General features: G+C 38.9%; 2 protein-coding genes and 2 long non-coding RNA genes across 11 annotated transcripts in view; 3 read left to right on the top strand and 1 right to left on the bottom strand.

The window, feature by feature from the left end:
* The first annotated feature begins 334 nt into the window (after positions 1-334).
* On the top strand, positions 335-32,084 carry GYG1 (glycogenin 1). Of its 3 annotated transcripts, XM_039240991.1 has the most exons (8): positions 335-465; positions 2,824-2,959; positions 4,773-4,947; positions 5,231-5,393; positions 16,398-16,524; positions 29,001-29,220; positions 31,361-31,411; positions 31,680-32,084. In XM_039240991.1, exons 1-8 carry the CDS (start codon positions 459-461, stop codon positions 31,851-31,853), a joined length of 1,053 nt encoding a protein of 350 aa, XP_039096922.1. In that variant the 5' UTR covers positions 335-458; the 3' UTR covers positions 31,854-32,084. The 3 variants fall into 3 exon arrangements, with proteins under 3 accessions (XP_039096922.1, XP_039096920.1, XP_039096921.1); XM_039240989.1 differs by lacking the exon at positions 31,361-31,411; XM_039240990.1 differs by lacking the exons at positions 29,001-29,220; positions 31,361-31,411.
* Positions 32,085-38,522: 6,438 nt separating this feature from the next.
* The window catches only part of HLTF (helicase like transcription factor), a 51,784-nt gene continuing 29,358 nt past the window's right edge, over positions 38,523-60,948 (bottom strand). For 2 of the 6 annotated variants that reach the window (XM_039241014.1, XM_039241017.1), the window contains exons 15-25: positions 56,868-57,011; positions 55,914-56,052; positions 55,133-55,268; positions 53,465-53,644; positions 50,223-50,347; positions 49,582-49,772; positions 47,528-47,653; positions 47,094-47,206; positions 46,597-46,777; positions 43,430-43,510; positions 38,523-40,739 (exon numbers count right to left, since the gene is read on the bottom strand). In XM_039241014.1, coding sequence (XP_039096945.1) covers positions 40,587-40,739; positions 43,430-43,510; positions 46,597-46,777; positions 47,094-47,206; positions 47,528-47,653; positions 49,582-49,772; positions 50,223-50,347; positions 53,465-53,644; positions 55,133-55,268; positions 55,914-56,052; positions 56,868-57,011 — 1,569 coding nt within the window. In that variant the 3' untranslated portion in view covers positions 38,523-40,586. The remainder of the gene's footprint in view (positions 40,740-43,429; positions 43,511-46,596; positions 46,778-47,093; positions 47,207-47,527; positions 47,654-49,581; positions 49,773-50,222; positions 50,348-53,464; positions 53,645-55,132; positions 55,269-55,913; positions 56,053-56,867; positions 57,012-60,948) is intronic. The other 4 variants (XM_039241018.1, XM_039241019.1, XM_039241015.1 and 1 more) reach the window with 3 other exon arrangements.
* Positions 54,611-56,012, top strand: LOC120237630. Its single transcript, XR_005530000.1, has 3 exons — positions 54,611-54,768; positions 55,164-55,387; positions 55,951-56,012. It is a non-coding gene; the product is annotated as an uncharacterized LOC120237630 (long non-coding RNA).
* Positions 59,104-60,948, top strand: part of LOC120237629 — a 5,761-nt gene continuing 3,916 nt past the window's right edge. Inside the window, exon 1 of the long non-coding RNA XR_005529999.1 lies at positions 59,104-59,222. This is a non-coding gene — a long non-coding RNA (uncharacterized LOC120237629). The remainder of the gene's footprint in view (positions 59,223-60,948) is intronic.

The raw sequence follows: 60,948 nt of genomic DNA, 5'->3' as shown, positions 1-60,948 counted from the left end.
TTAAACTTTGTTTATTTCAAACAGTTCAAGTGAATTACTATAACCACAGGGGTCCGAGGTTTTTGTGGTTTAGGGTTTTATAACCCAGGGCTGCTTCTTCGGGAGTTGGTCTTGCTGATGTAACGCTTCGTCCCAAAGTCTGGCTCCAAATCCCCGGTCTATGGGGGGATGCGGAGGCGCGAGGTCCCAGGCAGGTGCCCCTGGGGACCAGGACCAGAGGCGCCCGGAGGTGGAGGGGCTGGCCGGGGACCCGGGCCGGCCGGCCGCTCCGCTGGGAGGATGCGGGCGGGCGCGGGGAGCGTGCGCGGCCACGTGACGGCCGCTATAAGAGCGCTCCGGGCGGACGCTCGGCTCCCGCCGCGCCTCCTCGCTGGCTGCGCTCCCTCCCGGCGCCCGGCTTCTCCAGCCACCAACCTGCGGCTGCGGCGGCGGCCGCCCGCCCCTTACCCGGCAGCACCATGACAGGTACGCGCCTCGCCGCCCCCCGGACCTCCGGCTCCCGGTCCCGCGCCGCCTCCCCGTCCCTCAGCCCCGGGGGAGTTCCCGGCAGGACGAGGACCGCCGCAAAGTTGCAGGCTGGCTGCTGCCGGGCGTGCCGCTTCCTGCGTCAGCCGCTGCCCGGCCGTCCCCTGCGCTGGAGCTGCCGCCTGGAGCCCGGGGTGCTGTCATGGGGCGGGCGGGGGCAGCCTGGCGGGGCCTGGGCCCTCTGCCGAAGCCCCCGCTCCTGCTTCCGTCTCCGTGCCCTTCCTCTTGCTCTCGCCGTGAAGGGCGGCGGGCGGAGCAGCTGCGGCGGGGCTGGGTGGGGGTGGGGAGCCGGCTCCTGGAGGCTCCAGTCCCGAGCCCCCGAGCGCGGCGCGATCGCGGGCGGCCGCCCCCGCCTCGCACAAGCAGGAACACCTGGAAGGGCCAGCCGTGAGGCCCCGGCCCGGCTCCTCCGCCGCCCGCCGGGGCGCTGGCCGCCACGCTGAGCCTATTTTTAGGCCTCTGGGGCTGGGTTGCGGAAAGCCGGAGCCAGACGAGCGCCCCAGGGGAGCGGGCCCAGTGCGGTGGGCGTGCGCCGGCCCACTTGTTGCAGGGGTCGAATTTGTCCCGAGAAGGAGAAGCTCCGAGATATTCCGATATTGACGAGGCTAATAGCGCGGCTATTACAGCAATTGAACTGCCAAAAGATTGCAGATGTACCCAGAGTTCAATTAATATTCTACCCAACTGTTACTGGCCTTTGCTGTTCATTTGTAATGTTTGCTGGGTGTTCAAGCTTATGTTTTTAAGCATTTGTCTTGTCCTGGACTTCATTTTGGATATCATACATATATATCCTTGCTTCCTTAAATCTTGTTTTCCCTGGAATCTGGACTGCCTTTGAGTTAAACCATTGGTCATTATCCCTCCCAACCCTCTGCCCCCCCCCTCCCCCGATTAAATACTCTTGGATGGACTGCCTGAAACGCTCTTAGGATGGGTTTATGGAACAAGTGAAGGTAGACGTTGATGGGGATGTCAAGTGACAGGTGTCCTTGTTCTGAACTTTCCTGCAGCGTGCCTAAGTGGGAAGTCGGTGGCCCTTGAGGTGTCGGGGAGCACTAGTTTTCTACAATTTAATAGTGATCCTGTTTGGGAAGAGAGTCCAATAGGGTATGAAGATGCTGTCTGGTTAGAGGCTGGCGCATGTGCTAGCCCCTTTGATAACCTACAGCTTTCTCTCACTTCTCAGTAGAATTTACTCTGCTTCTAGCCTCCAGATTGGAAAACGGGTAAGGGGAGAATGAGAACGAGCATGACTTCATGACAGTATGTCCCAACTCCTTGGTTGGGCAGAGTGCCCCCAAGTGACCCCTGCCAGTGTTTGATCTTAAGTATCCTGTACATTTGGATGCCTACCAACTTGCTAAAATCCCCTCAGAAATAGTATGCGCCCCGGAATCTTCTCAGGGAAGAACTGGAGAAATCCTAAAGGCTGGGCTGGTGGTCTTGGGAGGGAGGGGCTTGTTCAGTAGGAAGAATAATCCGTATATTTGCCTTCCCTTCTGCAACTGAGTGATTATTGAGAGAGAGAGAGAGAGAGAGAGAGAGTGAGAGTGTGTGTGTGTGTGTGTGTGTGTTGGGGGGGTGGTCCCAGGGTGCAGGGTAAGGGGTGCTGCTTTCTTCTCCAAGGAAAAGGAGGCAGGTTTATTAGTGATTATGAAGTCGTCCTTAAATCCAGTTAACATTGGTTGGCCACTGCTTACATAGAAGCACCAAGGAGGCAAGGCCTCTGTGCAGGTGATATTTAAGCAGAGACTCAAAGTGACTGTTGAGATGTGGTGAGTGGGGGGCCTTTGCTCCAGGTTGAGGAAATGGTCTGTAAAGCCTGAGGCTTGGCAGAAGCCTAAGCATCAGAATGAAGAATATGGCCTCTTCTCTCAGATTCTATCAGTTGAGGTCATTAGTTGGTTTTGTGCTTGGCTGAAAATACTTTTAGGAGAAACAGAAAAGGTACTTCTTGATTTCTTCATTACTACCTCTTAATTGCCTGAGGTTCACCTTCTGGTGTTAAGCTACTGTTTAGTCTGAGAATTTTGCATGTTTGGACTCTAAATTGGATTTAATTTTTAAACCTTAATCAGCCTGTGCTTCTGCCAAAGAATGGTCTTGAATAATTCTTAAAATGGGCACTAAGGTTCTTCCCCCGTCCCAAAGAGGCTGCTCCTTCATTAATAGAGGAAATTGATCTCAGAGGAGCTGATTGTCCCAAATTAGTGATTGAAAAGGGGTCCTGGGGTAGCTTTTTCCACGTAGGATATTATAACGAGTGTGGTTTTTTTTTTTTCTCTTTGTATTAAGATCAGGCCTTTGTGACACTGACCACAAACGATGCCTATGCCAAAGGAGCCTTGGTCCTGGGCTCGTCTCTGAAACAGCACGGGACTACCAGGAAGCTGGCCGTGCTTGCCACCCCGCAGGTCTCCGACTCCATGAGGTGAGGACCTCCCTGCCTCGCTGTCGGTGGGCTCCAACATCCTTACTCCACTTCTGGCATCAAAGGGTATTGAGGCCATTCCCATTCCAGGGGCTGAGCAGTAGGCGGAGAAAGACCAGAGTTGCTGAGTGAAGGATTCCTGGATCTGAAACCTCTTCCTGGCTCTCGGGAGATATTCCAGCTGATCTCCCTTCTGGGAGGTGCTATTCTGACCCCTGCTTTTATTGGTTCCAGCTGGGAGAAGGCCTCTCCTGTAAGCAAGTTCTCTAGGATGACCTGAGTGAAGGTTTTAGTCCAGGCATTCCTTTCATATGGTCACACTTCACTTGCATTCCTTTCCCCAAATGCAGTAGGGCTACTTTGTTTTCCTGTTCCCAAAGAGGGAAATCTCCAGTGACTTAAAGTAAGGAGCAGTTTTTCTCCACGGTCACTTGACATTTGTAACCTAAAGATTTACGATTTAATAGACTAGAATATTTGCCATAGGGCTGTCTGAACTAAGGATTATGCTAAGAAAGCACCTTCGAGGTGGGGGGTGGGGGACATACACTGTTGTGATTGGGTTACTTCACTTTGATTTGTTATTAAATTTTGAAGTATTTGAATGAACTGCCTCGATCCTAATACTTCAAAGATATCTGGGCACGTTCACAGCTCTGTATGGTGTTTATTTGGTTTCTCTATTCGTCTTAGAAGTTGAAAATGCACTTTGCAACTTCTTACAAGAAATGTTAGCAAATGCCAAGGACCTCTGAAACGGCATTACGTACACACACATACATAAATCTCACATACTAACCTTATTTCTAAAGGGTAATTTAGGAAGATGCCAAAAAGACTGTTTCCAAATGTGGATGTTCTAGTTTGGACATGTGGGTTTCCTATTTAGTGAGGATGTGTGTAAGAAGAAAGATGAAGTCTTGGATCCCCCTTTTCTGTGGTAAATAGCTCCACTGACCGTTTATTTTGAAGAAGATCAAGCTTACTGTGTGAATTAGAACATATTTTTCTACAGCTTGGGGACAGAGGATGCAACATTGGTTTCGTTCAGCATGTTTCATATTGTTATAAACTTTCAATAATCTTATCATATGTGTTTCCTTGTGCTCAGCTTAGTGTTTCACGAAAGCATACCCCCCACTTGACCCACCTCAAGATTGCTTTCTAAAATAAATCTTGAGTTAATTTTGGGAATGGAGAAGGTGTTGCACATCACAAACCACAGTGAGTCTCTCACTGTGCTGGAAGTGCTAAGCATACTGTAAGTGTGGGTTATATTCGGGCCTAAAACTTGGCAACTGAATAACTGAGTCCTTTAACTTTTTAGGACACACAGTTCTCTGTCACCTGCTTTAGCAAAAAAGATTATAGGCTCATTGCATGTGTTATGTGCATTTAGCATCATTTATGAAAACATGCAGTAGTCAGCAAGAATCAGTTCTAATGAAATATCATTGTTAAATACATAGGCTGTTGTAAAGATGTGCTCTTTCCCAGTGGGAGTCACATTTTGACAGTTTCTACAATTCACCTGGCCTTCAGTGGTGTAATAAAAAGTAGGAACGTTCTGTTAAAATCATGGTTAAGACCAGTATTTCATCCTCACCAATGCAGTTCTTATTGGTGATGTTAACTACACATGCAAATTAATACAGTCTGGCCTGAAGTAAATTAAGACCTATTTAAGATAGAATATCAAAGTAACAGATTGCTTTAGTAACTGATGGATAGCCTAACAAGGCTGTAATGATGGATTGCTTGTTACTTGTCTGAAAAGACACTAAGTGCTGTTTTCCGGATTTTATCTTGACAGAAAAATTTTAGAGACCATCTTCGATGAAGTCATCACAGTAGATGTCTTAGACAGTGGCGATTCTGCTCATCTAACTTTAATGAGGAGGCCTGAATTGGGTGTCACATTAACTAAACTCCACTGCTGGTCACTTACACAGTATTCAAAATGTGTGTTCATGGATGCAGATACTCTGGTGAGTGTGGCTTTGACTGAAAAGATGTATATAGTAACTGAGAGCAGTTAGGCATTTGAGGAACGCTCTTAAGACTCGACAGTAAAGTTCAGATAAAGCCACTCATTAAAAGCATCAGGTGATGAAGGAGAGTTGGCCCAGGCTGCCTTACAGCTGTCATCTGAATGGTTAAGATCAGCAACAGATTGTATCTTTTGTGTGGGAGAACCTAGGGAGAACTTAGGCTCTGCCCCAGCATACTTCTTACCTGTACTGCTTTCCCTCCCACCCGCCTGTGAATTAGGTCCTAGCAAATATTGATGATCTTTTTGAGAGAGAGGAGTTGTCCGCAGCACCAGACCCAGGGTGGCCTGACTGCTTCAATTCTGGAGTCTTTGTTTATCAGCCTTCTGTTGAAACCTACAATCAGCTGTTACATCTTGCTTCTGAGCAGGGCAGCTTCGATGGTATGTATCTGTTCTCTTTATATATGATGAGCTGTTAGTAACTTTTAGGAGCTAATTGCTTTGATTCCTTATGCCTGGAAAACAACGCATGAGACGTAGTAAACATTTTCATTTGTGCTCTTGTTGAAAATACGTGTGTATGTACACACATTTTTCTTATATAAGTACATAAGATTAACCTAAGGTAGGAGAGGCAGTTTTACACACCTGCCTTTAACTGGTTTTCTTGTGTCTAAGTTAGAGTGTGATAAATGAACCATGGTTCTTTTAAGAATTCAAGACTGTTATGAAACAAATCAAAACTTTAACAACTATCTTGAAACCAGGGTAAACTTAATGGCAAGAGCTACCAGGAGGACCAAGCATTGTCTCCATAGAAATTAGAGGAATAAGCCTGATAATTTAGCTCTCCTTCTCTTGGGAAACAAGAAGATTGAAACTGTACATAATTAATCTTTGTCTCCAAATTCTCCTTCTCTATAAGGCTGCACATCAGAATGGTATTTGCAAGGACAAAGAATAGAATGTTGGCAAAGTCAGCATCCACTTTCCATAATATTTAAGTGTATCTGTAGTTAAATGTGTGTATATAGAAAGGTCATGACTATTTGTGGATTTAGGGCCCCACATCCTTTTGAGAAATTTAACCGAATGAATTCAGAGCTCTGTTTCCATTTGAGGCCAGTCTCTGAAATAATCTGTGTTTTTTTTGTTTTTTTGTTTTTTTTAAACAAACTATCCCAAGACAAAGCTAGTAGTTAATATGCAAGAGCAGGTCTTTCTAACATTAATGTTGATAGATCTTTTGAATAAAGAGGAAAGCCAGTTGTATCCAAGAAGGAGGATATGCTCCAAGAAGAAGCCTTCTCAGCAGTGACTTACTATCAGATACTTGACATTGTGGCAAAGAGCCCTGAGCTCTGAAGCAGAGCCTTGGCTCCAAAGGATTCTTTCTTCCCTCTATCCTCTCCAAGAACAGATGCGAGATCTAAGGGAGTAGATCTTTTAAATCTAGCAGAAACCACTTTCTTCATTTGACATCGGGTTTAGCCCTCAGTATAGATGTGAAGATTCATTTCATTAACTAGTTATAAAGTTAAAAAGTCATAATCTCCAGTTTGCAAGTTTTAAACTAAGATTAAAAGTTAGTCCGATTGCTGAAGTTAAAACATGTTAAGTTATACAAAGAACTGAAAGTGGGTTACTACTTGTTGCTATTCACAGAAAACAAATTGGTCACTTGAAGCTTTGGGAGATACAGCTTCTTAAATGTCAGTAAAAAGAATAAAGTTTAAGTCTCAACCTTAAGTCACTATTCGGCTAGTTTATGCTCTATGCCAGGAGCTCTCAACATGGGGTTGATGTGGCTTCCCAACGGACATTTGGAAACACCTGGAGACCTGTTGGGTTGTCACAGAAGAGAAGGGTGCTTCTGGCATCTAGTAAGTAGAGGCTAGGGGTGCTGTGCTGTTCGACATGCTACCATGCACAGGGCAGACCCACAACAAAGCATTATCACGCCTCAAATGTCAATAGTGCCCAGGCTCCAACTTTGCTCTAGGCCAAGACCTTGCATGCTCTAAAACCACGAGCAGGTGTATATGAACTGTAATGAATGGCAGCATCTGAGAAGAAGTGCAGTCTTCTGTTAAGGACCCTCAGTAAGAAATAACATGTTGAATGTTCACTGTGATCAAGGCCAAATGCAACTTCTTTACTGACTTATTTTTTTAGCTCTATGTAAGAAATGAAAGGTGTGTTAGTATTTGAGTTCAAAACACATATATATATATTTCCCTATTTCTGCTGCTTATACTAAAACCTTGACCTTTGCCAAAAAAGGAAGAAGATGAGTATTCTCAGCGGAAGTCCACTGTCAACCTTCCTGTCAAAATATATAGGTTTCTTCACCTCCTCTGCTCAGATTTGAAGGAAGTGGTGAAATATGCCAGAAACTTAGTGTAAATTCTCAACTCCAGTAAACACATCACATTATCCAGTAGATCCAGCAGCCAGAAATCCCAATGATGATAATAGTGTAAAGAGAATCCATCCAATTTCTAATCTAGAAGAGTACTACTAGATTTTGTTGTCAAGAGTTAAGAATTTGGGTACCAAACAGTAGTATGCCATGATAAATTTTCCAGATTACAGTTTTAGAATATAAAACTGATTGACTGGTAGAAACCAATCTGGCTCATCTACGTTGTTGGAGTTTTAAGAGGTACTAGAGGAGTTGATGAATTTGTTAAGAAGCCAAAATGTGTGAAAAGTGCTCAACTAGAAAGCACTTCAGCCAGATTCGGAGACCACTGAGAGATTCTCTGTGTGCCTGGTAGCACGTTTCAGTATTCAGCTGGATTCCCAAGAGCTGGTCTTTCTCTAAGGTGTTCTATTTACTGGCTCATTGGTGGCAAAGGGTTGAATTTTTCTGTTAACAGAAATGTTTAACCGAAGGAGTTGAAAATTCAGTTATGCAGATGACAACTTATTCTCACCTTATGATTATTATGTTTCACTTCAACAGAAGACTAGATTAGCAGCTCTTATATGAAAGATAGTTTTCACATTGTGTTGATAAGCTTTACTTCCCAAAGAAAGCTCACAACATACCTTGGAAGCCTGTTCCACTCTGGAGAAGTTTACTGTCCTATTGAATTAATATCTGTATGATATTAATATATCTAAAGATTTAGTAGACTTACATGTAACACTTCTTTGTGAGCTACATCTCTTTCTAATGGCAGTGGTGACCTTGGCTTTGCTGTAGATTTTGAGCGCTGTGCCCAATTTTGTTGGGACGCTGTGTCCTAGGCACAGAGATACGAACATTTTCAGATGTTTCCTTGCACATCTTCTAATATCCATGGGTATTCACCATCCACCCAGTTTTACTCCACAGGAGGCTTAGGACCCAGCATCTTTAGATTTGGTATTAAAGAAAATCCATTTGTAGATGATTGTATCTTAGTCTGAATATCTTGCAAGTCCTCCTTCATCTCTTGCATACGTTCAGCAAAAACTATGGGGCCTGGTGTCTGCTGACGATCCACACAGGCTGCTGATGGCTGAGTGTTGGCAGCTGCTTTCATAGCCCTTCTAATTCAGAGGAATGTGGCTGTCCAGCTTCTGATCACCAGCCCTCTAATTACTACCCATTCCCCCACCCCCCGGGCCTCTGGCCAAGAGAATAACCCCAAAGTGGCAAATCATGCTAGATACCTTGACTTTTCTTGCTTTCCAAATATAGAGAGCATTAGAATTTACAACTAGTGACTTGCACATGTCATTCATGACTGATGTCTGATTTTTCCATAGTGAAGTGTCTGTTCTATACTGTTTGTATTTGAAAACTGTCTTGGCACTTAAGTTAGAGCTGAAGTTACATGTTTCCTGAAAGCTGAATAATAGTTGTTGTGAAATATATATGCACTAACCTTTTCGAGACTGTGAAAGATCAGGTTAATTCAGCAATGAGAGGAAGAGAATGATCATATTAGATACTAAGCAACAGTTTTGTCTTCACATACTCCAGTACAGCAAAGGTGATGCACGTGGCTCTTGAAGAAACCAATCTTGAGTACAAGTTGAGGCGTATTTTCTTTTCCTGTGTTACTCTAACGCATCCAAAATTAAGCATACTTGTGCGGTTGAGGAGTTTAGTGCTTGAGAATTGCTATCTGTTAAGTTTTGTCTGTATGTTAGTTTCAAAAACCTAAGTCAAAAAGAGGAATTCATATTTCCCAATTTGGAATGTCCTTCTTGAAAAAAAATTGGGGATTATTTTATTGCAACTTAAATACACAAAACTTTTTATTGGAGTAATGAAATTTTGGTCTAATAGTAGAATTTTTGGAAAGAGTAGGAGACAGTAAATTGGCAGTAGAATATTAGCCATGATTTTACTTTAAATAGAATCCAAGATCTTTTGTGAGGTCCTTATACCTACATGTTCCAAATTCTGAGTGATCATTGAGACCCTTAAACTAGAAGATGTTTTTTTCTTTGCTTAGAGATGTAGTAAGCCAGGAGAGTGTGATAAGTTTTTAATTTTAACAGAAAAGATTTGTTGTTAAAATTCTTATAAACTGTAAAACGATCCCATTGCTATCTCCTTTAATCTTTGTCATTAGTTAGGCTTCAGATTGGACCTGCCCAAAAAAGGAATCAAGGTGAGAGGTATTTCCAGATAGCAGTTGTCTTGTCCAACCCAAATGAGCGCAAATTCAAGTGTGCCTCATTTGGTTTGCTGACATGATGGGTTCCACCTTGACAGCTGCCTGTAGGCTTGCCCCAGCTGCCCAAAAACTAAGCTGCTTGCAGCCTTTAGGGTATTTCATCAATTGCTTTGAAAATTACTCCATTCTCTTGCATTTATCATTTAATTGATCAAGTAATTGAAAATGAAAAGCAAAAGTCATGATGACATGTAGTATCAAGACAAATGAGCACCCATGTTTTTTCTCAAGAACTATTTTTATCTCCTTGTACCCATGAGTATTTCTCAAGTTAGCCATCTGTTTATCTCTAGCCTTGTAACCAGCAGAGATCCTGAATCCTGTGAGAAATCGAGGAGGAGGAAAGGACTAATGGGTTATGTATGTACAGGCTCTTATACCGGTCATACTCCTTTGTTACTTATTTCTTGACAGTCCTATGAGGGTGGTAGTCATTCACTCATTAAGGTATTCAGTTAACAGGTAATTATTGAGGGCCTGCTGTATAACTAGTACTAGGAAGCCCGTGTTGTGATGATTCAGTACAGCAACTTGCCCAGAGTTCCTTAGCTGGTTGTAGAGCCAGGTCTGAACCACCCAGTGTTCCTTGACTCTGTAGCTGGGCGTGTGTGTGTGTGTGTGCACCCTCTCTCCCAACTAGTCCATATTGCAGCATTCACAAAAATGCATCCTGTTAATGATACAGGATGGAGGAGAATCTCTATTACACAGGCCTTATTACAGATTAATTACTTAAAATTCCTTTCTCTGAGTGGTGAGCAACTGATACACTCCACAGTTAACAGATAAAGAAACAGAAGCTCAAGTCTACTATCTCTACAGCTTATTGTTCTTCTCTCCTGAACCTCAGTATCTAGAAGTACTTTTTTTTTAAATCAGCTGCACAGTTGATAGTCTTGCGTTGGTTTGTGAGTCAAAGTATTTTTGGAAGTATTACTCTCTACAGGTCTATAATCCATTTAGCATTTATATAATTTAGGGACTCATCTGGACAAGACACTGAGTTTAATAGACAGCAGTACACTGGTAAATAATTCAGATTTTTATCCTTGCTTCTAGAAAGCTTGTAGGAGACCTTAAAAGAATTTAATAACTAATTACATAACTCATGTAATTACTTGTGAGTCTGATAAATTCAGAGTGCTAAACAAATCTAGACTAGGAGGACATGCCTTAAATTGAGAAGGAAAATTTAAGCCAAGAATAAATGCTCCCTTTCATTTATATATTTAATAAACCCCTTGATTATTAAGAATCTTTCATTAAAAAGTAAAAAAAAAAAAACCAAACTATAACGTGAAGTGGTAAAACAAATCAGTTTTTCTTGGCTTAAATGGGTTGAGGCCAGTGAGATGCAGTGATAAACCCAGACTTCAAGTGCCTGAATTTCCATGAACTACCTGGGGTCAGTCCTCTCATCCTTGGTAAACCTCATAGAAATATCCCCAAGACCTGGGCCATTCATAAGCTATAATCCTTGGCATGCTTGCTCTAGGCAGAAATGATGACACTAGTATATTGTAGAAGTTAGTATTAACAAGTGAGTCACATTTTCATTTCAGCACTTCCCTGTATCTCTTATAATAAGCATATTGTACCTTTTTTGCTTGATATCTCCTCCTCTATTGGATTGGGAATGATTTGAGAGCTGAAACTTACTAAGCATCCTATCCATAATGCCTATACCTAATTTGTATAATTGCAGACATTTTCTATAGAAGTGGCACTGAGCATTGCATTCTCTGATAAGATTTAAAAAAAAAAAAAGTAGGAGGGAATCATTCCCTGGGGTACCTGTGTGGCTCAGTTGGTTGAGTGTCCAACTTTGGCTTGTGTCCTGATCTCTGGGTTCATGAGTTTGAGCCCCACATCTGACTCTCCGCTGTCAGTGCAGAGTCCACTTTGGATCCTCTGTCCCCCTCTGTACCTGCCCTACTTGGGCTTGCTCTCTCCCTCTCAAAAAAAAAATTGATGTTAAAAAAAATTTTTTTTTAAAAAGTGTGATTCTCTAAAAGATTCTAAACCAGTGCTTCACGTATTCTAATATGCAAAGAAATCACCTGGGGACTAAAATGTGAATTTTGACTCTGTGGGTCTGGGTTGGAGCTTAACATTCTGCATTTATGTCAAGCTCCCAGATGATGCTCCTAGTGGTGAGACCTGGGCCACTTTGAGTAGGATGATTCTAGGGGGAGCATTCCTATGGCTGATATACTGGTGTTCATATTTAAACCAGAATTGAGCCACCATCCCGGTTTTCCACAGTAGGCAAGCCAACTGCCAACAAACTATGGAAAAGCACAAAACCAAATGCACAAATTTGAAGGACAGCGCTTAACTCCATTTCTGTCTTATAAAATACTAGACTTAGATTCTAATAAATGCTGTGATGGGTCTATGGATACCAGGTTCGTGACCCTGCTCAAAAGATCTGGAAAATGCCAAGTGGTTGGAAGTTATTACTAGGGTAGCCAGGTGGAAGGATTATGTAGAATCTGATATTTGCTCTTGTTTGCAAAATAGGTGCCATGTGTCCCTTGTTCCATTTCCTTTCTCTCACCTGTGTTGTCCCGCCCTGGCCTGGTGGATCACAGCTGCTAATCATGTTTGTCGGTTCACAGATGATTGAGATTAAAAGTATCTTAACCTGTCAGAATAAATAATGTTGCCTTGGGAAGTCTGACTAAAATGTACTGGACTAAAAAGACCTGGGGGATTTTGTAGTGAAAATTCAGCCATCTTTATAGCCTCTCTTGTAGGTTTTGTAGCAGTCGAGCTCAGATTTGCATTCTGCCTTGAGTTGTGCCCTTAGGAACTTCTAAAAAGAAGGTATACATGTAGATTTTTCTGATGAAGTTAAAACATTTTCCTGACCTTGAAATGTGGAATTGTGTATGTGGCAAAAGAGGTTTGGAATGCTAAATTTAAAAATTATATGAGCAGCTACAAACTTCCAGGCAGAGTTTAATTCTCTTTTTAATCCCCAATTTTTGTCTAGAAGTTGATCCTTGGTAGTCACATGATGAAGTTGGTGGCAGTGACAGTTTCAAGGTCCGTGTTGTGTGTAAGGATTTGCTAATTGAACGAGCTCCACTGGTTCACAAGTCGTCTCTGCCTGTTCAGCGTCTCACTTGTTGCCTGTCCCACCAGTGTGTCTCAGCCCTGCCGTGGCACACGGCTGAGGGACTGATGATGTTTGTAGGATACCTGAGGGTAAACAGAAACAGCCTTTTGTGGCCAGAGGCAGCCATCCAGGGTTGATCTGAGGGATCAACAGCTCTGATTCCTTTTTCCCAGGATCATCCTGTCCGATCGGGAAGCTCTGCTTTACAACTACTATTTTGACCTTCATGGAATTAGATTTCTTCATTGTGCTGCATGTAGTCAGTAGTCCTTTTCAGTAGAATTGCTTAATTTTAAAAAGGTCTTATAATGAGACACTAAAAAAAAAACTGGTAGAAAAAAATATATAGCATGATCCTCAATTTTATGAACTTCAGAAACAAGCGAAATTACATTTGTTATGTGGGGATACATACATATGTGGTATAGTCCAGGAAATCAAGACAATTAGAAACAACTCATGATTAGTAGTTCTTTCTGGGGGAGAGAGGTAGTGGGATTGGATTAGGGAGCCCACACAGAATTTAAACAGCATTTGTAATGTAGGAGTTTTCAAATTGAGTATTGGGTAGAGTTTTACTAATGTGCTTTATGAGCTATACATATAATTTTCTTTTGATAGCATCATACTTCATAGTGAAAATAAATGAACAGGTAAAGAATATTTAGAAAGAAAAGGTCTTAGTATAGTTCTAATTCTCTCCCCTCATTGTATTATTTTAAAATTATAAACTTATAAAAGTAATAAAACTATACTAAGGAAAAGTCAGGGAGAGAGCATAGCTGTAATACCAATCCCCTTATACTAGTACTCTTTATTTCCAGCATGAGTGTTTATATTCTCAGTTATAACAATGTGTATCACTATGAATCATTATATTGTATGGTGGACTAATCATCTTTATAGCCATCAGTTTTAATGGCTGAATATTCCCATGAGTGGTTCGTATCCTAATATACTAACCATTCTGCTATAATGGAATATTCAGATTCTTTCATCTTTTCTGCTATTACAGAACATCTTCAAGTTACATTCATTCCACAAGTAATTTACATATATGTAAGGCATTTGCTAAGTGCTCTAATTACAGTAGTAAGCAAAAACAGCCATAGTCTCTGTCCTTGTGGATTTAGACTCTGATGATTAACAGTTCTTGATTATATTTTGCATTTTAAGCACATTAATCCTTAGACTTTCAAGAAAGCTTATTTTGAGAGAATCTATACACACGGTTCTAAGAACCAATACAGAAAGGCCCCATGTACCCTTCACCCACTTTCCCCAATGGTAACATCTTCTGTAATTCCACACACAGGAAATTGACATTGATATGATCCATCACCTTTCAGATTTCACCAGTTTTACATGGTATTTGGGTCTATGTATATGTTTTGTGTGCAATTTTATTATGTGTGTAGTTTGGTGTGACCACCACCACCACCACAGTTGAGGTAGAGCAGTTCCTTCATGGGGATCCTTCACTCTCCCCTTTCATAGCTATGGCCATTTCTCTTCATTCCTCACCCCCCTTAACTGCTGGCAACCACTAATCTGTTCTGTCTTTATAATTTTGTAATGTAAAGGGTGTTCTATAAATGGCACAATGTAGTATGTAAGTTTGCAGGACTAGAGTTTTTAATACAGAATAATTTTCTTGAGATCCGTCCAAGTTGCTGTGGGTTTCCGTACCTTTTTCCTTTATATTTTTGAGTAATGCTCCATTGTATGGAGGTATCCCATTCATATACCTGTCAAAGGACATTTGGACTGTTTCCAGTTTTGTGCTGTTACGAATAAAGCTGCTGTAAACATTTCCTCAACCTTTATTTTTAATGATTATATGTAAAAGGAAATGAGTAAGACTTCAGGCCTCTGTACTTTAGCCACCACTGTCTACATTTGGGTGTCTCTTTGTAGAATCTAAAGTAAGTCTCTGATGAATGGTATGGTGTTTGTGTCTGAAAATATGTCTTTAATATTTTGTGTCTCAAAATATCTTAAATTGTCAATACAGCTAAATTCTTCTTTAGCTTTTGTTCATGTGACTAGCAAAGCACATCCTGATGCCATCAGTATTGTCCTTTAGAACTTCTGAAGATAAAATCCTGATTTTCTGTTGCTTTGTCCCTTGAGGAATGGGGAGCCTAATACAAAGAAGTTACTCCATAGACATTTGTTCTACAAATGCCTTTGGTCCATAGAGTTGATTGCCTTGGTCTTCTTACTTAGTTCCAAATATTAAATAAATCTCCAGATTTTTAAAGTCTCTTTCAAAACCAGTGAAAACCAAATAATAATGACAGCCAGTTGAGGCTGCTGTCTATTTAGGAGGGAAACTGAGTCTTAGGGCAAAGCAGACTAAGGAGGGGAGTTACTGCTCGTGTTACTAGCCTCATAATTCAAAAGAGCAGGATTCTCCATGCCTGCTATCCTCTATACACACACATATACACATATGTACACATACCCAGACATCCAAACTACTGGTTTGCTGTATAGGGAGACTCTGGCTCTGTGCATGTTTTCTGAACTCTCATAAGCCTGAAACAGAAAGAACATGGGCTACTTAGCATAAGTTTTGAGGTGGCTTAGTGACCTGTTTGGTTACTTGTGTGTTTATGATTTAGGTCAGATGCTTAGCTGCTTGGAGTTTTATTCTTATTTCTTTTGAGTGAATGGCCATGGTCATCACTTTTCAAGGAAGAGGTGAAGATCAGGAACCCCCAAGGGCTAAGTGTGAACTTTGGCATGCAGCTGTGGGCCCAGTTGATGACTGACCTGGACCTGTCCAGAGGCTTGGTCAGTTGTAGGAGGTACAGCAGAGTGATGTGTCCTTCTGGGTCTCTGTCAATGAGCCAGCAGTTGGGGGCTCTGGAAAACAATTCCATTATCCCAGTTTGTACCCTCCCCCTCCCCCATCGTTCCTAACATAAAGTCTAAAATCTTTAACTGAGGATAAAGGCGATATAGTCTGAGCCCCGTGTGGTCTAGTCCATGCCTGCCTCTCAGAGACTCCCCTGGTGCTGTGTAACCCCTTCCTGCGTTCTGCAGTCCACTTACACAGGCCACCTTCGTGGTCGTCTTTCCACAGCTTCCTGTTCTTGCCCATCTCGGATCTTTGGTATATCTGTTCTGCCTGAAACACCATCTGCCTTACCCCTCTCCTCCTGTATTTTTCAAGTATTCCTATATGCGCCTTAGATCTTGGCTTCAATACGACTTCCTCGTGTAAGCCTTCCCTGACCCGTAGATGGTCTTGAGCCACTCACACATGCCTCAGAGCACCCCGTACTTGGTTTTGCTGCCCTCCTCCCCATTTGTGATGACGTTTATGAACCCTTAATTTGCTGGTACCAGTGTATCTCCCTTTTCTTGCCCTGCCTGTCATGAAAATAATGACCATTTCTTTGTGCACTATTGACTATTTAGTACCTGGTACAGTGTCTGGTACATAGCAGCTGCTCAGTAAATGTTGAATTAGTGAATTAATGAAAAAAAATAGCAACCTTGGTTTAACATAGAATTTCTTATTTTAACAATGGAATTCATACCTGTTTTTAAAGATCCAGTTACACGTTCTTATAAAATTGACTTCTCTTTGAAGTATAGAACGGTAATTCTTTTTTTTTTTTTTTCTTTCAGGTGGGGACCAGGGTTTACTGAACACATTTTTTAGCAGCTGGGCAACAACAGATATCAGAAAACACCTGCCATTTATTTATAACCTAAGCAGCATTTCTATATACTCCTACCTCCCAGCATTTAAAGCGTAAGTGCAAACCGTTTAACTGTTGTTCGAGATGGTCTAGGGCAGGGGAGTGGGATTTAAGATTTTGGGGGTTCCTCGTGATCATTCTGAGGGCAATAACAAGTGGGAACTTTGATGGAAGTCTTTGTCTTCTGAGAAATGTGCCTGTATCGGGGAAAGGCCTTGATGTTATCAATCACTTTATGTTTGGAGTGACCCAAAGGGCACTTATGGGAAAAGGTTCCCATTGGTTCCTGGAGGGCCTGGCCCTCTGATAAATCATCCGTATGTCATGGTCAAGGATACATACTGGGCACAAAACCAGCTTCTGCTTCTTATCGGCTATAGAGCTTCAGCTCTCTTACCTCTAAAATAAGGGTGTTCATAGCTTTCTCCATGGGTATTGTGGAGACTAAGCAAGATTTTGGCAACAGTATGGTGTCATGGTCAAGAGTAGGGGCTGTGGAATCAAACAGCCTCAGTTCACATTCTCAAGTAGCATCTTCCTGGTTGGTTAATAGTTACTGAACTTGTAGTTTAGTAGAAGTTAGATTAGTTACTGATCTTCTCTGCCTCCAAGTCCTCTCAGGCAAATTGTGATCATTAAGGGAGGTAATTGTACGAAGTGGTTAGAAGAGGACCTGGCCTACCCTCAGCACTCGGTAAACGTCATATTCTTAGTCCTTTTTGTTTGGGAGGTGGTCTAGCACGAAGAGTAGTCTCTGAAGCCAGAAAGGCAGGGTGTGTGTTGTCACTCTGCTGTTTACCTACTATATGGCTTAGGCTCTATGCCTCCATTTACCCATATGCAAAATGAGAAGGAAAAGAATACTACCTGCTGGACTAATCATGAGGATGAAGTGAGTTCATACAGACACAAAGCGCTCAGTGAACATCTTGTTTTTGGCACCATTACTTGTTTGGCACTCCCTCTGGTGTGGTTCTGATTTAGCAATTAATACAACCTAGTTGCAGTGCTTGTCTCCGTGAGGGCCTGAGCCCTGTTCTTTAGCCTCTGACTCATTTGTGTTGAACGAAGAAGATGATTCAGGTTTCTTGAAAGAAGGCCAAGCTGTCAGGTTGATCTGAGACACAGCCGTGAGCAGCAAAGCTCTTCATTGACTTGGGCTCGGCCCTCCAGTCTCTGTCCCCCATGGGCATTCCTGAGTGAGCAGAAAACAAAAGGCTTTATTTCACTCCTCATACTTCATTATCCAAAGTCCTCTCTTTAAGTCTCCCACCACAGTAATGAGCATGTCTGGCTTTTTGTGGCAGAAGTGTTTCCTTTTCTGTTCTTTTCTGGGAAAACTCTGTCAACATTCCCCCAGATAAGGATTCCAAGTATCTTGTGTTCTTTCCTCCCTAACTGTTCTCTTGCTCTATGTCTCTGACGTATTATAGCTTCTTGATTGACTTCCCTCTTGTGAATGAAACGGGCAAACTCTCAAAGATACCAACTGTGGTCCGAGTAAAGCAAATAGAACAGGATTCACTCTCAAGGGGTGGATTCAGAGAAGCATTTTTATTCATTTACTTTTTGCCTCTCAGTCCTTGGCCTTGTCAGGTAGCAACCTGTCTTGCTTGGAAATGTGGGCCTGATTCTTTTAATTCGTATTGCCTCATAACTCACCCTGCTACTTTGAACAGTGCTCCTGCAGACCGTGATAGCTTGACCCCCTAGAACTGAATTTGTCATAATAGGGCAGTTGCTTAATGTAATTGACTAGATTCGGCTGAGCAAGCCAAAAGATGAGAAGGTGAAGGAGCAAGAATAATTAGTAGTGTGAGCGATTCTACCCACCATTCCACTTAATTCTGCACAGTAAGCATGTGTCCTGGGATGAATATGTTGGGGAGACATGAATCTGATATCCTTCCAGTTAGACTCCGTTCCCAAACAGAGTCAACTGAGTGTTTAAAGATTTGTGTTTTTCATGTAACGTGGCCCCCGATGCCTAGCAACTGTCTCCCCTATGGTTCATTTGGACTCCATCTGATTTTCTCCTTACTACCAAAATTGAACACACTGTACCTTTCAGTGATAGCCTGGTTTGCACAGATGCTGCTCGCATTTATTTTGTTTTGACAAAGACGAGTAAGAAGCAGGTAGAGGGGACCTAAGTTTTTGGGAGGAGGATGGACTTCCTTGCTAGAACCATGCCCCCCTGTAACCCCCCAGGAACCCAGTTGTTTTTATATCCTCTGAACGAATCTTCCAGAAAAACAGTTTGAGATCTAAATGACCAAACTGGTTAAGATGGTATCTTCCTCCTGGCTCAACAAATGAATGCTGATCTTGGACATCTCCTTGGTTTATTGCCATAACCGTAGAGTATATGAACCACTGGGGATGTTGGGAGCAACTCCATCCATTAGCTGCATGACAGCTGGTCTGTAGCCTGATAGGAGCCCACTGCTGATTGTGTACAGTCCAGGGCCGGGGGAGGGGGGGGGGGTCGGCTCCACATTTCTGTGAGAAGACCATTTGGGGCGATGCTTTGTCTCACCCCATTGCTGCCTGTTTAGGAATGCTGAAACCTGATCAAAGAACTCATTTTTCCCTTCCCTGTGCCAGAAAATGTTTTTGTTTTTCTTGCAGAGATCCATCTCCGTGACCTTTATCAAAAAAGACCATTATTTTTGTTTGTTTCACATTTATGCAAAATTGTGACCCAGATCTTTTAGGCTAAACAGGATGATCATGAACATGTGGGCTGCTGTGGCTACTCCACAGATTGCCCCATAGACCTCTGTGAGCTCAGCATGAATGTGAAGCTCTATCGATGGGCTCAGAATGGCATTGGGGTTCCCCAGGACTGAGTGTCCTGTGGTGTGCTGGCCTTCACTAGGACAGCATATGGTTAGTGGCAGGGAAAGTGAGAAATTGGAGTGGTTTAGAGCAACTTGGGCTTTGCAGAAGAAGTGAGAATTTGTCTAGCTCCAAGCGACCATGTGTCATGAGGTCACCAAGGCAGTATTTAGATGCCCCAGAGTCTGAGAGCCTTGGATATCTTAGAACACGTGCTACACTTATAACAATGTAGCCTTGCTATTATGTAGAGTTTCTTCTAAAGGATGGTCTAATATGAATCATATTTGACATGAATTTGAGCCATGGAGGTAGCATTTCTTTTTCTTTTTTTTTTTTTTTTTTTTTTTTTTTTGAGAGCAAGAGAGCAAGAGAGGGGCAGAGAATGAGGGAGACACAGAATCCTAAGCAGGCTCCAAACNTTTTTTTTGAGAGCAAGAGAGCAAGAGAGGGGCAGAGAATGAGGGAGACACAGAATCCTAAGCAGGCTCCAAACTCAGCTGTCAGCACAGAGCCCGACATGGGTTCAAACCCACAAACCATGAGATGACCTGAGCCGAAGTCAGACGTTTAACCAACTGAGTCACCCAGGCACCCGAAGGTAGCATTTCTGATGCCTTTCTCTACCTACCATTTGGATAGAACATAAAGGAAGCACACTTAATGCTCAAATCTAGCTTCTGAAAAACAAAATTGGTACTGTTTTCTATAATAGAAGACCCTCTTTAATACAACATAATTTGAGAGCTAAAATGCTTGGTTTAGTAATTTTTAAGGTAATTTGTAATATACATACTGAGAAAAAGTTCATAAATGCATTTCGTCATGAATTGATATTTCTGAAAGTGCCTAGCATAATGTTTAGGAAATAGGCTTTTAGTCAACATTAGTTTCTTTTAAGTTTTTTCCATCTAGAGGGTCTGTTTTATTGATGTAGCTTAGAATGACTGGTGCATAGTGCTAGGCAAAATGTCATCAGCCTTTTTAAAAATCCGTCATTTACTTCCATTTTCGCTTTCTATTCTGTCCACTTACTGAAAGCTGTTCATAGTATTTCATGCTGTAGAAAATGGGCCTAAAGCAAAGAGAAAGAATTTCCTGGTTTTGCTATGCAAATTAGTCATACTGATTGACTGCAGAGCTTGTTTTACCAAATAATTTCCAAATATTTTAACTTTATCTTTTTACTTGAGTTTAGCTATGATCTAAGACCTGGCCTGGTCCAATATCAGAAAGTAGGTCTAGAAACCTAGATTTCTTTCTCTCTACTTGTTTACTGCTTTAAATTCTTCTGAGGATATTGGTATCCATTATTTCCTTTTCAGGAATGTGGCTTTTTCACTAAGACCTTATCAGACCTCTTTAAAATCAGTGTTTTCCAAGAATGAACCTTTGGTCTCCTGAATTCTGTTCTTGTGTATTTCTGATTTGATTTTTTTTTTTTTTTTCTCCCCCTTGGACCCTGAGCCACCCTTGGGTCCAGCATCCCGCTGTGACTATTGTTCTAGAAGACCTAGCCTTTCTGTGCTCATTACTTTCACACTCTTACATCTTCACCTAAAACCCTGAGGCCCTGTAGTTTGTATCAGTCTTATTTTTTTCTGCCTTCTGTTTGTTCACTCACTTGTTTGTTCAATCGGTAGGCCTGCAGCACGTAGCTGGTGCCCCACAATCTGCTCACTGAGGGCTGCAAAGATGAGTGAGGGAGCTAGAATCCAGTTGGCTTGCATCTCCATGCATGTGGAGGGTCTTTTGTACGTCATGTGGCACAGTCCATTGTGATATGAGCGTTGGAGAAGAATCAAGCAGTGGTTGCATGGCTGTCTTGTTCCTCCTTTATGGGTGTCAGTAATGCCTGTTGGGCCCCAGGTACCCCAGTTTCCGGCATGATCATCTGCTCATTCTGACCTCATCTCTCTCTATCAGATGATCTGTCCTCAGCTCTTCCATCCCACTCCCCTATCTCAGCCCTTAACACCAAGGGAGAAGCTTTCCCATCAGACCTAGCATAGCCATAAGAAGCAGCTCTGACAATGAGCAAAAAGAGCACAAGGAGTGATATCCCGTGGGCAGAAGTCTGAGAAATGCTTCCAGTAGGAGATGGAGCTCGTGGGAGGGGGAAGAGTGTGTGGATTGAGCAGAAGACATCCCTTCCTCTGAGGTCTCAGACTGGGCTGCAAACGATATTTGTCCATCAGATGTGTTTTTGCCTTCCTTACATAGTTTTTTTCTTTTTGTACTCCATTGCCAATGCTTAAAAATCAGGAAATTTCTCATGAAACCTAGATTTTCAGTCTCTTTTGAAAAAAGTCAGATATTTGATGGGATGTGGGAGAAAGCTGTCCGATAACTGTTATAGGTTTGGGGCCCTAAGCAATTGGAATAAAGGTGTTGCCATTCCCTGAGATGGAGAAAATTGGGGGAAACAGGTTTGTGGGAGCAGGGGTTGACTAGAGGCTTATTGAGTGTATCAAGTTTTGATTGTATTAGGTTTGAGGTGCCTAGTAAACATCCTAGTGAAAGTGTAGAATAGTAAGTAGATGTAGGAGTGAGGAGTGAGGTCTGGGTGAGACCTAAGAATGGGAGTGTAAGCATAGAAGCGATATTTATAGCCATGAGACAGGATGGGATAACCAAGAGAGTGATGATGATACAAGAGTCCTGAAAGTCCTGAAACCGGAAAATGTGGAGGAGCAGGGACCTGAGACTAGGAACAGTAAGGCAAGGGGAGACCCCGGAGAGTGAGGTGCGGCACATGCCAGCCAAAGAAAATGTTGCAAGGAGGAAAGAGGGATCCATCTGTCTCAGATGCTGTGATAAGTCAGATAAGAGGATAGTTGAGAAAGGGCACTGACCTAGAATGTGGAGGCCACTCGTGACTTTAACAAGAGCATGTCTGGTGGAGTGGTGGCAGGAAGCCAGACTGAAGTGGTCCTAGAGAGGGGAGAATTGGAGGCCGTGAATGTAGGCAGCTCTTCTGAAGCCAGTCAGCCTGGAGGGACTCAGATTGACATGCTACCAGGGAAGTCTCCATGGTGGCCAGGCCTACTCTGAGGACAGGCCACCCTGGTAGGTGAAGTAGTTGACGAGGTCCTAGTCTAGGTTATTAAAGTCCACATTTGAGTACTGATGTTGTTCTGATTTCCAGGGATGATTGGGAAAGTTTATTTTGCTTGAAAGGCAAGGAAAAATCGGATAGGTCCCTGGTGGCCACAAATGTTTTCTACTTAAGTATCTGCCGTCTTCTGGTGATAGGACTTGTAATCACTTGTGCTCTGTGGTCCCCTTCACTGAAATGACTCCTCCTCTGCACGGCCAGCACACCCTTTGGGCACTGGGCTCATGACCCTTGATTTAGACTGTGTGTGGGGGAGAGGGGAAAGGTGGCTGACCGGTAGTGGGAGAGGGGATTGTGCATAAGAAGGTACAGGAGTGAGTGGCCATGGGCCAGAGAACAGGAATCATAGAGGTGGGCAGGGGTGGCTGGCAGTGCTGCCTCATTTCCCGGAGAAAGGTCTCACAAGCGGCACCGTGTTCCTCGTTCTTGGCACCTAACGGCACATCACACGTAAAACGCTTCGTGAGAAGTAAAATGGCTCCTGCGTGCACTGTCATGGACGTAGTTCCTTTTCCATGCTAAACACTTCTGTAGTCTTATCCACAAGTTACCAGCTGCTAAACTAGTCATGAAAATTCTATCTGATCTTTTGGTAACATCAGGTCACAGGAGTTATTTTAACGGCTAACATAAGCAGTATTATTGCTGGCTCGGGTTCAAACTATGTCTTGTGATCTGGACGTCTCTTTTGAGATTCTATCAAGTTAAAATTAGAACACTTATTTTAAGAGATGTATGCAAGCTGAGACAAATCCCCATTACTGGGTCAGAATGAATGGCTGCCCGTAATTTAGAGACAATCGTAATATGTACCCAACGTTTTGTTTGTTTGGTTTTTTGTTCCTGGCTGGTAAAATTAGTGGATAAATCGGGCAGTGAGTCAGTGAATCTTCTGGTCATCCTTGTTCTGCATTGAGATCAGTTGAACTTCATCTTTTGACATCAGTATATCCCCTTATTCATTAGCTAACTATTTTGCTTTTTAGCCAGGTGGCATAAATTTGGACTGGTACCTGATTGTTGCTTTTGGTGAGCGAGAGATTTGGAAAAATACCCTGAGTTTACCCTCCTGTAAGAATACCTCCAAATTGGATTTAGGCTGATTTTTTTTTTTTTGGGGGGGGGCGGGGAGGAGAGAAAGAGTGCATATGGGAGAGCTGGGAAGGGGAAAAGAGAAAATCCCAAGCAGGCTCCACACCCAGCCCGACACTCAGGACTCGATCGTGTGTAGGACTTGTAATCACTTGTGCTCTGTGGTCCTCTTCACTGAATTGACTTCTCCTCTTCATGGTTGTGAGAACATGAACTGAGCCGAAATCAAGGGACTCTCAACCAACTGAGCCACCCAGGTGTGCCAGGCTAAACTAATTCTTTTAAATAAAAAGTAATTTCCCTTTTCAGTTATGACCTGTGCTTTTACTTATTTCATTTTGATATGGCTGTTTTGGATTTTCATAAATGAAAAGTAGAATTGATTAGAATGATAGAAAATAATAGAAGCAGGATTAAGACATAAACACAAATACATGAAATTCATAACTAGATTAAAACTCTAGATACAAAAACAGTGTTTCGGACCTTTTGCTCTCTTGTTTGGCAAACAAAGTGTTTTATTAAAGTTAATAGAGCGAGCCTTTGAGGCTGCTTTGCTGTATAAATAAATCCTGTTCTTTTTTGTACAGCTAGAGCACAGATAGTTTTACCGATACAACTCACAAACCATCCTGTAAAGTGGCCTGGGTTAGGTCTAACAGCCCCCCTCTATCAAGTCAAGGGCAGAGCTGGTGGATTCCAGGACCAGCGCTCTGTACGACTATCTTCTGTCCAACTGCAGGGCTGTCTGCACTTTGCTCCCACCTCCTATCAGAGCCCCATGTCTCCCACTCAGCAGCTGCCTTACGTTGTACCCTGCCCCCATCGGCCCACCCTCATAGGGCCCGTGGGCTGGCCAGAACCTTCCACATTCAGTGACTCGCCCAGGCCTGCACTTCTCATAAAGAATCCTTGCTCTAAAACTTGTTTTTCTCCTACCCCTACTCATGTCCATAGATCTCTTTGGTGTGTGGCAGTTAGGTTAAAGAAATACCTCAGTGCCTGAAAAAGAGTTCTTGTTCTTTAGCATCCAGAAGTAGGGCCAGTCGTGGCCTGAACTCCTGACCTCTGGAGCCTGTGCGTGACTCCTGTGTGCCCCAGCATCTTTCTTACTTCCTCTCCCCTGCATCTTTGGTCATAACCCTCCTGAATCCCCATGAGCACTTTTTTGGTCTGTCCCTTGGTACCCCTGGGCTACAATAAAAACCTATTCACATCGTGCATTTTCTGATTCTTTTTTTTCCTGAAATGTGGAACCGCTGTTGGGTGGTTACATCACACTTCAACAATCCTGCTCCCTTCTTGTTCGTCCCCCTCATCTTACCGGCACCAAGGAGTCCCTCGCCTTTGGGCACAAAATGCAGTTCCACCCATATTTAGGACCCATTATGATCTCCTATTCTACCTCAGACAGGCTTATGAAGGCCTTTCTTCAAACTAAGACTGCCCTATGAAAAGACTGTCCAGTGGATACAGTTTTTTTCATGGTGTTAGGATAGAATAAAGAAGGTAATTTTGAGGAAGGGGGATCCTTCCTCTAGCCACAGAGGGTATCCATGATTTCACATGAAAGACACTCAGGAATCACGGCTTCATGAAGGTGGAGCCCAGGCCTGAGCCACAGTGAAGTGCAGAGTGTAGACTGTCCCCAAATGGGGTTTCTGTTGACCTGCAAGGGGAAGGCCATGAGCCACATCGGTTAGGATCTAACCAGCATAAAGTCCAGTCTCCAGGCAGTTCGCAGAGGCCCCTGAACCATGGAGGGGCACAGACAGAGCCAGAGGCAGAAGCGTAGACTCCTGCCTCCAAGCCAGTTGCACTGGGAGGCGTTTGCCAACTGCTGCACTGCTCTGGGCCACCAGGCCCTGCCTCCGCATGAGCTTTAAAGGCCCAGTTCACGGAGTGAGGTGGCAGAGAGGAGCTGAGGTGGCCCTTAGACACTGTCTGCCACAGTCCACCTGGGGATTGGCTGCTGGTCCTGAGCACACCACTGTCCATTCCTTGTTCCTGTTCCAGCCAACCTTCCCTGACCTTTGTGCAAACTGAACCCATCTGGGGACCGTCTGTCTTAGGCAGTACTAAGTTGCTTGCTTTGTAGCTTTCTTTCCTGTTAGTAACTTTGCTCTGTCTTTGACTATGTTTGGAGTATTTCTAGGGTTCACTAACCATGTCCTTTCCATCTTTCAGACAGACCATCTGTAGGCAGGGAATTCCTGAAGTAACACATGTCACTCAGATGACGTCCTTCTAATTCTGGGAGTGTCTTTCAGTAACAGCCTACTTGTGGTTAAGAACCTTGGCTCTAGAACCAGACCTCCTGGGTGGGATCCCAGCCTGGTCACTTACCAGCCATGGGATCCTAGACAGGGATTACTTCATGCCTTGGTTTCCTCACATAGTTGTTTTGGAGATTAAATGAGATAAACCATGCAGATGTTAACCAATGTCTGGTACATGTGAGGACTCCATATGTGGTAGCTGTTACCATTTCTCCTGCCTGATCTATTGCAGACTGTCCGGAGAGCAAGTTAGAAGGGAATAGTTTAATATATTTTAGGTAGTATTGTTACCTCTCACATAATGACTGTGTGACATTCATATTAGGTCTAGGCAAAACCATGGATTGAAGTTCATGGCCAGTTACTCTAGAAGGAGACTCAAGTACTCCTACCTGCTCCAGGCAAGATGAGTCGGAAGGAGGGGATGTGTGAGAAGGCAGAAGCAACGCCTGCTCTTTCACATGTGCTCTCTTCGGGTTTTAGGCGTGTTTGTGTTATAGATGGGGCAATGCCCGCTCCCCTCCCCCCCCCCCCGCCCCCGACATTGTACCAAGCGTCGGGCCTCAGGGCTGGGCTCTCCCATCACCATCAGAACATTGGTCAAAGGCTGTTATTTTAACCGTGCCATCTTGCCCGGGTCTCCTCTGGGCCCCACTTCCTGCAAAGCCTCTTCTGAAAATCCCTACCTGCACTAACTGCTTTGTCATTTCCATAGCCCCTAATGTCAGCATTGCCCTGCTAGCCCGGATACGTTGCCTCGTTTGTGCTCTTGTTTCTTCTGTTCGATGACCCCTCTCCCTGTTGGGACGGAAATCTTTTGAGGTCATGCACGGAGCATAGTGTCTTATGCGTAACAGATGCATATTTAGTTAATAGTCCTGTCTGCACAAATTTTGAGCATTATGACTTCTGTCCTTTTAAGGATAAAATTGAGAGTATTTGTATGCATGTGTGTGTCCACCTGTGGGTATGTGCATATGTGCATGTATGTGTAAAATATAAAATTAAGAGTAAACTTGGGGATACCAAGTATCTACTGCGTTTTCAGAAGAAATGAGCTGAGGAAATTTACGATAGGCTCTATTTTTCCCAGTTTTGGAGTGGTCACACGGTAGGATTGGTAGGAGGACAGGCTTAAGAAAGAGGCAGAACTGTGCCAAATCCTTTTTCTGCCACTTATTAGCTGTAGGGCTATGGGCAACTCACTGGCCTCTAAGAGCCCCTGTTAACACACAAGTAAGGTCTACCATGCTAGCCTGTTATTATTCCCCATCATGTCCCTAAAAGAATTTGGGCCCCAAACGTAGGAAACTCTCAGATAGTGATAGCTATATAATAGGTCTCTGGCATTAAAACAAATTTTTTTTTAAGATCGGAAAAATTACACGAATAGAGTTTGCATTATTTCAGTCTATACATCATGCTCAGCTACTTTGGTCACCTATAGGATAAATCCACTAAAATCCGACACTTGAGCCCAACACCCAAGGACCTGTCCCATTCTTACTTTCTGAGCGAAGTTTGCTCTTTGGCTCCGCTGGGAGGACCCTCAGTCTGACACACACATGCTCACCTGATACTTGCTATCCCCCTGCCTAGAATTCTTCGTATTCTTGCCAGCTACCCAGCCCCGGTCTGCGGTACAGTTTTCAGTCTCTGCCCCACTGAGCCTACTGTCACCACCTCCCTGCCTCTGCATTCCCGGAGCTCTCACTGGTCCCAGCTTTCTTTTGGCACGTGTTATATTCACCTTTATTATTTGGTTTTATATGCATAGATTTCCTCTCCGCCAGAACAGGACCATCTTAACTCTTAGTCTTTTTAAGATACTATTGTGAGATGCAGTGTATACACAAAAGGGTATACATAAAAATTGTGTTTTTTTAAATGCAAGTTAAAAAATAGACTATAACCAGTACCTCAGAAGCCCTTGTGCGTGTGTTTCCCATCATGCTTCCCTTTCCCCCAGAGATAACCAACGTCATGACACTTACATTGATCAGTTTTCTACTCTTTAAGCAGTACTTTGTTTTGCATTATGTGTTTGTTTGAATTTGTAGTTTTCATATTTTAAAAATTTATCCATTTGCTAAATAAGTGGAACTATAATTTATTTTCACTGCTATATTATATTCCATCATCTGAATATACCACAAGTTGTCCTTTAAAAAGTTTAAATGGGGTGGATTGGTCGGTTATGTGTCCGACTTTGGCTCAGGTCATGATTTCGCAGTTTGTGGGTTTGAGCCCTGCATTGAGCTCTGTGCTGACAGCTTATAGCCTGGAACCTACTTCAGATTCTGTGTCTCCCTCTCTCTCTGCCCCTCCCCCACTTGCACTCTGTCTCTCTCTCGAAAATAAATGAACATTTAAAAAATAAAAGATAAAATGGACAAATAACCATAAAATCTCAGTGACATTCAACAGTAAGTATATATTTTTTGCTCATATGTTGGTGGATGGGCTGAGGCAGCTCTGATCATCACAGCGGGGCTTGTGATGAATGCCAGGCCACAAGTTTGATCCAGATCTGCTCCATGAGTCTTCTCTGTTCTTCTGCCGGAGGAGGTCACAGCTTCATCAGAGAGAAGGAACAGAAATGAGCAGGGCTTTTTTTTAGAAGGCAGTGTCACATCTGCTCCCATTTCTTCACCAAAGGCAAGTGCTTTGTGCATGCCCAATTATCAGTGAGGCAGGAAACTCACTCCCCCTGTGGAGATTGGGAAAGGGAGTGAACACTTGCCGAACAATCTTAACCTACTAAGATAAGGCCGCCTGGGTTGTTTCCAGTGATGACTACATCAAACAGTGCTGCTGCCATGCACATTTTGATTACGTCTCCTGTGGCACACCTGCTTTAGGATGTGTGCCTAAGACCTGAGCTTCCAGATCGGGGTCGCGAGTGTTGCCAGTGTTACCAGCAAATTCCAAATGGTTTTCCAAGTGTTGTACCTTTTCTGCAGTGGATTGGTGTGTTGGTTTTTGCGCTGATCCGCCACTACTTTTAGATTTTCATGTGTATTTAACATACAGTTGAATAATTTAAAAAGTATGTCTAAAAGTTTGTGAGCTTAAGCTCTTTTCCAACCATTACTGTAAGGTGGAAGGTGCAATGTTCAGGCTACAGAACAAAGTGCCATTCATCTTTGTGTCAGTGCTCAGAATCCACTAATGGGTTCGGCTTGTGTTCTCTTGGCAGATTTGGTGCAAATGCAAAAGTTGTGCATTTCCTGGGGCGAATCAAACCATGGAATTATACTTACGATCCTAAAACAAAAAATGTCAAAAGCGAGTCCCATGATCCCACCATGACTCATCCAGAGTTTCTCAACCTGTGGTGGGACATCTTCACCACCAACGTTTTACCTCTGCTTCAACAATTTGGCCTTGTTAAAGACCCCCACTCGTACTTAAATGTGGTAGGTTCTGTTTTTTCCTTTCAGGCAATTTAATGCTGTAGTTTTTTAAAGTTGTATACTGGTAGAGGTAGAATATTTAGTGGTATTTTGCCATAAGAGACTCTTAAATAGAGAACAAACTGAGGGTTTGCTGGAGGGGAAATTAGTGGAGGGGGTGGGCTAAATGGGTCCTGGGCATTAAGGAGGACACTATTTGGAATGAGCACTGGGTGTTATGTGTAAGTGATGAATCACTGGGTTCTACTCCTGAAGCCAGTACTATACTGTATGTTAACTAATTTGAATTTAAATTTAAATAAGTAAATAAAAAGAACTTCTGTAGAAAAAAATTTTCTATTTTAGAGGGGAGAAACAGGGCCAGCAAAGACTAAAGTAGTAGATTTTGTGGCAAATTTCATTAGCTCTGAAAGCATAAGAAAGGGTTTTAGAGGCTTTTATATATATGTATATGTATGTGTCTGTGTGTATGTATATATATATCCATATATAATATCTATAGAATTCTTAGCTCATTATCCTAAGGTTCTAAGACTATTCCTAACGTATAGAGAGTGCCCTCTTTCATGTTTTAGATGAATAGACACTTTTCCAAAGAAACCATAAACATTTAAATATATGTATTTTATTTTTTTCATCTGCTTAGAAGAATGTATTTTCAGTGAACATCACAATAACATGAACATGCAACAACAGATACTTTTTTAGGATTATGTTGGTTTGCTGTGTTTGTGCTCTTATGGTTAGATAGGATCTTGAAAAAGAAATCTTGTAAGAAGATGATATTAACATTTAAAACAACGAACTGCTTAACCTTGTTTCTGACTTTAAAGGTCTTCCTCTGAGGTTTATTCTTTTGGAAAAATTAGAAGAGGATGAGAAATTATACTTTTATGCTATGCAACTAAGATATAAAGAATAGAATTGAATGAGTAAATTGTAATTGAGTCTAACTAATCAGTTAATTACCTTGCTATAATTATAAGAGGTTATAATAGGTTGTAAGAGATCCTTTTATTTGCCACAGAAGAGATTTTAGCCATTTTACTTATTAGCCCCTGTACCAATATATAAAATGGAGAAAGGGAAAAATAAATACCACTAACATTATTACTCTAATTGCTTTATATGAACCATGAAATAATACTTTTACAGTACTTGGAATGTTGCCTGGCACATAGTGCTTAAGGAAAGTTAGCTATTATTATAGAATCCTTACAACTACTCTATCAAGTATTATTGTTACTATGCCCTTTTTGTATATTAAAATTAACTGAGGTCTAAAGAAGCTAAATACCTTCTGTTGGTTATATAACATACTCACCAGAAGCAGAACTGGGACTCAAATCTAGGTCTCCAAGACTGTTATCTTCTGAAAAATACAAAGTAGAGAATTATGGAAGAACCTCCCTGTATCATTCCCATTGTGAGTGGAAGCAAAGGCAGGGCTCATCTAGGGTAAGGACTTCTGTTGCTTCAGCTATAAAATAATCCCGTGGAATCTGCCCCAGTACCTGGGAGTTCCAGTATATATAAACACCTACATATACACTCACCTATATCTAGCAACAAGAACCAGCAATCAAAAATTTTGTTCTACCATTTTCTCTGTTAAAAGCAGCGCCTTGTATGTATTCATTCGCCTTCCTTTTTCTGTTAGTTCTCACCTCAGAGCTTTTTGAAGAATAGCTCTGATAATCTTTCATTGTACACTTAAAGTCAACTGCCTTTCTTTAAGTCATGAGAATCTTAATGTCATGTAGAGTAGGTTTGCTCCATTTCCTGAACATTTACCCTATACCTTCCACAACCCAAGGACTGAGAAGTATGAACCAAGGAAAAGCGATGAGAATTGTTCCAGATTAAGCGAATTAACACAAGCTACAAGATAAGATGCTACTTGATAATAAGCTTGAACAGGCACAGACGTTTGGTGCATAGTCTCAAGCCACTTAGCGCTCACGTTTATAACGTGACAACTTACATGGTGCGGCTCTCTGGTTAGGTTCTTTCTGAAGCTTACTCTGAGGTATCATTTTGTTTAAGTTCTCAACCTTTCAGAGCCCACACAAATCGAGAATTTATCGTGAGACTTGTGTTCCCTTGTCCATCCATCTTACGCTTTCTAATGAACTGTTTGCAGCTTTCAGACTTGGTCTATACACTGGCTTTCTCTTGTGGCTTCTGTAGAAAGGTATGCAGAACTTAAACATTAACCCTAATTACTTTGTTTTCCCAATGTTTTCACTGAGTCCAGAAGTCTTCATTTCGTTAGGAAAAAAAAATCATACAACCCTTGTATTTCTGTGTCTTGTTTGTTTGTTTGTTTCATGTAATACTTTTCAGTTTTTGCTACTTTGCATGATAATTCATCCTGGCTTTTCTCACCTTCAACTTCCTGCGTTCTTTAAAGCAGTCTGGCTTTCAGACCTCAAGGAGTCTGATGATGCTCTCCTTTTTAGGAAGGTGTCTCGGGAGCTGTATCACATCTGTCCCTTGGGGAGATCCCGGCCACAGCACAGCCTTTTGTGTCCTCAGAAGAACGGAAGGAGCGGTGGGAACAGGGCCAGGCCGATTACATGGGAGCAGATTCCTTTGACAACATCAAGAGGAAACTTGACACTTACCTCCAGTAAAAACGCTGCCTTTTTCCCATGGACACATCCATTTCACAGGCACTTGTTTTGGATACTTAGTATCTAGAGCTGGGTTAAGAAAGGTCTGTTACAGTTGCTAGAAGCTTTGCTAAAATTAAGATGCATCAGATGAGGGGATTTTGCAGGACAACGGGTGAGAACGGGGCAAAAGTTGTGAAATAGCAGTTCAGCTATGTGGACAGCGTTCTGCTTTTTAACCCTAGGCTTATTCGGCACATGGGTCAGAAATTAGTTTTGCTGACTGCCAACACAGGTGGTAAGGGAAAACTATTAAAATGGCTGTATCGACTCTAAAAAAAAAAAAAAAAAAACAAAAAAAAAAAACGTGCCAAGGCAGGCTCTCAGTAGGTCTCCCTGAGAATGGGATGGGGTATCTATCTCTTGCTTGCTTGTTGTACCTTTGACTAGACCCGCATTTTAGAATTGCCCAGAGGCCACCAAAGCGATTGTAATCGTGCTTTCAGGCAAAGACAGCCTAGAACACTGCTGAGTGACTCATAAACCTATCAACAGATGGCGTTAACCCATTTTATTTCCTAATTGTAGTGTCTGAAGTCACCAGTTTTCCTGTGTACAGTTTACAGCATGCAAAAACACTTGTGTTCCGTTCTGTGTATCTGTAAACAGCCGTGTGTTCTCTGATGGTTACCTGCAGCAGCACCCTGTATGAAATAAAGACTTATTGCCATATCCTGGTTGTCTAATTAAAGGATTCCCGCTCCCCTTGAAAAAAAGTAGTTTTTCATATTTTTAGAATTTGTCAGTGTTTTAAAAACCAGTGTAACACTTGACACTGGAATTGGTTTCTATATTTCTAGAAATATTAAAATTGCATGTTCTCCAGTGACGGTAATGGGTGTAATTAATGAAGGAAAGTGAGATCAAATTTGTCAGTCACCCACATTATATCTCCATATTCAGTTGAGTACTCACATTTTAGAAAATAAAACGTTAAAGTCTACATAGGTTCATTGTCAGTCTCTGAACATATTTGATAATCATTCAGACTGTTAGTACTGGAACTGGTGTCTTCTAGTATTATTATCCAGGAATTAAAATGGTAGAAGTATAAAGGATATTTATTAAATGTACAGATGATTCTAGGCTGCAAGGATGTGGCAAGTCAGGGAAGGGCAGATTCCAAAATGACCTTTAATTTTTTTCAATGTTTATTTTTGAGAGAGTGAGCATGAGTGGGGGAGGGGCAGTGAGAGGGAGACACTCAATCTGAAACAGGCTTCAGACCCGAGCTTTCACCAGAGCCCAGTGTGGGACTCGAACCCACAACCGTGAGATCATGACCTGAGCTGAAGTCGGACACTTAACCGATCAAGCCACCCAGGCACCCCAAGATGACCTTTTAAAACCAATGTGAGTAATCAGAGATCATTCTATTGGGGAGAGGAGGGGAGGAGAAAAGACCATGATGAGAAGAAACTTGAGAGAGTTAATTGGGCAGAAACTGCAGTGGCTTTTATGACCTAATCAACCAAGGTTGCCATTCTTTATTTTCATAATATCCTGTGGGTTACACAGGCTAGCCCTGTTCAATATGGGTGTGAATGAATAGCGGGGCATGGAATCCTGGAGGCAGGAATGTGGGGGGGCCACCTTAGAGGCTGGCTACAGGAGAGCCCCAGAAGAACCTAAAGATTTACCTAAAATTGTAAAATATTACATAAGTGATTTCTGAAGATATAATTATTTGGATTGGTGGAGAATGAATTGCTATAATCTTCCAGTATACAAAGCACTACCAAAGATTTTAAGCGCCTCCATGTATCGGGTGCTATGGTAGCTCTTCTCAAAATACACCTAAATCCAAGGATCTCTGCATTGGGGGAGATTATTGAGATGTAACCCCGTCATAAATTGAGGAAGATGTGTATACAAAATAAGGAACTGGTTCCCTGGTATCCTCCAAAGGTAACCAATGTGATTTTGGGGGAATTATGTTCTAAACATCATTATGCATTAATGAATTTTAATGTGGTTAGTTTCAATCCATTGTAGTTATTCTTAAAGATCTAATTGCCTTACCTTTGGGATTTACATTTTAAGAACACTCCTTTTGCAGCTGGTGGAAAACAGCTTGAATGAAGGACAAAAGAGTTGATGGGAAGGACTGTTAGTTTACTCTAGTGGTCCTGGAGAGAGACCGTGGCAATCCAGCAAAGCTTTCACCAAGATGGAGGCAGTAAAGTTTCCTGATAGATGGGACGTGGAGTGAGGAGAAAGGAGTAACGGAAGATGAGGGGCTCGAGCAACTGTGTGTCTCCAACCTCCTTGCTCCCTAAAACACTGGAGACTTAATTGTAAGTACAGCTTCTTACACCTCCTCACTTACAAATTCTGATTCAGTAGCTCTTGGTTGAGGCCATAGTATCTCTGTTAGAAGTAACTACCAAGCAATCCAAAAGACTGTCCCAAATGACAGTTAAGCACCGAGAATCACATGATACATTGAGGTATTTATACCAAATACAACAGGGAGTGAGGTTTTCAGAAGGTGCGTGAAGCGGCGAGGTGGTGTAGCCTATAAGGGGACTCAGCTTCTAATTAATCTTGGCCCTGTGAGGAATATAGGAAACATTACCATAAATAACATCCATAAATGTATCTGTGTAGTGTTTACCTTTTTAATGGCACGGAGACTTGTAGCATTGAGTTAAGTAAGATTTGGCTTGTCCTTAAAATAGTCTGCAATGGTTTGCTTTTTTCTCTACTTGTTACAAATACACAAATGGATTACAATCTTTTCATACTTAGGTAAGTTATTTGATTAACTTATTTCTCTGAATTTCAGATGCTGAAATTCAGTCTCCTTTAAATAAAACTATAAGAAGGCAAAAAGGAAAGAAAATTTACTGGGCATTTACATCGCAATTCTATCAGTCCTATGAGGTATATATAGTATGCTCATTTAGCAGATAATCAGAGAATGAGAGAGGTAAGTAAGTCATCTGCAGATGATTTTGATTCAGATTTTTGTACTCCAAATTCCATAGCTCTGCTCTGCGTTAAACAAATGTATGGTCAGAACAGACCATGAGATCAGAGAAACCTGTCTATATAAGCAGAAATACAAATGCCAGAAATCTCTGGGGAGTAACACAAGAATAGAAAAGCTTACATTTTGCTATAGGGATGAGGACGTGGCTTGAAATAGGACTTGGGAAATAACTTTTACAAAGGCTTTCCTAAATAGACTGCCTGAAAATATAATGTAAAAATAAATGAGTAAAACCCAAGGATAGAATTTGTTGTGAGTTTTGGCTGAGGTAAACATGATTCAGCTTCTTCACAGAGACTTTGTATCCTACAACTGTCTTTATCCTGTTTTCAGCAGTTTTGTGGGCCTAGAACAGGCACTACTTCTGTTACAGGCTATGCTGTAATACTGTGATGTATTTGAGGTCAACATTTACCTATAAGGGCAAGGGCTCCTTACACCTTATACTAAGCGGTTCAACTCTTGTCATCTACTTATTCTGTATTCAGTTGTTTCTTGATGTTCAGTCTGTCAGCTACCATTTCTCACTACGGCCTAGAAAAAAAATTCTAGGAAGAGTCAAATGTTCAGAAATAGGGCCTTTGAATGCTAGTACAGTTGACTCTTAAACAGGTTGAACAGTGAGAGTACACTTAGACATGAATATTTTTTGATAGAGTACAGTGTAATTTATTTTTAGGATTTTAATTCTTTTCTCCAGCTTCATTATAAGAATACAGTATATAATAGGGGCTCGGTCAGGTAAGCACCCTACTCGACTTCAGCTCAGGTAATGATTTCATGGTTTGTGGGTTTGAGCCCCACATCGGGCTCCATGCTGACCGTGTAGAACCTGCTTGGCATTCTCTCTCTCTCTCTCTGCTCCTCCCCAACCCCTACCTGCTCCCTCTCTCAAAACAAACTTTAAAAAATACAGTATAAAAATATATATACAGGGGCGCCTGGGCAGCTCAGTTAAGCTTCTGACTTTGGTTCAGGTCATGATCTCACAGTTCATGACTTCTAGCCCCACATCAGGCTCTGTGCTTGTGCTGACAGCCAGCTCAGAGCCTAGAGCCTGCTTCTGATTCTTTTTCCCTCTCTCTCTGCCTCTCCCCTGCTTGTGCTCAGTCTCTCTCTCTCTCTCAAAAATAAACATAAAAAATTTTTTTAAAAATATATATATACAAAATATGTGTTGAGCGTTATCAGTAAGGCTTCTGGCTAAGTTTTTGGAGAGCCGAGTTATATGCAGATTTTCAACAGCACATGGGGTCAGCACCATATAGTTGTTCAAGGGTCAACTGTATATGGACTTACCGAAGGCTGTTATTTTAGGTGATTTATTTATTATTTTGGTCCCTCGTTAAGATGAACAGAAACCCATTCTTCAGATAACTAATACTGCTTTATTGTGGCCATACAATATGTAATCCAGATAAGTATATTTTGGAACTATCTGAAGCAAAAAGATTCTACAAGAATCTTGAATTTGAACTACAAGATTCAAAGCCTTCTCTTTTTACAACTGAAAAACGATATCAAAGCATCAAATTTGGCATGTGGGGGGGAAATCAAACCTATGACTCCATGGTTTTTGTCTTAATATTTTTTGTTTCCTATGTTCTACGTTGCCTAAGAGATAAAGCTCTAAAGTGAAAAGGCTTATACAATTTCTTAAAAAGCTCTAAAGTGAAAAAAGGCTTACATAATTTCTTAAATAAGTATTTCTTGAAGGCTAATTAACTTTGGGAATCTGAAAGGACAAGCAAACCATAGAAAATAGCTAATAATGTGCATAAAAGTGTCAGAAGGCTATGAGAAGTCCCTGAAATAGGCTAGACAGATCTCCTTCCTTGGTCTTCCAAGAATATGCCTTAATTAAGGCGAAGTAGTAACTTTCCCAAGCTGCACAGTTACACTGTAAAATCTTTTCCAGGGATCCTAAAATACCAAAGGTCACCTAGTAGGATGTGTAAAATGGTAACAATAACTCAGATTATAACAACATTTGGAGAGGATCAATATATCGTTTTTTTGTTTTTTTTTTTAATTTCCTGTGAACAGTAGAACAGCTTTAGGCTGTAAGATAAATTTGCCTACACAAAGGTCAGGTCCTTGCCTTTGGAGATTAGCTCCATGTTTGTTCAGGGTCTGTAATTCATGTACAAAATGCATGTTTATCTCAGGGCCCTTGGGTGGCTTAGCAGCTTGAGTATCTAACTCTTGATCTCAGTTCAGGTGTGGGATCTGTGCCAAGTGTGGAGCCTGTTTGAGATTCTCTCTCTACCCACCTCTGTCCCTCTCTCCTGCTCCTGCTCTCTCAAATGAAAAAAAATAAAATAAAAATTTAGCTCCTTCCTTCACCTGTATCTGCAAGAAGTCTATTAGGTCTCCATCTCCTTCACTAGAACATTTCTCATGAAATATTTACCTTTTTTTTTTAATCAACATATTGATACCAGGGCAAGTTTTCTTGAAAAACCTACAATGGTACCATTAGGGAATAGCCCTTCCCTTGTCTAACAAAAAGGATAAATTAAGCATTCAGGAAACTTTATACTGATTAAAAACAACCAGATGGCTGAAAAGGTAGCAAACTTACTGAAAACCTTCCTGAAATACTGTTCATATCTCAAGTGCAGGGCATCCTTAACAATATATACTCTTTGATGATCCTTAATATCCTTTCTGATCACATTATATACCCTCCTAGAACTGAGTTTCAAACATGCAAAGCCATGTCCTAGAATTTTTTTTATCCACCAATCTAAGCCATCATTTTGACATTTGGTGGCCTTACATTGGTTACATGAAGTCCCAATGTAACCTTAGTTATTATAAACTTTTGGACACTTGATTCAGGTTAATGGGGGTGGTCTGTGCCATATACATTGAAATACAAATGTTATTAAATTGTATTCCTTTCCTATATAAATCAGTTTTTGTATTAACAGAAGAAATGGGTTTAAATTTGTCAGAAAATTCTTGATGAGGAAAGTTGAATAAGGAACTGGAAAAAGATTTAAACCTCTCATTTTTCAGTGGCGCCTGGGTGGTTCATCTGGTTAAGCATCTGACTTTTGCTCAGGTCATGATCTCACAACTAAGCCACCCAAGTGCCCCATCCTCAGATTTTCAGTGCATCTTCCAAATCCTAATGAATAGAACTTTTGGCAAGTACTATAAAGAATGTAAAACATACACCAATGCCTTTGACTTCCCCAAACAGAATACACTACCTTAAGATAATTTCATTGGTACGCTATTTCCTCGATTTACTATGTCATTCCTAGATTAGGGTAAAATCTACAATGCAGACTGCTATCCTAATGATACCACTATGTATAGGTATTACTGTGCTTTTTTTCTGGCAGATGAGAAAATAAGACTTGGAACCGATGTTTTAGAAGATCAAGACCTTTAACACAAACTTTAAACACGTATACACTGATTTCTAAATAAGAAATTTAACCAAATTGAGCAGAATTAAAAAGGTAGGAAGAATGAGTACACTCTTATTATTCATAGTACTTTTTTATGTACTGTCCATAAAAAACAATTGTGTAATATAGATACCTTAACAGAAGTTTGAAATTTGTAAATTTTCTTCAAAGAAAAAAATCACTAAAATTATGGCACTGAAGAAGCCAAGTTTTAAAACTTTTTATTGATTTTAAATTTAAAACAAAATCCAGTTTGAACCACAAAATTCAGTTTGAACCACAAGTGGGAATACAGTGTCTTCAAGATACTTCTGAAGCTATTATTCTACATAATGATGAAACAGAATTAACAGCATGGCATAATATGAACTTTTCATTCCAGTGGCTTACAGATTTTCGTAGGAAGAATTAAAAATTTTTTTTTTATTTAACACCATTTAATAGGACTTTACAAAAAATATTTTTTAAATGACTTGCCAAATTTATCATTATGAATGTGTTTTGAAACAAATCTATGAATGGGTAAAGAAGCAAGCAAAATCTTCACTTTTACAATGTTTGCAGGGCTCTGCCTTTGTAAAGAAAGAAAAGTAGATATACTTTTTTTGCTGAAAACTTTTTGTACTTAAATCTCACAGAGAACTGGCATTTAGAAATCCACATACTATATTTCGTGAGATTTTGATCAACCTGATTTTGTGTAATGCTAGTCCTACAAGGTACAGAAATTCCCTGTTGCTCCTAATGCCAGGGGACAAACCCAAAGTTATTACTCCACTCTCATCTGTGCAGAAAGTCTGTTGATCCTTTTAACCAGCCCTCTGCCTTACCTGATGCCCAAGAGAAGAGGGACTGGGAAGATTCTTGTGGTCTAATCCACTGTTCCCTTGGAGCAAGAGACAGAGCACAGGGAGGGGAGAATTGAGCTGTTGACAGATTTAGCACGTATCTAGATGTAAGCCCTGGAACACAACACTGCCTCCAAGCTCCTCTTTAAGTCAAGTCATTTCTTAACACTATAAACTATATACGGTGTTCTTAAGTCTGTATCATGAAACAGGAAGCTTCTCCTATTACAGTAATCTTCCTTCGGAGTAAAAAGTTACTCTTAAGGAAGAACGCTACTGACTACCTAACGTGATTGCCAAATATAGAGCTTGTTTTAAATGTGACTCAAAGAGTCATCTAGAATGCCATGGCAACTACTGTGAGTCTGCTTATTAACAAAAAAGAAAAAGAGGACTAATTTTATAGATAAGTGTAAGGATGAATTATTGAAGTTCCAAAATCAAAGTCTGATTCTAAACACAATAACAGAAATTTTTCCATTCAGGATTAAGATGTCTTTAAGAGTTGAAACGATTTTGGAGGTCATCCAGCCCAACTTCCATCCAGATATCACGCCTCTCACATATAGTAGTCTTCTGAATTATAAAAATTTATAAAGTTATTTTTTTAAAAAAAAAGCTACATAAATAAGAATTATCTATATATATAGAAATATCTATTCAGCAATGCCATAATTTAAGTATTCAAATCAAACTGGGTAGAAGTGGTTACTTCTTACACCCACAGACTGTATTTACACACTAACACATCAAATTACATTTCAACAATAATAGTACTAACTGGACTAAAATGGAGAAAAATAGTGTTCTAACACAGTCCTTTATATTTTCATAAACATAAAACTGCAAGTCACTTAAGTGAATTATATCTCAAACCGTAAAAAAAAAAAAAAAAAAAGGAAGTAACTTGCTAACCTGGACTTCGGTCTCTCATTTAAGGTTTGATTCTGGAATGCAAATATGGTTTTTCAAAGTAATAACATCTCTTGTATATAGTCTATATATACTAATTGTTTACAAGGACTGTGACTCTATATTGCATCACAAATGGGAAGCTCTAGTGATTAACCAAGCATGTCCAACACAGAAAATAACTCTCTATTCAGTCAAAAGTATAAAAGGTTTGACCTTATCTGAAATATGACAAAGCTGAGTATTTGAAAGATCTATGAAAATACTCAGTAAAGATACTATGAAAAATTGAAAAAGTAACTTTTTATCTCAAAAAATTATTTTAGGCCATAGTTATGTAACAGAACTTATTGCTATTTGAAATATCATTAAAAATAGGTTCATCTATAGAAGAGATTATGTATCAGTCATACTTTACTAATATAAAATGATATGCTCCTTTTAGAAGACCTAACTCTCATTTGTAAAACTCTGTATATATCTAATCAAACTGACCTTACCAAAATCCCACAACTTATAAATCAATTAAAGTTCTGATTTCATTAATTTTAGCTTGTTTCATTTCATTAGCATTTGTTTTTTTAGTTCCAAAGGCTCCGGCAGCAAGTTCTCTCTTTGTGTTTTGTATTTTCAGCATATTTTCTTCAACAGAATCCTTCACAATGAACTTTAAAAAGAAAACAGAAACGGTAAGTACTTTATAGGTGACAGTATTTAAAATCTGCAATGTAAAAAAAAAAAAAAAAATTAAGACCTAAAATGCTGGTCCACTATAAAGAAATCTGCTTTACTGTATTACAAAGCTTTTAAAATTTCTCAACAATATATTAGAAACTGTTTAGCTCCCCTTTTTTTCTCCATATGCGGTGAGCATAGTTAGAACATGAAATAGTAACTGCAGCTGAACACTGCTTTCCCCCATCACTCAACATGGCTTTCTTGTATAAAGAATATGGCGATAAGGCCATAAAGTTACATCTTAACAGCACCAAAACCAGCAAACTTTATAGGCAAATCTGTAACTGGAATATTAACAAAATAAATTTTGCATTATGTTTAAATAGCCAAATGAGACTTTCCCAGAAATGGAAGAATAAGCCTTTATCTGGTTTAACTTCTAATCTGAAAACGTTAAAGAGAAAAGGGACATTTTCTCAACAGAAGCATTTCTGATAGGGGCATCCCCTGTCAGCTAAGTGTCCAACTTTGACTCAGGTCATGATCTCATGGTTTCGTGAGCTCAAGCCCCACATCGGGCTCTGTGCAGAGCCTGGAGCTTGCTTTAGATTCTGTGTCTCCCGCTCTCCCACTCGTGCTCTGTATCTCTCAAAAATAAATTAAAAAAATTTTTTAAAATTCTGATAAAGACCTTGATTAAAAAAATATCCTCATTAACCTATAAATAAATGTCCTCAATCTTAAATGTATCCACTAGAAGCTTACCAAGAACAGTACACTTAATGTAGAACAATAAAAGGAACAGGTGAAGAATGATTACTATATATCACTACTACTATTCAACACTTGAGGTCCCAATAACTGTAATAATTACACAAGACGTATTATTATACAACATTAAAAGACCTAAGTAAGTGTAGAAAGATACCAAATTCTTGTATGGGAACACTCCTTATTATAAAGAAGACCATTCTCAAATGGATTATAAACTCCACAAATCCTAAAACAGATTTCTTAAATGGGATCGGTAACTTATAAATCCACAGTTCAATTCAAGGGTAAATAATCATATTAACTAATCTTCAAAAAGAAGTGTTAATGAGAACACTCTGCCCTGCTAGATATGAAAGCATACTGTAAAAAACCATAGTAATTATAAAAGTAATATTGTTCTGAGATTAGGAAAAGAAATTAGTGAAACCGGAACATAGGAACAGAAGTCCAGAAAGAGACTCATGTTAATATATATGAATTAATTTATGATTAAAGTGCTATTTCAAATCAGGTGGAAAAAAGGATATACTATAAAGAAAAAGATGGAGCAAACAGCTTATTTGAAAAAGGAACCATATCATGAATCATAAAGATGAAACATTTTAAAAGAAATATGGGAGAGGTTGGTTTTTAAATTTGAAGATAATGCCTATTCTAAGCAAGATCTTAAAATCCATAAGATATTTTTAAAAAGCTGACCTATTTTAAAATCATAAAAAAACACATTCAGTTCAAAGGAAAAGCTTGATATAAACCATTTCCAATATACCTAACAAAAAAATTTTTTTATCAGAATGTACTTTCAGAAAGTACTTTGTACTTTATGAAAACTGGGCAAAAACCAAGCAACTCAGAAAAAAATATTACCAGATAAGTGAAATACAAATACGCTGATGGTCTTAGGCATACATAAATTGAAAGGGGCACTTAAAAAAAATTTTTTTTTAATGTTTATTCATTTTTTTGAGGGAGAGAGAGAAAGTGTGAGCAGCGGGGTAGGGACAGAGGAAGACCCAGAATCTGAAGCAGGCTCCAGGCTGTGAGCTGTCAGCACAGAGCCCCAACGCAGGGCTCTAACTAACTCATGAACCTTGAGATCATGACCTGAGCTGAAGTTTAACCAACTGAGCCACCTCTAGGTGCCCAAAAGGGCACTTTTTTGATCATCACATAAGCAAAAATTTATATCATGCTCACATGTCATTAGGCCTATTTTGAAAACAACTTGAGAGCTGTAAGAATTCTAAATCCAGAATTCTAGTTTTCTTAACCTATCCTAAAGAAGTACTTGTATGTAATATGATGCTAATTATGGCAGTTTTTATTAGCAGAACATTAGACTGGTTAAAGAAATTACTATGTATCTATATGCAGATGTTAAAAAGAATGGGCTTGCGGAGAGAAATACACAGAAAGTAGGGAGTTTGCGGAGTTTCAATTTGAGATGAAAAAGTTCTGGAGATGGAGGATGGTAATAACTGCACAACAGTATGAAAGTAGGTACTGCCACTGAACTGGACACTTAACAGTATTTACTTTAGCTATTTTTATATATACTTCACTAGTGTAAGAAAAAAAGAATAGGCTCTATATGTACTTAGATGGTAGTTCCCAATATATATTGATAAGGGGGAAAATATATTACCGAATAACAAAGTATGATCCCACTTTTAAAAGAAATTTTTTAAAGGAGATGTATACATACAAATGAATCTATGTAAACTAGAGAAAGGGACTTTGAATAACATGTTAAACTACTGATGGTGGTTTCCTCTAGAGGAGATTAAAGGTGACCTTCATATTTTGTTCTGCGTAATTCTGCAATCTTTTTAATAATCATGCATTATCTGTAATTTTAAAAACCTCATCAACCTAATTTTTAAAATAGATGGCTGAAAAACTCACTTTTGTGATGATAACTTCTTGCTTCTGGCCAAGTCTATGGCATCTGTCAAAGCACTGATCTTCAGCAGCTGGATTCCAGGCCTAACAAGAATATGAATGAATTGCTTTATTACCACCCTGATTTATGAGCATTCTGCACATATCCTTTCATTTCAGTATTACTCATTCATCTCTTACTCAAATTTCTCTGTCTGAATTAGATACTGACATAACTGCTCTGGGAACCCCACCCATCCCACTACTATGACAGGCACCCCATCATTTCAGTCCACTGCTTCTAGTATCCAATAACAGTGCCTGCTAAATAGAAAGCACCCAGTATAAGTGATTGTTAAGTCACCAAATTGTATTTTTATTTTTCATTTTAAAGTTGATCTATGTTTACATCAGAAAAGATCTGTAATTGGGTCCATTTATGAGAAAGTTCTCTCCCCTTTTGCTGGTTTTTGATTCTTTTACTTCCATTTGTTACATGAAAGTACAAAAAATATTTCAGGAGTAATTTTCTAGATCTATATTTGAATCTGACTTCAAAATTGAATGACTGTAGCATTAAACAAAGGCATTAACATGGAGACTTTTTTTTTTTTTTTTTTTAGAGAGAGCGAGCTGGGGAGAGAGAATCTTAAGCAGGCTCCACACTCACAGGGCAGGGTGGCTGGGGATGTCCTTGATCCCAAAACCCTGGGATCATGTCATGACCTGAGCTAAAATCAAGAGTTGGATACTCAACTGACTGAGCCACCCAAGCTCCCATTTGGGGACTATCTTAAAGTGAAGAATAAAACAATGAAGCAAAGAAAAGAATAAGCAGAAAGACAAGAGTTCTTCAATCTAGAAAGAGGAGTCTCAAATGGTTTGGAAATACTATCATGAACTATCAGTGTAGGAATCATTAAACTATGGATGATTCTTTTTTTTTTTTTTAAATGTTTTTATTTCTAGCAGAGAGAGAGAGAGACACAGCGTGAGCAGGGGAGGGTCAGAGAGAGAGGGAGACACAGACTCTGAAACAGGCTTCAGGCTCTGAGCTGGCAGCCAGCACAGAGCCCGACGCGGGGCTCGAACCCACGAACCTCGAGATCATGACCCAAGCGAAAGTCGGACGCTCAACCTACTAAGCCACCCGGGCGCCCCTAAACTATGGATGATTCTTAAAGCTAAAAATGGGTGTTTAGGGAAAAGGAACATTTACACAGCATAGTACTACCTGAAAATGAAACAAAATCATAAATACACATGTAAATGATAGGTCTATAGCAGGATTCATACTCAGGCTATTCTTCTATTTAAAGTTCCCTTAAGCTCTAGGGAAAAGGCGATTTTACTACTGTTGTTAATTTGAGTTTTGGGTGGTTTTAGTACAGAAATCAGATTTTAAGGTAGTACTTGGCTTATAGTTTTCTAAAATTGATAATCATATTTTGTATTTCACAATTGGACACATTTAGAAACCTTATACCAAGAGCCCAGGTAAAATGTTTTTTTCTGTTGTATTTTATCTAGGAACTTTCTAATGAGCTTGACAATATACATATAGTATGACTACCAGGAATCTAAATTTATCTCCTGATCTAAAACTGATAGCTTTCATCCGCACATGTACTGATGAAGGAAGGTAATTAGCTTTACCAAAAGTTTATAATCAAACATTTAAAATAACACCTTAACTCTTTATGAGTAATCTTATTTTTCTGGGACCTGGCTTTCATTTCAAAGTTAGAAACATTTGAAATGTTCAATGAAAATCTATTTACTATGAATTGCTAAAACACTGCAGAAGTTTTTGTAAATTGCTGAAGAGTATGGTTTTGGATCATCAGTTTTATAATACTAGATTTGGTATCAACAATCTTATCAGATCCTTTTCAGATATTAAGATTATAACCAAAGAAGAAGAAAATTTGGGAATCTGTCCAAAAATCATCTTTTAAGAATATCATCAGGTTATAACTCTAGCAAAGTTTTAAAACTTCATCCACAGAACTAAGGCAAGAAAACACCACAAACCACTGCCATCCATGACATTAATGTGAAATCTGTGAATGCCAAAATATGGTTCCGGTTAGTATTTAACTAGGTGGGTGTTATTACCTTTAGGTAAGGAAAAAGCCTTGGTACTGGTAACAGATGCATGCATATGTAAACTAGATGGCCTAACCAGAACTCAAATTTGTATCTTCATAAACTTTGTTAGGAAATTTTCTGAATTTCAGTCAACAAGTTCTAAAACCACAAATCTTAAATCTATGAATCACAGAAATAGCAAACAGGGTTGCCTCTAGCCCAAAAGTAACCCAGTGCAAATTAGAAACTTAGTCCAGAATGCCTGCAGCTCAAACGACCTCTTTGAGCAAATTAGAACAAGGTGCTGCTCCTCTGTGGTTGTTCCTCCTAGGCCACAGTTTAGTGAGTAAAGTTGAGACTGGACTTCAGCTCCTACCCTACAGCTAGACCTATTTATACCAACCACAAGTGACTGCACCCTATTAGATGCTAAAATTTATCCAAAATATTCCAAGAATGGTATTAGTTTCTAAAATTGTGATGCTGGACACCTGCACCTGAATCACCTATGGTCTATACTTAAAACAGCTTCCTGAGTCTCCTCTAAGAACTCCTAAATCTGAGGATAGAGGTCAGAAATTACACTTTACCTAATTCTTTGCACATTAAAACTTGAGACTATTAGCACCATGATGGTAGCTACTATGTCTACCTTGTTTATAGCCAGTTTCCTAGTGCCTATGACAGCCTTGACACAGTGCAGAATTGCAATATTTGTTGGCCAAATGGATAAAACCACTACATAAAAAGCATGACATAACAAAAACTAATGCCATATATAGAAGTAGAAAACGACGACACAGAAATTAAGAACATGGACTTTGATGGGCAAGTTATTTTACCTCTCTGTGCTTCAATGCCCTCACCTGTAAAATAAGGACAATAAAAAACTGACCTCATAGGGATATTATGACAATTTCATTTGATATATGGCAAGTGCTTAAGAATAAGCCCTCAATACACATTAAGTTATCATCTATTTCTAAAGTTTGCCTAAGAATTTTCACAATGACTTTATAAATTATAAAGGTATTTACCAAATAGTTCATTTTTAGAAAGTTTAATAGTACACATATCAAAAAATCTAAAGAACTACTTACTGGATCCATTAAAAACACTCGAGAAGCTGCAGAAAGATTTAAACCAACTCCACCTGCTTTTAAGGATAAAAGCATGATAGTTGGAGATCCTGCTTCAGTGTTTTGAAAACACTGAATTGACTCAACTCTTTTCTTCTGTGCCATTGAACCATCCAAACGAGTAAACACAAACCCAGAAGCTCTAATGGAGGGAAAAAAGTAACACTTTCTATACAATTATAAAAACATGTTAATTACAAATTTCATTTAACCAATTCTTTCATTTATTCTGACAAATATTTAACGAGTCTTACATATATAATATATAACTACCAGTCTTTTTTTTCTAATAAATTCAGGACTTAACTTTTAAAATCCTATGCTCCCAAGAAACATTAATGTGGCTCTATCATTTTAAATAGATGAAATGGCTGTAACTGGTAATTTTTTTTGCCATCTCCATCAAAACACGTACATAAAATCCTTTTACTCAAAGTGAGAAACAATACTGAATTTACCTGAGTGGTGTTTCTATTAAAGACAGGAATGTTGTAAACTGAGAAACAACTAAACTTTTTATGTTGGGGTTCTTCTTTCTTAAGTCAATCAATGCATGCATTAATGCATTAATCTGCAAAAAAAAAAAAAAGTCACCTGTCAGATTCCATTTTGAATGGGCAAAATATATGTAATTTCTTTATTAAGAAAAGAAAGGCCCTTCCGCATTATTTCCCTAAAATGCAAAAGTAAAAGACAACTAATGTTTTTAAAAATTAAGGCTGAAAGAATGCACTCATAAACTGAAGCTTTGCTCTCAAATTCACCACCAGAAAATTAAAAAGTTGACACCAACAGAGTATAATATTTAAATGACAGGATTAAAAGAATTATTTTAATACATGATATCCTTATATAAAACAAATACTCAGATATTTGCCCATGTGTATTTTACCTTTGAACTGGATGTCCATTCCATATTAGACTTTTTCTCAGTGTCACATGCCAATTCTTCTGGAGGACATTCTAATAAACTGTCTCCATGTATATCATTTCTGCATAAAGGACATTTAGCATGTGGCTGTATAAGAAAGAATAAGATATGAATGAAACTTATCAGAGGAACAAATATCAACTAATTTTTCTTTATCAAGTTTGAGAGAGAGTGTGTGCGCATGTTAACGCATGATGGTGGAGCAGAGAGAGAATCCCAAGCAAGCTCTGCACCATCGGCAGAGCCAGATGTGGGGCTCAAACCCACGAACCATGAGATCATGACCTGAGCTAAAATCAAGGTTCAGATGCTTAACCCACTGAGTCACCCAGGTGCCCCAACTTACCTAAATTTTTAAAAAAGCATAGTAAATTCTAAAACCTTAATAGCTAGTTAACATTTTATTAGATTTTTTATTAGATTCATCCATTTGAGATAAATCTGTACATGCTGAACTCCAGGCAGATATAATGTTCTAATGTGTTAAGTGAGTGACTCTGGGTAAAAAAAGGAACAAAAGTATGTCATCTTGACTAGCAACAGAGCTTGAAACAAATATTATAATACACTCTGCCCTCGAACATGGGTCTGAACTGCACAGATCCACTTAAGAGGATTTTCTTTTCAATACAGTACAGTACTGTAAATGAATTTATGATTTTAGTATTTTCTCTTACTGTAAGAATATCACATATTTAACGAAGATATGTGTCAACTGCTTATGTTACAGTAAGGCTTCCAGTCAACAGTAGGCTATTAGTAGTTAAGTTTTAGGGCAGATTTTCAACTGCACAGGGGGTCAGCACCCCAACCCCTGCCTTGTTCAGGGTGAACTGTACTATTTTCAAACAAGTTAAGAAACGAGAAAGAACAATATCTTCAATCTAACTACAATAAAGCACACTAGTTGAACTGTTCTTTAGAAAACAAAAATTTCTTGGGCACCTGAGTGACTCTGTTGGTTAAGCATCCAACTTCAGCTCAGGTCATGATCTCACGGTTTGTGAGTTCAAGCCCTGCATCAAGCTCTCTTCTGTCAGCACAGACCCTGCTTTGGATCCTCTGTTGGCCTCTCTCTCTGCCCCTCCCATGCTGGTTCTCTCTTTCAAAATAAATAAACTTTTAAAAACTTTTTTTCCTTCTTAGATGGCTTATAAAGGTAGTCCACACCTGTTAAATCCTATCAGGCTCATTCAAAGCAATATTTTTTGTGTCCTTTTGTACTAAGACGTGCTAATAAACGGTCTCTGAAGTAACTACATACCAAATACTATTATAATAAAAAAGATTGTGAAACTAAATGTTAAAAGTCAGTTTAGTGGGGTTACCTTTAGGGCGGAGGGAAAAGGTAAATGACTGGAAGGGGACATTAGGAGACCAGAGTAGTCTACAAAATTACGTATTTTTTCCTATAAGTATGCCAATAAAAAATGTTTTAAAAAACTCTACCTCAGCTGAAGAACTGTTTAAAGGATTATTCCACTTCAAAAATTCTATCATATCTAAGAATCTAGACCTACCTTACCCAATAGCCAATACACAATGTGGCAATTAAGCCCCTGAAATGCACCACAGCCAAACTGAGATATGCTGTAACTGTACTATACCTCCATACTTTGAACACTTAAGTTAAAAAATCATGTAAAGATCTCAATATTTATTTTTTAGGTATACTGGATAAATAAAATTTCACCAACTTCACCTATTTGTACAAGAAAATTTAAAATTATGCGTGTCTCACATTACTGATCCATTTATTGGACAGCAATGATCTTAACAGAACTAGGATACTAACAGCAAACATGCCTTCAAATGTGTAGTATCTTTTTATGTTTAAAAAGGCTTAATTAAAATAGATTACCTATAAAATACTGACATAATTAACTATAAAAGGCGCATTAGTAAATCCAAGTGAAAAAATCCTTACAGTATGCTAGACTTAGGTTTTCATTACACTCAAGACTGACTAGTGCACCACTCCATCAAACACCGACTCTACCCAACATAAAACTAACCTGCTCATTCTGAATGACTTGGCAAATACAGGGTTTACAAAAGACATGTGCACAATGTGTTATGACAGGAACTGTTAAAGAATCCAAGCAAATTGCACATTCTTCATCAGAACCTGAGCTCAGAATTAACTTCATCTTCCTTATTAACTTTTTTCGTAGTTCTTCAGGTGTATCATTTCCTAGAGAAAAGGCTGAAAAAATTAATTTCACACCAAGATATGCAATCTAACTAGACAGACAAGTTAATCTTTACATGGAGAAAAGTTTTGCTTGGGTTTTTTTCTATCATAGGCAAAAAGCACGGTTTAAATTTTAAGAAAATTCAGAAGCTAAAATAGTAGCTAACCCACATAATATACCTTACACAAAGGCAACATTATAGTCTGCACATACTACCAAAGAATAAAAAGTCTGCAAATCCAATTTGTCACTGCTATCTAAGAGTATCTTAGAATCCTGGAAGACATGATTATTATTCCATTTCATTGGTAAGAATTTGTGAGTATATTCTTGAGTCATACTCTAAAAACAATGCCCATTTGACAAATAAGAAACTGTATTTAGGTAATATGAAAAATTTCTCATCCTGATTGAAATATCCCTAACCAATATAATAGTGTAAACCAATTACATCTACTTACCTGAGGGACCATTGGGAGACACTGCATTTGTAAGAAGGTGAGTATGACAACAAATCTGGCGCAATCTAAGCAAAAGACCCAGGACATCTGCATAGTGTGCAAGGACAGTCCCTTCATTAAAATACCTAGAGATAAAAATGTTAAATATTATGAAGGCCTTTAAAACTTTCTTATTCTAAAACAGTGCAAAACAAATGACATTGTTCTTTTTCTCTGGAAATCAAAATAGTGAAAAACGGAAAAGCAAACTACCTTTAATGAAACAAGAGACTTGTAACAATAAAGCAAAATATATAAGAAATGGCTGCCAATTACAATACAAGTTAGATAGCAGATACCGAGAGAGATAACTGCAGATCTCAAACAAACCTGCCAGAGCACAATTCTTCAAAACAGATGGCACAGCCCTGAGGGGAAAATCAGCATCTTTCATGTGCAAAAACAAAACGGTGCATGGCTGTGGTCTGAACTTCCCTGGACAAGTTTTATACCAAAGAGGGAAGACAGGCTAAATAAGAAAACACAACAGACCTACTACTGTATTTACAGAAATGATTACGGGCACAAAATTCCCTATTATAAGGAATCTACAGCTTCTGATCTCTGTTGTATAAGCACAAATAAAACCTAAAAGACTCAGATATAACCCTGAATCATAATTAAATAGGGATACTTCCTACTAATCTGTGACATAGCTATGGCTCTCCCCCTTCACATTAACCTCTTACAAATAGCTAAACCAGAAAGAACTCAAGACATTCAAATATAAATAATAATCAGCAAAAAGCAAGGGAGGAACAAATGGCTGTGAAAGAAAACTCACCAAAAAAATGTTTCCATAGAGCAAATAAAAATTATCAACAAGGATACTGCCATGATTTACTATCATGGCCAAACAACAGTGGTGGTACAGTTCAGAAGTGTGAAAGAGTAAAGTGAACCATCAGAGAAATAAAAGCCACAATGAAACCAGCATAAAAGAAAAGCCACTGACAAACATAAGAATGTGGGAAACAGAAAAGATAAAAAGTAAAATTAAACAGGGGCACTTGGGTGGCTTAGTCAGTTAAGAGTCCAACTTCAACTCGGGTCATGTTGTCCCAGTTCATGGTTTTGAGCCCCACATCAGGCTCTGTGCTGACGGCTCAGAGGCTGGAGCCTACTTCAGATTCTGTGTCTCCCCCGCACCCTCACTCCTCCCTCACTTGTGCTCTGTCTCTCAAAAATAAATAAACTTTTTAATAAAGTAAAATTTAACAAAGATATAGAGGATTAGAATAAAATGGTACCAATGGAAAACAAAAAACATCTAAAACATACAAAGATTAAAAAAATGGGACAGAAAACAACATTTAAAGAAAACTTTCCAGGAAAGGGAGGGTTGGGAAAAAAGCCTGGAATCCACAGATTTAAATAGTATCACATGTTCCAGAAAAAAAAAAATAATAATAATAATAATAGAGGCCTTGGTGCTGGCCTTTAAAGAAAAATCTAAAATAAAATCAGGGTTTTCAACAGAAACATCCAATGGAAAGTACAGCAGAATAATGACAATACAGGTTTCTGAAAGAAGAATGGATAATCCAAAAATTACATACAATCATATATTTAAGTTTATTAAGTCAATACAAGTACAGCTTAATGATTAGGAGCACAGACTCTAGAGCTACACGGAGTTGAAAACCTCGTTCTGCCAATTTAACTGTGAAACTCTGGGTATGTTTTTCTTTTTTTTTTAATGTTTATTTTTGAGAGAGAGAGAGACACACACAGAACATGAGCTGGGGGGAGGCAGAGAGAGAGGGAGACACAGAATCCAAAGCAGGCTCCAGCCTCTGAGCTGTGAGCAGAGCACAACGTGGGGCTCTAACTTAAAAACCGTTAGATCATAACCCGAGCTGAAGTCACTTAACCAACTGGGCCACCAAGGTGCCCCGGGTAGAAGTTTCTTAACCTGTGTCTTCAGCTGTCTCAGCTTTACAGTGTCATGGTAATAATACATACTTCAAGTGACTGTTGTATTAAAAAAAAGTTAATACATGGAAAACATTCAAAATAGTGTCTAGAGTATGGTAAGTCATATACCTATATCTACCCATCTATCTACCTGCTGTCATTATTAGTAATAATAGGAATATGTCAACAAATAATTTTAAATAGTCAACAGTACACAGAAGAAGCAATAATATAATATAAAGGTTAATAATAATAAAAAGGTTAAACTCACAAGCTCTAGAACCAAATCACCTGAATTTAAATACCAGCTGTCATTGACGAGCTGTGACCTAGTACAAGTTACTGTGCCTCAGACTCTTCATCTAGTAAATGTGGGTCATCACTGTATTGACCTAGTAGGATTTTTTGTGAATTAAAACATATAAGTACTTAAATGAATGCGTAACACCTAGTAAATACTCAATAAATGTTACTAAATGTCTTACATATTAAAAAGAATACTTTTAAAACAACCTATTTCTTCTCTATGCTTTCTTTTCTCAAGGCAGAAGATTTTTCAAATAAAATGCAAAACACTGACAGAGCAACCAACTATCAATCCTATGTACGAGTTTCAACTTTCTTCTTCCTTTTTACAAACTTCATGAAAATGCTCTACCGCTACCACTTCTTTGCAATTCCCTTACACCTATAATTTGGTACAGATCTCACTATTCTGGTGAAACTATGTTAAGATTTTATACCAATAACTTCTGAATCACCATTTAAATGGCTTTTCTAAGCCTCTACACTATGTGACACTCCTGACCATTCCCTCTTTCTTCATTATGCTCCTTCCTGGGGTTCTCTAACAGTTTACTTTTCTTCATAATTCTGCCCTTGATAGAATCTTCTACAGTAACTTTATTTTCCTATGTCTTAAATGTGGATATTCCCCAAAGTTTTGGTCCTTAAATACGTTTATTATCTCTATATATTATTTCTCTTAATGTTTTTATCTATTCTCATGATAGTCAGGAATAGAAGCAAACAAGGTCTCCTGACTAGCCATTCAGAATTCATCATTTCATTTGTTTTCCTAGCTTAAGGAATTACTTACCTAGTAAGTTGTAATACTGTTTCATTTACTTCAACTACTAATTCATAAAAAAACAATTTAAATAAAAAACCAAATTATCTTTCAGTATACTTCAGACTTTACTGCTGACATTTCTAAAAAATACTATTCAGTTAAATAGGAAAGAAAATAAAAGTTATTTTCTAAAATGGCTTTCTTTTTTCCATACCTTCCAATAGTAGCTCTGCCTTCATTTTTTACAGACTGATAAATTTTTCTCTCTTCATCTGAAAGTGTAATGTGCTGAATAAATACTTTACGTTCTGGTAACTCCAAAACAGGTTTTCCTTTAATTTTGCTGGTCTTTGTTCTTCTAAGAGTAATATTTTTAATTAGGGATTGTAAACGCCTAGTCAAAACAAAACAAATAATTACATAACTTTTTATTTCTATACAAGTTGATTCAACAAAAACAAAAAAGTATTTTAATATATTACTGTTTTATAACCTAGTAAACATTTTTTAAAAGTCCCTTATTTGGAATTTTATCCAATATGGTATAACAAGTCATAAATTCTACAAATAGACAGTTGTAGCAACAATGCATTGATTGCCCTCAATTCAATACCTGTCAGTTTAATCTTCTTTTATCTTGCCTTTATTTCTCTTAACTTCTCCATTTTTGTTCTAATCACTAGCCTTTTTACTTCTTACTCTGTTAACTACATCACTCAATATTCAATGCTGAAATTCTTAAGTACCTACACTAAGTGCAAGGCATTATGCTAAATATCATGAAACTATGAATGAGTAAAGATATTACCTTCAAAAATATTTTTTCAGTAATATGAAAATCACAGTACAAAAACAAGTAATTTTTACAAAGAAAAAAAATTTTTTTTAATTTTAATTTCCAAAATAATTAAAACACAGTATGTCAATTCAGAAGGGAGAAATGTCTTCTAGGTTCTACAATCTTCACACTCCCTTTTCATTATCAGAAAAAAGGAGGAACATCAATTCTTTAAGGGAAAGTTTTCCTAACGCTGAAATACAAATACAATTTCTTAAATTACAATTTACATAGTTGGTTCTAAGAATCAAGCACACAGTATTGCAAACTAGGCTGGTGGCTTCTGAACTTTTTTCACTATAACCACAATAAGAAATACATACCATCCAGGAAACATTATTATATAAACACACACATATAAGAGAAACATTTCAGAAAACAATACTTACTATGTGTGATATGCTCTATTTTCTTAAACCTTCACTTCTACTTCATTTAGTTTTATAAGGCTGGATGCCATCTTTATGATTTCACAACCTGCTAATGGATTCCAAATTCTGAAAACCACTTCTCTAGGCAAAAACCTTAAACCACATTGACTGATGGAGTACCTTATGAAATGGCTATCACCAAACTGAACTTTATTTATGTCTCCATGAGAAATACCTTTCTTTCTTAAACTCTTACTGATGCCGGTGTATATCCTACCATTCAATTACCACTATATAAAGCTATATAAGGTAAGTTATGAAAATGTAGTGCTTACTGGATGCTCAGAGCATATAGATTTTCCTGCCACTGTTTAACCAATTAATGGTGGTTTCAGGGATAAGAGCCACACACAAAGACCATAAAGCTCTGTCTTTCCTTTTAGTTTGAGTAATATCAAAGAAAGGAAAGGCTTGTGTTTCAGGGGTAGATAGAAGTCTCTGTCTTCCCAGCCAATGATAACTAGGTTCTGAGAGCCAAAGGCATTAAGCTACAAATGCTTCTGGGAGAAGAAAGCCAACAGTAAAGTTAAAATAGTATTCAAAGTGGCAACTGGTTCAAGCTGTTTATAGTTATTTGTTGCTAATATTAATCTGTTTTCATGAAATTACTTACCTAAGTCCCCCTTCATCTCCCATTGTAACAGGACGCTGTATTGTTCTATGCCACCATTCTCTATCAAGAAATGGCTTAAGTTTTAAAAAGGAAAGAAGAGACCACAAGTCCTTTAAAGAATTTTGAATCGGAGTACCTAAAAATAACAGAAAACTGTTTTAACTTCATAACCAGAATATCCATCTGGCCCAATCAGAGAAAACAAGAGCTGAAAATGGGCATTCTGTATTAGGCACACCCACTAACTACCAAGCTGTAACTATAATCTTTTGTTAAATACATACACAATCTTAAAATACAGTTTTGCTCTACTTTCTAGTTCTCACTTGCCATACTAACAAAGAAAAAGACCACAGGTCCAGTATATTCAACTTTCTCCTTATCCAAAAACATGTTTATTTGATTTTAAATCAGCGGTACTAACAGGAAAGAAAAAATAAATTTGAGTTTATATCCTCATCCCCATCTTCTAGTAGAGGTGTAAGAAGTAGCAAACAAGCCTGGCTTCAAGATGAGAAATCGAGAAATCAAGATTCTGACTGAGAATTAAAGTGTCTAATGAATCTCCAAGGTTCAAAAAGAAATCTAGTGATTGTTCCATTATATTATTCAGTGTTGCCATAGCATGGGCAACTGGGAAGAACAAGTCAAAATATTTTATTAAATGATCTATGATTAATTATGGAACAAACTTCTTATATCCACATAAAATTTACAAGTTACCTAATTCACTTAATGATACATACTTGAGATTTTTTTTTTCTTAATATAACCTTTTTACCTGTTAATACCCATCTTCTCTCTGTTTCTAAATCAAGTACAGCTTTTGTCTGCTGAGCATTTGGATTTCTTATGGCATGTCCTTCATCCAGGATCACTCTTAGCCACCTTATGCTATGTAATGGACTATCACCTTTAGTCTGAAATAAATTCATGTGAATTAAAAACACAGGGAAGTAAAACTGTATTTCACATAATTGGGTAAATACATGTTGCTACTATTCTTTAATATGAATGCTTACTACGTGGTAGATATTGCTTTAAACAGTATATACACTAAGTTACTGAATGCTTGAAAGCTTACAAAGTTTTATTATTACTCTTATTTTACAGTTGAGAAAACTGAAGCACCAAGGTGTGAAGTACGTATGTTGCTCAAAGTACTACAGCTAGCAAATAGCAGAGCTAGCATTCAAACCTAGGTAGTCAAGCTCTCTGAGACTTTGGTTCAATGCACTGAGCTAATTCCACCTCAGATTTAAACTGTGATGATAGTTTCTTATACGTAATAGTTAGTGTTCTTACCAGAAGACCAAAATTTTGACAGTAAGTTATTTTGAAAAACATTTTAACAACTGGAATTACAGGCAAACAATTAAACTTCTAAATTAACTGGGAAACTCTTGAACTTCAGCTATTAAAAACAAGTTTATTTTTAAACTGAGATAACCAAATCATTGTGATAGAAAATAATATTCTAGAACACTAGAAAAAAAAGAATTCACTTACACAAACTGCTATCTAAAACTTAGCTAACAATTCCAATTTACACTGGAACTTTTAAGTGTTCTAAATGGCAAATATTCATAAAATATAATAAAACAATTTTCTATTTACTTCTTACATATTCTTAAGTATTTAGAAAGACTATAAAGTCTGAATTTTGGAACTCTTTAGAAACCTTCAGCATATTTCTCAAATTCAACTTCTGAAATAGGAGTCTCAGCATACTTACTCCATAGTCATGAGTTAAAATGTTGTATGTAGTCAAAACAATATCTTGTTTTGAAAGCAAGGCTGGGTCTCTTATACGATCAGGACCATAATAAACATAAAAATTCAAGTGCACATCTGATTTTATGTGTTGTCCAAACTGATCCTAGAAGAAAATTAGAAATATTTTAAATAGTAAATAGATTAGTGTCAGGTAAAATATAAAAAAGTATTGTTCTGGCAGCAGTATCACAAATATTAAAATTTCATAAAATCAAGTTTTCTGTCATCTAAACTAAAATAACAGCTATGATAATAACAATACTAATTATTGTCAGGAAGACTGTCATATATGCAATAATAATACACTATATAAATCTTGCCTGGCCCTACCAATGAGCGGCCACTTCATTTTTAGGAGGAAAAACAACCAAATTTCTTTAAAACGGTAATTAATTTTTGAAAAATTTAGTATTTTAACAGAAAGGTTCTACTGCTACCAGGAAGTAAACTTCACAATATCAAATTAAACAGTAAAAGAGCAATCAATATTTTCAAGAATGTAGGCAGAGGTTCAAGCACCGTATCTACTTTTACTCATTTATCACAGGCCTACTACTGGCCAGGTTATGAACCAGAAAGGCGGTATAGCTAAAAAGAAAAATAAGACCTAGTCCCTGCCCTCTCTTAATCATTTAAATTTAATGATCAATTTAAAACACTTGATTTTTTTTTTTTTTTTAATCCTGAAAACAATGTCTGAGAGACTGAGCAGGAAAAAGAAAATCATGATTAGATTGGGGGAAAAGAACACCAGAGAGACAAAGCTCTCACTCTTAGGTGAGAGATGACAAAGCCCTAAACCAGAATGTCAGAAGTAAAAACAGAATAGAAAGGACAGGTGTGAAAGAAAGATACCAAAAAAAAGAGACTGATGGGACTTGACGACTCATAAATATGGAATAAGAAAAAAAAAGAAGCCCTTAATACTTAAAGTGAGTGCCTAGAAGAAGTGTGTGATAAAGATATAAGGAAGTTGAAAAAGAGGGGAAAGCAGGTGTAAAAATGAGAAATAAGAAGTATTATTATTTTAGACATTTAAAATTTTTGGCCACTACAGAATGTCTCACTAGAGATGTATACTCTGAATATTTAAGTATTGGCCTGTAATACAATGTAGAGATGGACTTTATAAAGTTATCAGCAGACAGTACATGAAATTATAGGAATGTATAAGATTGTCTAAGAACATGCATAAAGAGAAAAGAAGGTTGGGGCAGAGCCTACAAAATGACAGTATTTAAACAGTCGACCTCTGTTTCTACTAAGATAGGATTTAAAATATTCCAGGGGTGCCTGGGTGGCTCAGTCGGATAAGCATCTGACTTCGGCTCAGGTCATGATCTCACGGTTCAGGGGTTCAAGCCCCACGTCGGGCTCTGTGCTGACAGCTAGCTCAGAGACTGGAGCCTGTTTCGGATTCTGTGTCTCCCTCTCTCTCTGACCCTCCCCTGCTCATGCTGTCTCTCTCTCTCAAAAATAAATAAAACATTAAAAAAAATTTTTTTTAATTCCAGCAAAGAAAACATAAAGCAATGTGGCAAACTTTTGAAATCCTTGAATCTTGTTTTTTTTTAAATGTTTTATTTCTGAGAAAAAGAGACAGACAGCGTGAACAGGGGAGGGTCAGAGAGAGAGGGAGGCACAGAATCTGAAACAGGCTCCAGGCTCTGAGCTGGCAGCACAGGGCCCGACATGGGGCTCGAACCCACGAACCGTGAGATCATGACCTGAGCCGAAGTCGGACGCTTAACCGACTGAGCCACCCAGGCGCCCCAATAATTTGAATCTTGTTTAAGTAAATGTAGGTTCCCTTAAAACTTTTCCTAGTACTTCAAAAAAGATACCATGCTTTAAGCAGGGGAGAAAGGCTGACTAGATAGAAACCATGGGAGAAAAGCAGTGGTCAGAAACCTGGGGGAGCGACAAAATCGAACAAGGTGGAGAGATGAAAAGTAACAAAATTTCAAGAAGGAATACAAGATCAATTTTTAACTTGTAATTTATGTTCATTCCCTCTCTCTGAAAAAGGTTTAGCGGCACCTGCGTGGTTCAGTTGGTTAAACATCTGACTCTTGATTTTGGCTCAGGTCATACATGATCTTACGGTTTTGGGAGTTTGAGCACGACATCAGGCTCTTCACTGACCTACAGATTTCTTACAAAATAAAACAGAACAAAATGCTGTAAAAAGAAAAATAAAGTGAGAACAGAGAAAAAGAAACAGGGAACTCAGTGGATATGGCAACAATGAGGTCACTGAAGGCCTGCACAGTTACTATAGAGGGTGTGAGAGCAAAAAACAGACTACTCTGAGGTGAAAAAAAAAAAAATGATACCTGAAATAGTAAAGGAATAAATACTAAGAAAAGAGGATAAAAGATGAAAGAGTAAAAGTGAGAATGTAGAGAATTTTACTAAGAAATCTGGTGGAAAAGAAAAAGAATCAATAGAAAACTGAATCAATGGGCTGCTTTGAAATGGAAAAGAACGTATTTGTGAAAGGACTAGAACTGAAATAGAAAAAAATTAACTGGAAAAAAAGAACTATAGTATTGAGTTTCTAGTCACTGTGCTAAGTGTTGTGTATGAATAAAACAGGTATTGTCTCATTTTCTATTGGGATGATAAGTAACTTGTCCACATATCCAGAATAAGTATGTGATGAAAGTGTGATGGTGTCTTACAGCTTAACTGGATTCTTTCCCATATGTGAAGACAACAAATAGATGATAAGGTAGTTCTATCCTACTCATTAGAGTGCTAAGTCAATTACTTGGGGCCTAGGAAGAGAGTAGCCTATTGAGAGAGTGCAAAATTCTAATTCTTGGCCAGGATTCCATATATGCCCAACCAGTCCTCATTCCCTTAGAAACCAGTTTTTTCCAAATCTCAGTAGGCAAGTCTTTGCCAAAGCTTCCTTTCCAAATTTTATATCATCAAAAGTTTTCCTGTTTTCCAAATATAAAATTATAATGAAATACTGATCAGTCTTTTTAAAATACGTATCCCAAACCCAAGCTCTTAAAGACTCACAGTTTGACTGTTTATACTTCCATTAATACTCATAAACCTCACCCTAAAACTGTCATTCTAGTACCTGTGTACTGTCCTTCCCACAATGGACTACATCTCAAAAGACACAGAATAGTATTGTTGGAATTAAAAAAAAAAGAGCAAGAGGGAACTAAACCTCACTCTGGTCCTAAGAGGAAAATTGACACAGTAATCAGAAAAAGGTGTATTTAAAAAAAAAAAAATATATATATATATATATATGTATGTATATATATGTATGTATGTGTATATATATGTATGTATATATATATGTGTGTATATATATATATATATATATACACCAAAAACTTATAATAAAAAGACAAGAACTGAAGAAGGCAAGAATACATAAAAGTCAAGAAGAAAATAAAGAGGCACAGGATTGACAATTAGACAATAACTACTAATCTTTTCCAAAGAAAATTTGAGAATAAATGGCAAAGCCAGATTATAGGCTAAGTAGCAAGTAAAAGCACAAAGTGGAAATTAAATCCCAAAAGGTATGACAGAGATGGAAAGGATAAGAACGGCAACTTAGAGGTGAGATATAATCAAGAGGGAGTATTTAAAAAAAAATTTTTTTAGAGATTATTTATTTTTGAAGGAAAGAGAGACAGAACATGAGTAGGGGAGGGGCAGAGAGAGGGAGACACAGAATCTGAAGCAGGCTCCAGGCTCTGAGCTGTCAGCAGAGACCCTGACACGGGGCTCGAACCCACGAACCGTGAGATCATGACCTGAGCCGAAGTTGGTCGCTTAACCGACTGAGCCATCCAGGCACTCCAAGAGGAAGTATTTAAAAATGAATAAGATCTGAGTATGTTTCATAAAAAAGCCAGTGGTAAGAAACTAAATAACAGAGGCAAAGAGAAAAAGATAAAATGCAAAGGTGGAAAGAGCTGAGATCCAATGTATAGACTAAGATAATGGTCTTACAAAGAGGAGGACCTCTTCCACCTCTGAGATTAGAGGAGAAAAGGCCAGGA

Source organism: Hyaena hyaena, unplaced genomic scaffold (assembly GCF_003009895.1).
Source record: "Hyaena hyaena isolate Hyena2069 unplaced genomic scaffold, ASM300989v1 scaffold_186, whole genome shotgun sequence".
Taxonomy (NCBI): domain Eukaryota; kingdom Metazoa; phylum Chordata; class Mammalia; order Carnivora; family Hyaenidae; genus Hyaena; species Hyaena hyaena.
Note: the sequence above shows the minus strand (reverse complement) of the source record. Positions and strands in the feature narration are given on the sequence as shown.

Excerpts from the sequence above, each read along its gene's own strand:
- GYG1 (XM_039240991.1), top strand. Across the intron at positions 29,221-31,360 it reads CCCACTCGTACTTAAATGTG|CTTTCAGACTTGGTCTATAC; the intron begins GTAGGTTCTGTT and ends AACTGTTTGCAG. Across the intron at positions 31,412-31,679 it reads CTTGTGGCTTCTGTAGAAAG|GAAGGTGTCTCGGGAGCTGT; the intron begins GTATGCAGAACT and ends TCTCCTTTTTAG.